At 41.0% G+C, this 72,089-nt stretch overlaps 1 protein-coding gene across 5 annotated transcripts; it reads right to left on the bottom strand.

Moving 5' to 3' along the window:
- Window positions 1-39,588: 39,588 nt before the first annotated feature.
- On the bottom strand, window positions 39,589-64,116 carry LOC110507164 (zinc finger and BTB domain-containing protein 44). 5 transcript variants are annotated; one of them, XM_021587044.2, is made up of 6 exons: window positions 63,705-64,116; window positions 56,712-57,783; window positions 55,818-55,902; window positions 55,387-55,538; window positions 44,058-44,358; window positions 39,589-43,121 (listed from the first exon to the last, which is right to left on the bottom strand). In XM_021587044.2, the coding sequence occupies exons 2-6, from the start codon at window positions 57,745-57,747 to the stop codon at window positions 42,827-42,829; spliced, it is 1,869 nt and encodes a 622-aa protein (XP_021442719.1). In that variant the 5' UTR covers window positions 57,748-57,783; window positions 63,705-64,116; the 3' UTR covers window positions 39,589-42,826. The 5 variants fall into 5 exon arrangements, with proteins under 5 accessions (XP_021442719.1, XP_021442716.1, XP_021442717.1 ...); XM_021587041.2 differs by lacking the exon at window positions 63,705-64,116 and adding an exon at window positions 63,186-63,574; XM_021587042.2 differs by lacking the exon at window positions 63,705-64,116 and adding an exon at window positions 63,203-63,574.
- Window positions 64,117-72,089: the final 7,973 nt, after the last annotated feature.

The following is a 72,089-nucleotide window of genomic DNA, read 5'->3' as shown; positions in this document are numbered from 1 at the left end:
TTACAGTTTCATCTCTCAATGGAGGACAAAACGGTTGGGTTGTTTAATTGTAGAAGAGAAAAAAAAGATTGCCTTGGCAGTAGACACTTCTCCTTGGGTTATTAAGATTCTGGCAGGACGGAGCACCATGGAAACCAAGCACCTCCAAGACAATAAGGTGATTGTCCGAGTAGAAAGCTCCCGATGTCTCGAACAAATTTGAAAATTGGGCACACATTTCCTTCCATGTCCACTTTCCCTATTAAATTCTTCCAGTTTAAGTGAGGGCTCTGTGGTTGGTGGAAAGAGTGCCCCCCCCCCCAAACACACACACACCACACTCATGACCACACACACACACACACACACACACACACACACACACACACACACACACACACACACACACACACACACACACACACACTAAAGAAGTCAATGAAGAACGGGGTAGGAGCCATTTGAATTCAGTCTTAGTGTCCTCTGAACAGTATGCGATAACGTTACACAGACTCAGTAGCCAACACTTGGCAAAAGACACAGAAACAAATGAAGGAAAGGGAACCCAGTACAACTCCTCAGGACTTTATGAACAATCTCTGCTTTATTCCTCTGTAGAGATAAGAATCAGGCCACTTAAATTAATCCTGTTTAGCAGGGATCTCTCTCTGTCTTTGTATGACCTGCGGCTATAGTGTCACAGGGGCACAACGAGTTCCAGGAGAGGCGGCATAGGAACCTTCAATCATCTCTTCTGAGAACAGGGTGTCAGTCAGGGACAAAGATGCCTTTGATGAGGCTGTTCTTCTATACGTGGCAGCCGTGAATGAAGGCTGTCGGCACTGGTAATTAGAGAGAGGAACTATGGGTAACCAGAGGTCACATCCCGCTGATCCCTATATTAACTGGGCTATGGGGCCATCTCCCTCAGCTCAGAACTCATTCACTCAGGCCCTATAGACATAAACTCAGGCTGCTCAATGAACCTGCTAGCTAAAAGTAAATAAATCATTGTGATATGGGAAAGGGAAAGGAAAGGGACTATCTTGTCAGTTGCACAACTGAATGCATTCAACTGAAGTGCGTCTTTCGCATTTAACCCAACCCCTCTGAATCAGAGATGTGCTGGGGGCGTTTCTTACCACTGAAACACACAATTTGTAGTTGTTGTTATAAATTAAAACAGTAAGTTTATCACTGAAAAATACCATGTTCATTACATGGAAGAAAAGCTAGAGACATTTATTTTGCATCTGTTTTCCATGTTATTCTTAAGAATTGTCTCTAGGTCATTACCCCAACCCCCTGTATCCAAAAGACAGAACCCCCCCACCTGATTCCTGACAAAGAGAGGGATCCAATAGTTAGCCTTGCGGCCCCAGTCTCCTTTTCACATAAGCTGTCAATGTGACAGACGTGGGAACCACCACACCAACACCAACACCAGCCAGCTTGGCCCACACTGTGGGAATGTCAGCCACCCACAGCAGCCTGCAGGCCCTCCAGCTACCCCTGGTCCTGGTCCTTCAAGGCCATAGCACCCAGGCTCCTCCAGGGCTGGTCTAATTAGTGGATTAGGGTGGGGTGTCTAGATGCGCTTAGCCCGAATCCCCCCTCAAAGTCATGATCATGATCAAATCAGGCATGAACTTGCCTTCAGTTCACAGAGGGGGTAAAAGCCTATTTGGTCAAGTTGAGGTAATAGCTTGAGTTGCCCACGTCAGTCAAGCTTAAGAGATTTAGGTTATGGAGAGGCGTGATAACTTAAAGTGTAACTTTAAACATGATACGTTAGTAAGAAGTAACCATAATCAACTAGATTTACTGTAATCCAAAACCTAGTTGTCTTTTATGTCAGTAAAGATGTTCTAAGTTTATTTCAGGGATCCTTACTTCCAGTTCTCCATCAACCCCCTGTATGAGGAACATTTCATGTGACAGGTTGGATTCCCATTAATTCGATGGTATTATTCCACCAAAGGCCCTTTGAAGTCTTCTTCGTGCATTCATTCACAATTGTGATGATTCAAGATGGATAATTGCGTGAAAGACCTATGGGTGAATGAATCCATTCTAGCCACCTAGTGGCCACCGTTTGATGGGCTCTGAACAGGCAAGACATATGCTCCAGATACTGTATAGATTCTTCATAGTAATAAGCACAGACGGTTCATGGGCATTTCCTATCAGGTTATTATCCTGTTTTCCTTTTCTCTATACTTCTTTGTCCATAAAATAGCTTTAAAGACCAACTGAAATGTTGAAAGAAAAAAAAATCCCTCAGAACTGGAGTCCATGTAGGCCTATCTGGCTTTTGTTTGGTGACATTATACAGTGCATTCAGGTATTCAGACCCCTTCGCTTGTTCCACATTTTGTTACGTCACCGACTTATTCTTAAATTAAGAAGAAAAGAAAATCCTTCTCAGTCTACACACAATACCCAATAATGATAAAGTGGAAAAAGCTTTTATGACATTTTTTGGAAATTTCTTAAAAATAAAAAACAGAAATACCTTATTTACATAAGTATTCAGACCCTTTGATATGAGACTCGAACTTGGGCTCAGGTGCATCCTGTTTCCATTGATCATCCTTGAGATGTTCTACAACTTGATTGAAATCCACCTGTGGTAAATTTAATTGATTGGACATGATTTGCAAAGGCACACACCTGCCTATATAAGGTCCCACAGTTGACAGTGCATGTCAGAGCAAAATCCAAGCCATGAGGATGAAGGTATTGTCTGTAGAGCTCCAAAGCAGGATTGTGTCAAGGCACAGATCTGGGGAAGGGTACCAAAAAAATGTGGCATCATTGAAGGTCCCCAAGAACACAGTGGCTTCCATCATTCTTAAATGGAAGAAGTTTGGAGCACCAATACTCTTCCTGGAGCTCGCCGCCAGGCCAAACTGAGTAATCAGGGGAGAAGGGCCTTGGTCAGCGAGGTGACCTAGAACCTGATGGTCATTCTGACAGAGCTCAAGAGTTCCTCTGTGGAGATGGGAGACAACCATCTCTGTAGCACTCCACCAATCAGGCCTTTACGGTAGAGTGGCCAGACAGAAGCCAATCCTCAGTAAAAGGCACATGACAGCCCACTTGGAGTTTCCCAAAAGGCACTTAAAGGACTCTTAGACCATTAAAAACAAGAGCTTCGGGACAAATCGGGACAAATTTCTGAATGTTCTTGAGTGGCCCGGCCAGAGCCCGGACTTGAACCCGATCCAACATCCCCGGAGAGACCTGAAACTAGCTGTGCAGCGACGCTCCCCATCTAACCTGACAGAGCTTGAGAGGATCAGCAGAGCAGAATGGGAGAAACTCCCCAAATACAGGTGTGCCAAGCTTGTAGCGTCATACCCAAGAAGACTCGAGGCTGTAATCGCTGCCAGAGGTGCTTCAACAAAGTACTGTGTAAATGGTCTGAATACTTACGTAAATGTAATATATATATATATATATATATATATATATATATATATATATATTATAAAAACCTATTTTTGCTTTGACGTTATGGGGTATTTGGTACAGATTGATGAGTGGGAAAAACTATTTAATTCATTTTAGAATAAAGCTATAATGTAACTGTAACGCTCGTCGTTGCATGAAGAAGGAGTGGACCAAAGCGCAGCGTGGTACGTGTTCATGATCATTTAATTAAACTGAACACTGAGAGAAAATAACTAAATGGAACAAAACAAAACAGTTCTGTCTGGTGCAGAAAGACACAAAACAGAAAACAACTACCCACAAAACACAGGTGGGAAAAAGCTGCCTAAGTATGATTCTCAATCAGAGACAACGATAGACAGCTGCCTCTGATTGAGAACCACACCCGGCCAAACACAAAGAAATAGAAAACATAGAAATAAAGAAACTAGAATGCCCACCCTAGTCACAGCCTGGCCTAACCAAAATAGAGAATAAAACCCTCTCTATGGCCAGGGTGTGACAGTAACAAAATGTGGAAAAAGTCAACGAGGTCTGAATACTTTCAAAATGCACAGTAAATGGTAGCTTTTTGTATGTCTCCAACTTTATTAATTAGCCAATAACATAGGCAGTGTGATGCCATTGAAAATAACATTAAAACCGTTGTTTCACTCCCCTGTTCCTCTGATTGTATTAAGCATAGCATTTGTAGCTTTACTACTGTCAGAATTCCCATTAAACTGATGAAGTAGATATTCCCTTAACAGGGTATATAAATCTTAACTTAATCATGAATATGTTTTAATACAGTACAGTAATGACCATGTGTGATCTGTCACAACAAAGGCTCTGGTATTCTTCCCTCAAATGATTGATTACTGGAATGGCCACACGCATGAGCTTGTTTTTGCAATGGTAAAACAGTTTTATTCTGCTCTGCCAGGCTTCAAAATACATTCCTTAGAATCCCCAACCTGAGTTGAAATCAGGACATCCAGAAACAAAGACAAATCTCTTGCACATGACATTTCCAGCATGGTGGGCATGTCCCACATAACAAATCGATACATTCTTCTTTCTGTCATCTCTGTTGTATATTTATTTGATTGGATTTGGTTGGATTTTGAAGGGTTGGGAATTGCACAGAACAATGTGTTTGGGGCTATTTGTGAGGCCTGCCTGTTCACAGAGAAGCAGCTGCATCTCAAACTACTGGCACCGTCCCAATCTTGAAGTAGTTGATTTCCAGATGTTTCTTGGCGCTCTGACTTATGTAAGTAAAGAACACTTCACAGTGGGAGAAAGCCTTTTCGAAGGTTGATCCAGTCTCAGTGCACCATTTGCAAAGTTCTCCTTATAGTACATACAGCCTATTGTGGATCAACTCATTGCCCTCCCACCAACACTGCACTTTCTCAAGTATGGTGTCTATCTACCCACCACTCGCAGTATGTTTACACTTTCCAACACTGACCTCATAACCTCAAAATAAGTCGACATACTGTACAATGTCATGCCTTTTGCCTCGTAAAGACACTCACCAATAACAACTCAAAATAATGTGTGAGTATGTTCTTACAGGTGGGCCAGTCAATCTATGTTTTCTTGGCGCATTTTGACAAGACTGAAAGAAAAATAACAACGCTTGCCGAAATGACTTGTACCTTGACTGCTAAGACACAGCTGTGTAGGTTTGGTTGACACACCTGTCTAGACCAAGACTAGACTTGTAACCACCCTGAACAGGTGTTGTCGCTGGACTTGGCTAAATGGCCACAGCTGTTTACTCTAACCACACCAGCCTGGGAGGAGCCCAGCCTTGGATGACATCACTGGCTATATGTCTCTTCACACTTATTCACTACTTTCCTTCACTACAGACCTTAGAACAGAGCTGCCATGGAACAGCTTTTGCAATATAGAACTAAAATACTTATTCAGGGTTATGAGTGAATTGGCTTCATTGATGAAAAGAAATGTTCTAATTTAAAGAAATTAACAACGGTATGGTATTAATGGGATGAATCAACTCTGTTATAGAAACACCACCCAGGTATGGATGGTTCATGTTTGATTGTTATGCCATGTAATAATGGTATATAGCCCACTAGAGGGCAATGGACATTGTATAACTATGCATAGACGAAAATGAAAGTAATTTAGACTGAAAGGTTACCAGTGAGCAGTCCAGTACAATATTTTCAAGTAATTGCATGTAACATACATTTTTTTCTCGTAATTTTCAGCGTTACCACATTATTGTATGCGTCTAGATTACATTGTAGTATTTTTAAAACACCCAAAGCATCAACGAAATTGGTTTTACAATCTTACAAATGATCAAATGATACAAAACAACATGTCAGATCATCCTGGCGTCTTTATTTGTGCAAGGCCACGTCTGACATCAGTCTCTTGGGAGAGGGGCCCACATTCTTGCTAGGAGGATTCAAGCCACTTCCGACCACAGCAGAGCAGACATCACCCTAACAACTAGCAGAGCTCTCCACTGTCACCCCTGGCCCTCTCTGCACTCTATTACCAGACAAACCTGGGTTCAAATAGGATTTGTTTCCTTCAAAATACTTTAGCTGTACTATAATGAGCTTGTCTGGTGCAGTGTAAACAATAGATTAATACCAAAAGTGCAAACCCTGTCCATCCAGCAACCCAGGCAGGCTCAAGCCAACATTCAAAGTATTTAAAGGGTTTCAAATACTATTTGAACCCAGGTATGTTACCAGCCGCACTTTACAATAACCATTGGTGGCCCGGTTTAGTCAAGCAAGAGGTCTTTCACTGACATCCGTTATAGAGAGGAACTCTGGTTGTTTAACTGCAGGGAGAACAGCAGCAACATGCACATTCGAAATATCATGTAATTTTAAATCTTTATAAAACACCACAAATCTTTCGAAACACCATAATCATGTACTTTCATTTGCTCCCGGTAAAATGTACACTACCGGTCCCAAGTTTTAGAACACGTACTCATTCAAGGGTTTTTCTTTATTTTCACTATTTTCTAAATTGTAGAATAGTAGTGAAGACATCAAAACTATGAAATAACACATATGGAATCATGTAGTAACCAAAAAAGTGTAAAATAAATCAAAATATATTTTAGATTTTAGTAGCCACCATTTGCCTTAATGACAGCTTTGCACACTCTTGGCATTCTCTCAACCAGCTTCATGAGGTAGTCACCTGGAATGCGTTTAATTTATCAGGTGTGCCTTCTTAAAAGTTCATTTGTGGAATTTCTTTCCTTCTTAATGCATTTGAGTCAATCAGTTGTGTTGTGACAAGGTATGGGGGTATACAGAAGATAGCCCTATTTGGTAAAAAACCAAGTCCATATTAATAAGGCAAAGACAGCTCAAATAAGCAAAGAGAAACAACATTCCATCATTACTTGAAGACATGAAGATCAGTCAATAAGGAACATTTCAGGAACTTTGAAAGTTTCTTCAAGAGCAGCCGCAAAAACCATCAAGTGCTGTGATGAAACTGGCTCTCATGAGGACCGCCACAGGAATGGAAGATCCAAAGTTACCTCTGCTGCAGAGGATAAGCTCATTAGAGTTACCAGCCTCAAAAATTGCAGCCCAAATAAATGCTTCACAGAGTTCAAGTAACAGACCCATCTCAACATCAACTGTTCAGGGGAGACTGTGTGAATCAGGCCTTCATAGTCAAAATGCTGCAAAGAAGCCACTACTAAAGGACACCAATAAAAAGAAGAGACTTGCTTGGGCCAAGAAACAAAAGCAATGGACATTATGGACAACAGGACAATGACCCAGCTCCTCCAGAATGTGTAAGGGCTATTTGACCAAGAAGGAGAGTGATGGAGTGCTGCATCAGATGACCTGGCCTTCACAATCCCCTGACCTAAACCAAATTGAGAGGGCTTAGGATGAATCGGACCGCAGAGTGAAGGAAAAGCAGCCAACAAGTGCTTAGCATATGTGGGAACTCCTTCAAGACTGTTAGAAAAGTATTCCAGGTGAAGCAAGTTGAGAGAATGCCAAGAGTGTGCAAAGTTGTCATCAAAGCAAAGGGTGGCTAATATATTTTGATTTGTTTAACACTTTTTGGTTACTACATGATTCTATGTGTGTTATTTCATAGTTTTAATGTCTTCACTATTATTCTACAATGTAGAATAAGACTGCGTGGCCATGCACGCCTCCAACTCAATCATCAAGTTTGCGGACGACACTACAGTGGTAGGCTTGATTACCAACAACGATGAGACGGCCTACAGGGAGGAGGTGAGGGCCCTCGGAGTGGGATGTCATGAAAATAACCTCACACTCAACGTCAACAAAACAAAGGAGATGATTGTGGACTTCAGGAAACAGCAGAGGGAGCACCCCCCTATCCACATCGACGGGACAGTAATGGAGAAGAGAGAGCGTAGTAAGTTTTAAGTTCCTCTGCGTACACATCACAGACAAACTGAATTGGTCCACCCACACAGACAGCGTCGTGAAGAAGGCGCAGCAGCGCCTCTTCAACCTCAAGAGGCTGAAGAAATGTGGCTTGTCACCAAAAGCACTCACAAACTTCTACAGATGCACAATCGAGAGCATCCTGTCGGGCTGTATCACCGCCTGGTACGGCAACTGCTCCGCCCACAACCGTAAGGCTCTCCAGAGGATAGTGAGGTCTGCACAACGCATCACCGGGGGCAAACTACCTGCCTTCCAGGACATACACCTCCCGATGTGACAGGAAGGCCATAAAGATCATCAAGGACAACAACCACCCGAGCCATTGCCTGTTCACCCCGCTATCATCCAGAAGGCGAGGTCAGTACAGGTGCATCAAAGCAGGGACTGAGAGACTGAAAAACAGCTTCTATCTCAAGGCCATCAGACTGTTAAACAGCCACCACTAACATTGAGTGGCTGCTGCCAACACACTCCAGCCACTTTAATAATGTGAATTGATGGAAATTGATGTAAAAATATATCACTAGCCACTTCAAACAATGCTACTTATTATAATGTTTACATACCCTACATTACTCATCTCATATGTATATGTATACACTGTGGATCTTTATGTAATATATGTATCACTAGCCACTTTAAACTATGCCACTTTGTTTACATACCCTACATTACTCATCTCATATGTATATACTGTACTCGATATCATCTACTGTATCTTGCATATGCAGTTCTGTACCATCACTCATTCATATATATGTACATATTCTGTATCCCTTTACACTTGTGTGTATAAGGTAGTAGTTTTGGAATTGTTAGGTTAGATTACTCATTGGCTATTACTGCATTGCTCGGAACTAGAAGCACAAGCATTTCGCTACACTCGCATTAACATCTGCTAACCATGTGTATGTGACAAATAAAATTTGATTTGATGTAGAAAATAGTAAATAATAAAATAAAAAAATAACCTTGAATGACTAAGTGTTCTAAAACTTCTGACCAGTAGTGTATATCATGAGCACTTCCTTGCAAATAGTTGTAAATCTCTCAGTTTAATAACTACATTGCTATTTAGTTCTTTTGGGCTCCCGAGTGGCGCAGCAGTCTAAGGCACTACAGACCCAAGTTCGATTCCAGGCTGTATCAAAACCGCCCATGATTGGGAGTCCCATAGGGCGGCGAACAATTGCCCCAGCGTCGCACGGGTTAGGGTTTGGCCGGGGTAGGCCATCATTGTGAAATAAGAATTTATTCTTAACTGACTTGCCTAGTTAAACAAAGGTTAAATAGAAAATAAACGGAGTGCTTTTGGAGAAACACAACAGTCTGTGATTAAATAAATGTTGGGTAAACAAAAACCGATACAGTAGTGATGTAACATGTTACTCTGTCTGAAACCACAACTGGGTGGAATGTGTGTTTTGGCAGATATACATATTAAGGTATAACATATGCTTTTGAGTAACACTTTATTGGTATATTGCTTTATTACTGGTTATAAGCATTTATTACCCTTTATAATGTGTTACTGGATGTGTTATGTCTCTTTGGTCAGAAGTGGAAGTGTGCTGAATACTTAGGTCATTTTCAGGGTTTTTTAATTCCAGAGAAGGCAATATCTGAAGTCTGATAAGTTACGATGTAATTCAGGAAATACCAAAGGCCATTTGCACGTCATCTTGACTTGTATTCAACTATCATTCACAAAAAGGGGGGACACTTGCACAATTGCCATACTCTCCATAATTCATCTTGTTTTGAGTTATGCACAATACAACTATGTTGGTGATTTTCTGCCAAGTGGAGATTGACCCCATCTTGCAAGATAAGGATTATCAGGTTTCATCAAATGTATTAGGATAAGACAAAAATCCATGATTAGTAGACCCTACTGTCAGTCTGCTACTTAGTGGTGAGTTATTATTACTGGATCATGGAATATCCATAGCGATGCATCGCTCTTTAACTATTCAAGTGATGATGCCCTCGAAGCCGGTGTTTGGAGGATATATTGGACAACATATCCTCCAAACACCAGCTTCGAGGGTATTATCACTTGTATACAATGGGTTACCAACATATTCAAAAAGTAATTTACATATTAAAAATATATATATATATTTTGATTAATTTTTTCATACTATTTCATCCTTCCACAAGATGTAGTCCCAACACAAATCTAGGGTTGCTACCCAAGCCGGCTGGTCGTTTGTTCTATCGGTTCGGTTGCCAGAGACGTGACCCTGCTGTTTTGTCTTTTTTCTCTGTATCTATGGACGTGACCCAGTAGTTTGTTTTAAATGTTCCTTTGCAATACTGTCTGGCAACGTTCTTATCCCTTTCTTGCTAGCTAGCAAACTTCGGCTAACTTACAGTCACGTCAAAAGGTGTAGCCAGAATAACAGCAAAGTAGTTGCATTTGCATTTGTTTAAGCTGTTTTCTAGTGACATGTATTTGGATACATCCATAATCAAATCAAATCAAGGTTTATTTGTCATTTGCGCCGAATACAACAGGTGAAATGCTTATTTACAGGCTCTAACCAATAGTGCGGAGAAAAAAAAGTATGTGTGTGTGTGTGTAGGTAAGTAAAGAAATAAAACAACAGTAAAAAAGGCATTTGAAAATAAGAGTAGCAAGGCTATATACAGACACCGGTTAGTCAGGCTTACTGAGGTAGTATGTACATGTGGGTATGGTTAAAGTGACTATGCATATATGATGAACAGAGAGTAGCAGTAGCGTAAAAAGAGGGGTTGGCAGGTGGTGGGACACAATGCAGATAGCCTGGTTAGCCAATGTGCAGGAGCACTGGTTGGTCGGGCCAATTGAGGTAGTATGTACATGAATGTATAGTTAAAGTGACTATGCATATAAGATAAACAGAGAGTAGCAGCAGCGTAAAAGAGGGGTTGGGGGGAGGCACACAATGCAAATAGTCCAGGTGACCATTTGGTTACCTGTTCAGGAGTCTTATGGCTTGGGGGTAAAAACAGTTGAGAAGTCTTTTTGTCCTAGACTTGGCACTCCGGTACCAAGAGCTAATGAGAGCCCAACTGATCCGGACGACTGTGATCACACTCTCCGTAGCCGATGAACAGGTCAACATTCACAAGGCCGCGGGGCCAACTGGTAAGTGTCTTCACTGACATTTTCAACCTCTCCCTGACCAAGTCTGTAATACCTACATGTTTCAAGCAGACCACCATAGTCCTTGTGCCCAAGAAAGCGAAGGTAACCTGCCTAAATGATTACCGCCCCGTAGCACTCACGTCGGTATCCATGAAGTGCTTTGAAAGGCTGGTCATGGCTCACATCAACACCATCATCCCTGAAACCACAGAACCACACAATTCACATACCGCCCCAACAGATCCACAGATGACCCAATATCAATCGTACTCCACACTGCCCTTTCCAACCTGGACAAAAGGAACACCTATGTGAGAATGCTGTTCATTGACTACAGCTCAGCATTCAACACCATAGTGCCCACAAAGCTCATCACTAAGCTAAGGACCCTGGGACTAAACCCCTCTCTCTGCAACTGGATCCTGGACTTCCGGACAGGCCACCTCCAGGTGTTAAGGGTAGGCAAGAACACATCTGCCACGCCGATCCTCAACACGGGGGCCCCTCAGGGGTGCGTGCTTACTCTCCTCATGTACTCCCTGTTCACCCACGATTGCGTGACCAAGCACGACTCCAACACAATCATTAACTTTGCTGTAGGCCTGATCACCGACAACGATGAGACAGCCTATGGGGAGGAGGTCAGAGACCTGGCAGTGTGGTGCCAGGACAACAACCTCTCCCTCAACCCCTCAATGTCAGCAAGACAAAAGAGATGATCGTGGACTAAAGGAAAATGGGGGGCCAAGCACGCCCCCATTCACATCGACGGTACTGTAGTGGAGCGGGTCGAGAGTTTCAAGTTCCTTGGTGTCCACATCACCAACAAACTATCATGGTACAAACACACCAAGAATGTTGTGAAGAGGGCATGACAACACCTTTCCCCCCTCAGGAGACTGAAAAGACTTGGCATGGGTCCCAGTTCCTCAAAATGGTATACAGCTGCAGCATCGAGAGAGCACTGGTTACAACACCGCCTGGCAACTGCTCGGCAACCGACCATAAGGCCCTACAGTACATCGCTGGGGCCAAGATTCCTGCCATCCAGAACCTACAGCGGTAAGATAAAGTGAACCCTTTAGAATCACCTGGATTTCTACATAAATGTGTCATAAAATGTTATCTGATCTTCATCTGAGTCACGACAATAGACAAACACAGTGTGCTTAAACTAATAACACACAAATGATTGTATTTTTCTTGTCTATATATATTTTTTTCTTGTCTATATATATATATTATTTTTAAAAATGGACTTGCATAAAGAAGGAAAGGGTTGCAAAAGTATCTCTAAAAGCTTTGATGTTCATCAGTCCACGGTAAGACACACTGTCTATAAATGGAGAAAGTTCAGCACTGTTGCTACTCTCCCTAGGAGTGGCCATCCTGCAAAGATGACTGCAAAAGCACAGTGCAGAATGCTCAATGAGGTTAAGAAGAATCCTAGAGTGTCAGCTAAAGACTTACAGACATCTCTGGAAGATGCTAACATCTCTGACGAGTCTACGATACATAAAACACTAATCAAGATTGGTGTTCATGGGAGGACACCACAGAAGAAGCCACTGCTGTCCAAAAGAAACATTGCTGCACGTCTGAAGTTCACAAAATAGCAGCTGGATGTTCCACAGCACCTCTGGCAAAATATTCAGTGGAGAGATTGAACTAGAGTTGAGTTGTTTGGAAGAAACACACAACACTATGTGTGGAGATGTTACATTCCCCAGTTTCTGTGTTGTTGTGGGTTTGTAAGTGTGTGTATTTCAGGAAATGGAATCCTGGATTCTAAGCAGCTGATTGGTCGGCCCCATCGACGACGATTGGAGCTCCAAACTCTCCCTCTCGTCAGGGGAAACAGCTGTCTTCAATTACCAATTCCTTCTCCAGCTGGATAAAAGCCAGTGTTCCTTTGTAAGGAGGAGAGAGCTTCTTTGATGTTCTGTGTTGGTTGTTGCCCAGTGACAGTTTTGTTGAAAGTATTTTGTAGCTGCTAATTCTGAGGTATGTGTATGCCAATAGGACTTAGTGGTTTTGATTATTGAAGTTGTTCACTTTAAGTTGGTAATAATTCTGTTTTATTTGTTCCATGGAAGGAAGCGGAATGCACCGTGGGAGTGTTTAGGCAAGAGGCCTGTGGGCATACAACCTGTAGTATTTACTGTCTATGCACACTGGGTAAGACCTGGGTGGACCACCCCTTGTATTTTTGGTTAGCGTGCCAGGAGGTGCTAAAAGATTAGTTAAGGTAGGAGAGGGGACTTTAACTTTCTTTGCTTTGGTTCTGTCCAGCCCCTCTTCCCCACATTACTGTGTTAAGAATAGGCGCATCTAACATGATGGTCTCATCTGGGATTATTATTAAATCCACAGGACCCTGCTGCTCTCGGTGACTGAGATGTGTTACGGTTGTGAGTTTGGATGACTTGTTTAGTTTATGTATGTTCAGTGGGCTGCTGTGTACAAAATGGCTGCCTCAGCCATTCAAGTTTATTGAAGCGCCCTCTGTTGGTGGGGTTGTGTGAAGTTGACCATTACGGACTCTTCGTCCCTGAGAAATCACCGAAAGCTCAGCCTTTAGGGCTAGTCAGGGAAGATTTGGTGAGTAAACCAACTTTCTCGTTGAAAGATGAGGGAGGCTTTAGGAGACGTGTAGACCTTCCAATGCCAAGTCGGAGGACGGTGTGGAGGAAGGGGTTGCTCGTACTCCCTTTAAATTGCCCCGACTCAACCCTTTATCTTCTGCTTCAGGTTGTTCAGACGGGGCCGCTAGGCTCAAGGTGAGGCTGGCCCGTTTGGAAATGGAGCAAAAAGATAAAGAACAGCTGGAGTTTGCTTCAGAAATTAGGAAGATGGAAATAGAAGCCGACAAGGTGAGGATCCAACAATTGGAACTAGACGCTGGCTCCAGTGTGACTCCACAACCTTCCCATCAAGCCCACTTCGAAGTGAGTAAAAATAATGCCTTAGTCCCTCCATTTCGGGAGTCAGAAGTTGATTCCTATTTCTCTGCTTTGAGTGTGTAACCACTGCGCTGCATTGGCCACTTGGTTTGGCAGCTCCTTGCAACAGCAGTGTGACTGCTTGTGTAATTCGGATATGCTGAAAAAGTTACCCTCTCAAATGGAACAGTTAGGATAAGATCATTTGTTTGATCGTTATCTATGATAAATAGTTCTCAATATGTTTCAGGATGTTCCAAGTCGCACGTTTATCTTGGTACATGCAGTGGGTTTTGGGAATGCTGCTCCTATATGTCATTATCCGTACCGGGTTAACGCTAAGAAAAGGGAGGTAGCTCATTTATTACAGAATGACATGGCAAAACCCAGTAATACACCCAGTGTATTCTCGTTCCTAAGCCTGACGGTATGTATGGACTATCGTCGCCTAAATTCCTATACAAAATCAGATTATTTTCCTCGACCTAGCTTAAATGACTGCATTGAGACTTGGCTCTGCTGCTGACCTTTAAGTTAAATTTGCTCAAAAGTTATTGGTAGGTGCCTCAGACCTCTCGCGCTTCTGACATCTCGGCTTTCATTACACCTGAGAACTTCGTACAATACTGTGATACCCTTTGGCATGTAATGCACCTGCTACTTTTCAGCGTGTAGTTAACATTGTGTTCACGGATGTGCCAAATTGTACTGCTTACCTTGATGTGGTGATTCATTAATCTACTTGGTCTGATCATATCGCCACCTTGAAGGGTGTTTCAGCGGTTGGAGAATGCTTCTTTAACCCTCCATTTGGCCAAGTGTGAGTTTGGGAAGGCTACTGTGACTTCGGAAGCAGGTGGGCCAAAGTCAAATGCACCCAATAACTGGCAAAGGGAAGCAAGTGTTGCTTTTCCTGCTCCCACAACTCACCGCCAGTTGCACAGATTCCTAGGGATGGTAGGGTACTATCGTACATTCTGTAAGTATTTTTTGAAGGTAGTAGCTCCCCTTACCTCTCTTTAGTCCCAAGGTACCATTTAAGTGGTCCCAGGAATGTAACTATGCTTTTGAGTCCGCCAAAGTGCTACTTTGTAGTGCTCCAGTGCTTGCCACCCCCAACTTTGACAACCCTTTTAAGTTGGAGGTAGATGCTAGTTTAGTGGGGGTGGGTGCGATTCTCTTGCAGGAAGCTGAGGGAGTGGATCGGCCTGTCAGTTTCTTCTCCCTTAAGTTCAGCTTGTGTCAGTCAAGGTATTCCACCATTGAACAAGAGACACTGGCTTTATTGCTAGCCTTAGTTTTTTTGAGGTATACAGTGGGGCAAAGAAGTATTTAGTCAGCCACCAATTGTGCAAGTCCTCCCACTTAAAAAGATGAGGCCTGTAATTTTCATCATTGGTACACTTCAACTATGAGAGAAAAAAACACAGAAAATCACATTGTAGGATTTTTTAAATTAATTTATTTGCAAATTATGGTGGAAAAATAAGTATTTGGTCAATAACAAAAGTTATCTCAATACTTTGTTATATACCCTTTGTTGGCAATGACAGAGGTCAAATGTTTTCTGTAAGTCTTCAAGGTTTTCACACACTTTTGCTGGTATTTTGGGCCATTCCTCCATGCAGATCTCCTCTAGAGCAGTGATGTTTTGGGGCTGTTGCTGGGCAACACTGACTTTCAACTCCCTAGATTTTCTATGGGGTTGAGATCTGGAGACTGGCTAGGCCACTCCAGGACCTTGAAATCCTTCTTACGAAGCCACTCCTTCGTTGGTGTGTTTGGGATCATTGTCATGCTGAAAGACACAGCCACGTTTCATCTTCAATGCCTTTGCTGATGGAAGGAGGTTTTCACTCAATCTCATGATACATGGCCCCATTCTTTCCTTTACACGGATCAGTCGTCCTGGTCCCTTTGCAGAAAAACAGCCCCAAAGCATGATGTTCCCACCCCCATGCTTCACAGTAAGTATGGTGTTCTTTGGATGCGACTCAGCATTTGAGTTTTTACCAAAAAGTTATATTTTGGTGTCATGGTCAGATGACATTCTCCCAATCTTCTTCTGGATCATCCAAATGCTCTATAGCAAACTTCAGATGGGCCTGGATATGTACTGGCTTAAGCAGGGGGGCACGTCTGGCACTGCAGGATTTGAGTCCCTGGCGGTGTAGTGTGTTACTGATGGTAGGCTTTGTTACTTTGGTTCCCAGCTCTCTGCAGGTCATTCCCCTGGTTTCCCCCCCCCCCCCCCCCCCGTGTGGTTCTGGGATTTTTGCTCACCGTTCTTGTGATCATTTTGACCCCACGGGGTGAGATCTTGCGTGGAGCCCCAGATCGAGGGAGATTATCAGCGGTCTTGTATGTCTTCCATTTCCTAATAATTGCTCCCACAGTTGATTTCTTCAAACCAAGCTGCTTACCTATTGCAGATGCAGTCTTCCCAGCCTGGTGCAGGTCTACAATTTTGTTTCTGGTGTCATCTGAGAGCTCTTTGGTCTTGGCCATAGTGGAGTTTGGAGTGACTGTTTGAGGTTGTGGACAGGTGTCTTTTATACTGATAACATGTTCAAACAGGTGCCATTAATACAGGTAACGAGTGGAGGACAGAGGAGCCTCTTAAAGAAGTTACAGGTCTGTGAGAGCCAGAAATCTTGTTTGTAGGTGACAAAATACTTATTTTCCACCATAATTTGCAAATTCATTAAAATTCAATTGGTGGCTGACTATACGTTTTTTTTTTTTGCCCCACTGTACATGTATGTTTGAGGAATTTTAATTGAGATTTCTGTTTTGCATTTGGCGCCCTGCATTTTCACTGGCTGTTGTCATATCGATCCCGTTTACAGGATTGCAGCCCTAAAGTTAAGCAGACTGTTTGTCTATTGTGACTTAGATGAAGATGCAATTTTATGACCAATTTATGCAGAATTCCACTTAATTCCAAAGGGTTCACATACTTTTTCTTGCCACTGTGTGTATACTAGGCGGTATCAGAGGCCCAAAAAAATTTCAGACTCCAGTCACCCAAGTCATATACTGTTCCCCCTGCTACCGCATGGCAAGCAGTACAGGAGTGCCAAGTATAGGTCCAAAAGCTCCTTAACAGCTTCTACACCAAGCCATAAGATTGCTGAACAATTAATCGAAGTGCCACCTGGGCTAACACTATTTAACTACATTGTTGGTTAAGGGCTTGTAAGTAAGCATTACATTTGAGTGATTTTTGCCTTGCATAGAAAATGTGCTTGTCAGGACACTGTTCAGAGCAGTTAGCCAGCAACACAGCTAACACAATCACTTTAAACCGAAGCTGGAAAGACTGCAAACTACTTGTGCTTTGTTTCGTTCTACCTTTTCTCAATTGACATTTCTTTGTACATATCCATTAAAATGATGCCAGCTGATTCATTATTTCGACTGGCTGAGAAATGCTGTCTGTCCAGTCACAACTCCTTCATTACAGCTGGAGATCGAATTTGAATATTGAAAAAATGTTGCAAATGTCGGAGAGACAGACGGCAAGGTTAATGCAAATTGCCGCTGTTGAAAAATAATGTTAGTCTAAAATAAATGTCCAGATCCTTTTTATTGTTGAAAACAAGGTTCTGAAGTGCCTCGCTGGATTGATGACTGTGGATTGCGCAGAAGTAAATAGGCATTTTAAGTCAAAGATTTAGCCGGTGGTAATTTGTGGAATAGACACCGGCTGGAATGGGGTTTTAACCATTCAGGATTAGACCCACCTGTTGTATAATTCTATATAGCTGTTTGATGAATACAAACACCAGGCCTTAGTCTGGAATGGGCAATGTGTTCATCGAACACTTTCTTAGGTTGAATCCTTTCTATGATTAACCTATTCATATTGGAGTACTTGTTACGCATGGCTCATAAGATGTACATGTAATTCTGATGCATTATGAATATGGTATTACTAAAATTGAGCATACAATTTGAGGTTTGATTGTTTATTGCTAATCTGGCAGATATCATTTTTTTCCATCTAAATCACTAAGAAGGTGTTGGACGCTACTTAGGAAAATAAAAGTGCTGTTCCACATTGGATTTAGGGAACAACCTTTAATTGTATTCAAGGGGTTTAAGAAAGTAAGTAGATTTACTGTTCTTGTAATGAATGCATCTCCAATATATCACTGAGCAGAAGATGTGGTTTAATGACAGTGTAGCTGGTAGCGACCCATCAAAGTCAATATCAGCATGTGAAGTAGCTAGCTAGCTGTAAAATCGCCTAAACAAACTGCACTAACTGTAGGAGTCTCTCAGAGTTCAACATGCAGTTTCTCTGGTCAGAGTGCAGAATATGTTGCTATAGCAAGAACAGCCCTTTCCCATGTTTCCCAAAGACAGGGTGCATTGCGAGATGGTACTTGAGGGAGAAACTAAGTTGAATAATTTGGTACACTGTTTAGATTGAGCACATCTAAGCAAAATATATATTTTGTCATGAAGATACAAACAGATGGCTGTGTGCTAGACAAGTGTGCCAATACCATCCTTCGGCTGATTTGGCGATCTGGAGTGCAGGTAGTTTCAAAAGCATTAAGAAATTAGTGTTATGCCCCATTTCCAATGACGAAAAGCATGTAGCTAATAGTACTACATGATTTCCTGATTTCACAGATGGACCACTTAGAAGTTAAATCATGGGGAAAATGTGTATTTTACCCACTGATAAAAAAGGCTTTCAGGAAATTGGCAGTGGATTATCCCTTGAACTCAATAAAACATATATATATATATAATTCAAATAGTATGTTACAAGACGCTACTAAATTAATTGTGGTGTAACACAATTCATAATGCAACACAATATTTTGCTGATGTCACGACATCCGCCGAATTTGGTGCCTCCTTGTTCGGGCGGCGTTCGTCACTGGCTTTCTAGCTTCCACCGATCCATGTTTCTGTTTTCCATTTTATGTCTTAAGTGTACACACCTGGTTCCCATTAAGTCATTATTATTTCCCTATTTAACCCTCTGGTTCCCATTCTGTTTTGTGGCTGTATTTTTCCTGATTGTTTTCCAGAGTAAAGTTTTATTTTTACTCCGTTCACTGTCCTGCGCCTGACTCCGTTCTCACCTCCTGCACAACTAACATTTGACCGCTGATCAGGAATTGTATAGGCCTAATGGATACTGTAGCTATGGCAGGAAACAGTAGAAGAGGGTTGCTTCCACCATCAGTTCTGGTATTGTATCTGCACTGTGCACATACTTGGCAGAGGTACTGTACATTTCAATCGTCTGCCAAGATAAAAAGAGCACCTCATGATTCCTGTAAATTATATGCAGCTGAGGCTGTACTGTTGACCATACAGTATATGCTTGCTGACATGAAGACTACTGGAAACTGTCACAGGTGTCCTAGGTTTTTTACTGATTTCTGGTGTCAGGTTTAGTTTTTCCATCACTCCCCAAAAATGCTATGGAAAAAGTGCCGTGAAATAATGGAAAATACATAAAGAACTTCCAATACTTTCTTATGTCGGCTTGCTTTATCATAAACTCAGCAAAAAACAAACGTCCTCTCCCTGTCAACTGCGTTTATTTTCAGTAAACTTAACATGTTGAATCTTCTGTTCATACAAATATTTACACAACTGAGACCTAAACTGAACAAGTTCCACAGACATGTGACTAACAGAAGTATGTGTCCCCGAACGAAGGGGGGGGGGGGGGTGGTCAAAATCAAAGGTAACAGTCTGTCTCTGGTGTGGCCACCAGCTGCATTAAGTACTGCAGTGCATCTCATTGAGTGCACCAGATTTTACAGTTCTTGCTTTGATAATAAACATTTCTTGAACGCATTGTTTACTAATGGGAAATGCAGTCAGAGGCTATAAAGTGCCCAACAGGTCATATATCAGATTTTTTTTCAGATGTCCAGGGGCAACAAGAGAACAATGATTTAGAAGAGGAGGTATTTGAAGAAGATGGGGAATAATACAACCAGAGCATGATGCATCATCTTCAGATGAAGAAGAAATCCCCCAAGCTGAAATACATTTTTGGCAAAGAAGAGCAAAATAACATGGTCATTGTCACCATATGACAGCCAGGGCAGGAAGGCAGCACAACATGTCAGAAGGATGACCCCAGGGCCCACAAGACATGCAATTGCCCATTCCCAGGACATCGCCTCAACATTCTACATGTTCATCACACAAGCCATTGTAAAAATCATCCTGGAGATGACAAAATTGGAGGGTTTCCGTAAATATGGAGACAACTGGAAAAGGATGGATGAGATTGACCTGCGTGCCAACACAGGGCTGCTAATCTTAGTGGGTGTACATAGGTCCCGAGGTGAGGCTACATGTAGTCAGTCTCTGGGATGCAGAGTGGAAGGGTGATATTTTTTATTTTTTTTTTCTTCTGTGCCACGATGCCATTTTCTCAAGAATGCTACTATTTGATAACTGAGTCAAGACCTGTAGCTGGGGCAGGCAAGAGGAGGAGATGCCAAATCTGCCTCCAAAAGGACTGTAAAACAAATACGATGTGCTGCACATGTGAGAAATATCTGCAAAGTCCATCCACACCCACTTGTATACTGTCCTACATGTGCTAATTACAGTTGATTTTGTTCTTCACGTTTTAGATAAACTCTTATTTTATTATTTATACACCTTGTGGGTGGGGCAATGGTTTAAAAAAATGGGAGAACTAGTATTTTGTCGTTGAATTCCTCATTGTACATTATATAAGAATGTATCACTGTTGCCAAAAATATACTTTTGTTTCCCTTCAATAAAATGCGTTTCAAAACTACTTTCTGCACATTTCTGCTACTTTCTTTACAAGTGCTATCTCTTGCTAAAAAAAAAATTTACACCTCTGCAGTACCTTTTTAGCAATAATAATAAACCTCTACTTTAGTAAATAAAACTGGATGTGTAATAAACGAGTGGTGTCTTTTTTTGCATTGTGAAGAGGGAAAACCCAGATATTCACAAAGTTTGATGAATGGCAGGTTGTTTCTTCATGCAAAATAGATTTGGGCTTTAAAATTCAATAAAGCTGCATTATTTTAAGGGTTTAGTGTAGGCGGGTGTTTTTTTTTGTTTTGTTTTTTTAACCCTTAGGACAAGGGGAGTACAATGTTAAGACTACACAAGGGTTAAGTATGTCTGAATCCAAATACTTTTACTTACTCAAGTGTTTTACTGGGTGACTTTGATTTTTACTGGAGTCATTTTCTATGAAGGCATCTTTACTTTTACTCAAGTATGGTAATTGGCAACTTTTTTTCACCAATGTCCAATCCTGACTTGGCCATTTACAGGTGCATTTTAGTGAATCTCACTGCCAATTTGACTTCTTAATTTCCTGAATTTACCTAAGCAGGTCATAAGAAACCATCACTGTTGGTTTCCGATCAGAAGTACTAGCAGCTCCTGTAATGTGTAAAAACGGAGGAATGGCTAAAACAGTTTGAAAGTTGCAGAATGCCTCTTTAAAAAGCAATTGAAAGAATGTCAGACCGCTTATACCAGAGAGCACAAAATGGGATTGAGAATGAGAGACCACCTTCAATATTCTTACCTCATATCTATTCCCCTTGACAATGTCTGGCTGCTTCATATCTGTTAACTTAACAACATTTAACCCAGAAGATACATATCCACGATATCCATTTAAACACCATAACCACAGAAGACACACTCCAGAAAGTCTCCATTTACAGATTCTATGTCAAATCATTTGAGGAAAAATGTTATTAACATGCGGATTAATAGCGAAGACCTCTCGGTGACCCATAATGAAAATGGATTCCTCTTCACCTTTGAAGATTAGGTTCTAATAGGACATGATCCCGCTGGCTGACGTCAAAATCAAACTGCAGTCCAATTGTGTGGATAGTGTCCCTAGCAACGGTGATCAACAACGGAATCACAATAGGAGTAAAGCTAGTACAGTCAAAGATGGATCCAAGAACTTGATCCCAATAGTGTTACAAAAATAACACATTCTTGGAAACACTTGGGAATAGTTGATAGGTGAGTCATGCTTTTATCGCATATCACTTTTCACTGGAAATGTCCTCTGGTCTGGCAAACAAATGCTAACTCCTCTATTACTACCACATGTACTTGATCAATGTGAGGATTCATTATAGCATGGAAACTGGCTAACTGGAAGTGGCCTAAGTGCTATCACATTATTTAATTGACCATGTATGATCAGTGTTGAATTTAACACACAAATAACAGAACTTTACATTTATTTAAACTATATACATAAATATTCAATGGAATTAGCTTTTCTGTATCCCCCCGGGGGTTAATCAGTTTTCGTCAGGTAGAACGCGTGAGTGACAACCGTGTACGTAACATTGAAAGTGCTCATTGGTTTTAAAGTTACCATGACACTGTGATGGCAGAGACGAAGTAGGATTCATAACAGATTCATAACAGCTCCGGTAAGAGCCCTGCCTTTTATGATCTTCCTTATAAACTAGATGCTGTTTACAAAGATATTGACAACGCCCACTGGAGGGGAGCGTGACTTGTTTCATTTTATCATATTGTAAACTGGTCTCAACTTCTGTCACAGGTATCATATTCAGGTTTTCTAGGATTATCATCAGTCCCACCTGACAGTATAGCTCAATAAGATGACAGGTGGTTAAATATGGTCAGACCCTATTTTTGTCACTGCTGATTCTATCAAAATGCTTCAAACCATTTTCTGTGATATTATACAGAATTCTCTGTATTTCTTTCAGTATAAGTTAGCGTTTATATACAGTTAAGTTTCTTTTTTTGAATCAATTGGCATTCAAGAGCCCAAAGGGAGTTACAATATGTTGTTTTTACATCGTCAAATCTTATTAGAGGTTTTGATTGAATAGGGCCCTTGGTATTTTCTGTGTAGGTTTCTCGGTCGGTCTCTGACGGGTTGTTAAGTGGGAGCTCTTAGAAACTAGGACCTGCTTCCCAGAAAGGGTTTCACTGGACACAACACAGACAATTGGCTGTATTGAGGCTCACAGTGCCACGATTTGAGAGAGCTAAGCCTATTTCTCAGACACTGCTCCTATTTACACGAGTCCTGCATGAGCCGGATAAACCCATTAATATCCCATAAAGCCACATGCACTACAATTTATACTCAATCATTAACATGATGTCCATATAAACATCCAGGAAACGCTGTTCAGGAACCTGTGAGACACTGACTCAACTGAAGTCTAAAAAAGCTCTAATGTTCTACAGCATTTTATTGAATTGACATTAAATTTGGCAGACGCTCTTATCTGGAGCGATTTATAGTTTTGTATTTTATTTACAAATCACAGCTTTTATAAGCCACAATATTCATATTTGTTTGAACAAACCTCCTTGATTGCAGACTGTCTGGTTTGGATGAGAAGCATCTGTTTGATCGCTATGACGCAGAAACACATGACATACAACATCCTGATGTGTCTCCTGCAGCCTTATATACCCTGACTCCCAGCAGAAGCCAAGGGGGATTTCACATTAGTCTGATACAATGTATTAGCACTAATGGGATAGCTGGGCTAGGGAGTGTGGCTTTAAAACAGCTCTTTATAAATGTCAGCTCTGTTCTTTAATGTGAAGTATCATTCAGGGGTTGGGGGGCTCCCATTACTGCTACTGAATAACAGGACTCCTGCTGGGTTAATGGGGCTAGCCTTTCATTAGTGTAGCATTCAAAATACTGTTCACATGGAATCCAAGCAAACAGGCATCTATTTGATGGCGTCAACAGAAAGAAACTGCAACTTTGTTAACCACTTTTAAGACGAGTGTTGGTAAATAATCCATAATGAGTCCATGTTTACAACCAATCAGAGAACTGAAGTTTTGTTTTTACACACGGGATATTCAGAGGAGCTATATTCAGATTCATAAGTGGCAAGCAGGGCTCAGTGGTAGTCTTGGTAAACTCATTATTATCAATCTTTACCCTTCTCTCAGATGTACTGTACAAGAACCCTGGTAGAAAATACTACGGAGTTGGGGTTGATATTTTAATTTCAATGTATTATCTAGAGGCTAAGATGACATTGTCATCAAGTCTTACTATTGTGTTTTTTTTATTCATAATATCAATATTATATTCACACTTTTACAACTGAGTCAGAGTATTCTATTAATTTTAAACGCATTTTGAATGCTAATGTGGGTATATTGCACTGATAAAAGGTTTACCTCCCTTTCGCGTTTCAGTTTTTTTATTTTAGTTCTTTCCACTTTTTGTCTGGTAAACCAGTCCACTGTATATTTTTAGGAGCCATCTTCCATATCAATGAAATTTCAAGATTGTCATATCTAGCTGGTCCACATTAAATACTTACCCATCCAGGCTACTGACACTTTTTTCATGCTTTCAATCTGCATATTTGATATTATTTCGCAACACCCACAATAACATCTACTAAACACGTGTGTCCACTAAACATATGATTTGATATGCACTGAGTGAACTTCTCAACCAGACCATCCTAGACAGCTTCTATCTCAGAGTTGATGATGTTTCCACATTGAAAGCTTTGCTCATAAATGACATTTTACGAGTTTCAAAATCAGGAACAAGTTTATAGGCCTCAATATGAAGTTTGGTATCCTCTTTTTATTTCATCAGATGGCCTGCTGGGCTAACACTTGGGGAGAAGTAGGCAGGCCAGCCACTTGGTCTTAGTTGACTGCCTTGTTTTTTTACTTCTTTATAGTAATATGTATTTATGAACATCAAGACATCTCTAAACATTGTTGAGAAAGTGCAGAGCACCTCAATGAAACACACAAACTGTATTTGATAATTGTTAACTTATTTTACATTATGGTCATTGAAACCTACTGACATGATCATGGTCATTGAAACCTACTGACATTTATACAAATAAGAATCAATGTGGCTTATAATGGGATATGTATTTAAGATTCCCTTGACCTCCTTAGGTCTGTAAACGTTAACCACCGACTTATTTATTGTTCATTTGTTAAAGCAAAAAACAAATGTTGCTCTCAGAGTACAAGGTAATGCAGTTTACCCTTTCCATTCCCTGTAGTAAAAGCAGACAATGAATGGTCATCTTCAGGAGTACAGGCCTGGGAACAAATCATTTGGTTTGTTTTTAGTTAATATTTTTGAGTCCCATTAGATTAAATTAAGTCAAAATAAGTGGAAAATGTACTAGATCAATTGAAACGTTGAACCGGTTTTTCCCATTAAGCAGCGAGTCGGGGTCTGGGGCCGAACCTTCTCTTGTCTCTACTCCTCCCGTTACGGGGTCTGAGACGCCGAAGCTTCCCACCATTAGCGCTGACAAATTGAAAACCCTAGTCATTGGTGACTCCATTACCTGCAGTATTAGACTTAAAACTAATCATCCACTGTTTACCAGGGGGCAGGGCTAACGACGTTAAGGCTAATCTGAAGATGGTGCTGGCTAAAGCTAAAACTGACCCCAACCAAGGAGCAACAAAAGTCGTGCTATAAATTCTCAGACAACACAAAGATTCCTTGATGCCCTTCCAAAATCCCTCTGCCTACCCAAGGACGTCAGAGGACAAAAATAAGTTAACCACCTAACTGAGGAACTCAATTTAACCTTGTGCAATACCCTAGATGCAGTTGCACCCATAAAAAGATTTGTCATAAACTAGCTCCCTGGTATACAGAAAATACCTGAGCTCTGAAGCAAGCGTCCATAAAATTGGAACGGAAATGGCGCCACACCAAACTGGAAATCTTCCGACTGGCTTGGAATGACAGTACCGTGCAGTATGGAAGAGCCCTCACTGCTGCTCGGTCATCCTATTTTTCCAACTTAATCCTACATCTATTTTTGATACTGTCGCAAAGTTAACTAAAAAGCAGCATTCCCCAAGTGAGGATGGCTTTCACTTCAGCAGTAATAAATTCATGAACTTCTTTGAGGAAAAGATCATGATCATTAGAAAGCAAATTACGGACTCCTCTTTAATTCTGCGTATTCCTCCAAAGCTCAATTGTTCTGAGTCTGCACAACTCTGCCAAGACCTAGGATCCAGAAAGACACTCACATGTTTTAGTACTATATCTCTTGACACAATGATGAAAATAATCATGGCGTCTAAACCTTCAAGCTGCATACTGGACCCTGTTCCAACTAAACTACTGAAAGAGCTGCTTCCTGTGCTTGGCCCTGCTATGTTGAACATAATAAACAGCTCTCTATCCACCGGATGTGTACCAAATTCACTATAAGTGGCAGTAATAAAGCCTCTCTTGAAAAAGCCAAACCTTGACCCAGAAAATATCTCTTCAATTCCTCTCTCAAATTTGAGAAAAAGCTGTTGCGCAGCAACTCACTGCCTTCCTGAAGACAAACAATGTATATGAAATGCTTCTGTCTGGTTTTAGACCCCATCATAGCACTGAGACTGCACTCGTGAAGGTGGTAAATTACCTTTTAATGGCGTCAGAACGAGGCTCTGCATCTGTCCTCGTGCTCCTAGACCTTAGTGCTGTTTTGATACCATCGATCACCACATTCTTTTGGAGAGATTGGAAACCTAGATTGGTCTACACGGACAAGTTCTGGCCTCGTTTAGATCTTATCTGTCGGAAAGATATCAGTTTGTCTCTGTGAATGGTTTGTCCTCTGACAAATCAACTGTAAATTTCGGTGTTCCTCAAGGTTCCGTTTTAGGACTTTTGTTTTCACTATATATTTTACCTCTTGGGGATGTCATTCGAAAACATGTTAACTTTCACTGCTATGCGGATGACACACAGCTGTACATTTCAATGAAACGTGGTGAAGCCCCCAAATTGCCCTCACTAGAAGCCTGTGTTTCAGACATAAGGAAGTGGATGGCTGCAAACTTTCTACTTTTAAACTCGGACAAAACAGAGATGCTTGTTCTAGGTCCCAAGAAACAAAGAGATCTTCTTTTGAATCTGACAATTAATCCTGATGGTTGTACAGTCGTCTCAAATAAAACTGTGAAGGACCTCAGCGTTACTCTGGACCCTGATCTCTCTTTTGACGAACATATCAAGACTGTTTCAAGGACAGCTTTTTTCCATTTACGTAACATTGCAAAAATCAAACTTTCTGTCCAAAAATTATGCAGAAAATTCATCCATGCTTTTGTTACTTCTAGGTTAGACTACTGCAATGCTCTACTTTCCGGCTACCCGGATAAAGCACTAAATAAACTTCAGTTAGTGCTAAATACGGCTGCTAGAATCCTGACTAGAACCAAAAACATGTATCATATTACTCCATTGCTAGCCTCCCTACACTGGCTTCCTGTTAAGGCAAGGGCTGATTTCAATGTTTTACTGCTAACCTACAAAGCAGTACATGGGCTTGCTCCTACCTATCTTTCCGATTTGGTCCTGCCGTACATACCTACACGTACACTACGGTCACAAGACGCAGGCCTCCTAATTGTCCCTAGAATTTCTAAGCAAACAGCTGGAGGTAGGGCTTTCTCCTATAGAGCTCCATTTTTATGGAATGGTCTGCCTACCCATGTGAGAGACTCAGTCTCAACGTTTAAGTCTTTACTGAAGACTCATCTCTTCAGTGGGTCATATGATTGAGTGTAGTCTGGCCCAGGAGTGTGAAGGTGAATGGAAAGGTTCTGGAGCAACAATCCACCCTTGCTGTCTCTGCCTGGCCGGTTCCCCTCTCTCCACTGCGATTCTCTATTACAGGGGCTGAGTCACTGGCTTACTGGTGCTCTTTCATGCCGTCCCGAGGAGGGGTGCGTCACTTGAGTGGGTTGAGTCACTGACGTGATCTTCCTGTCTGGGTTGGCGGCGCCCCCCCCCCCCCCCCCCCCTTATCCGGTGTCCTGTGTGAATTTAAGTATGCTCTCTCAAATTCTCTCTTTCTCTCTCTCGGAGGACCTGACTCCTTGCTGTCCCCAGTCCACCTGGCCGTGCTGCTGCTCCAGTTTCAACTGTTCTGCCTGCGGCTATGGAACCCTGACCTGTTCACCGGACGTGCTACCTGTCCCAGACCTGCTGTTTTCAACTCTCTAGAGACAGCAGGAGCGGTAGAGATACTCTTATTGATTGGCTATGAAAAGCCAACTGACATTTACTCCTGAGGTACTGACTTGCTGCACCCTCGACAACTACTGTGATTATTATTATTTGACCATGCTGGTCATTTATGAACATTTGAACATCTTAGCCATGATCTGTTATATTCTCCACCCTGCACAGCCAGAAGAGGACTGGCCACCCCTCATAGCCTGGTTCCTCTCTAGGTTTCTTCCTAGGTTTTAGCCTTTCTATGGAGTTTTTCCTAGCCACCGTGCTTCTACACCTGCATTGCTTGCTGTTTGTGGTTTTAGGTTGGGTTTTGTACAGCACTTTGAGATATCAGCTGATGTAAGAAGGGCTTTATAAATACATTTGATTTGATGGACAGCAACATTTTGATACATACTGTATGTCAAATACTTTTGCCTTTCTGAAACACGTTTTGTTAACTGTAAATAGCATAGAATGTCTGTTTTTCCTATAAGTGCTCATTTCCACCATCTCCAGTGTGGCAGTCTACCCATCCTAGTTCATTTTTATTTGTGCATTGCAATCTGAGCCTGTGTGATATCCAACATATGTTTGATGTGCAAGCTTTGCCTTCTGTTGTTAACCTATGAGACTGTTTTCCTTCCCCAAACAGCATGTCTGAAACATAATTATTTTACCACAGTCAGCATAACCCTAACCATACAATAGCCTTAGTGAATGGATCTTATTTGATTAGTTTTGCATGTCACTCCCAGTTCAGTCATAAGCAATGGACTTGTTTCTGTGATTCTCCAGCAGAACACAGTCTGTCGAAGTAAAACATTGTCTGGCTAATTAAAGCCAACAAACACAAGCCAGACATGGCCACTTGACCTAAGTCCAGTTATATAACAAGCAAGTCTCTAACATTTTGCACAGACAGAATCACTCTCCCTATAGTCACAATAACAATATATAGTCCCATAACTAATGTACGTTACAGCGCTCAATTGCAAAGCACTTTTGGACTTGTGTACTCGTATAATCCCAGCCTTAAATGAACAAGTGGTTCATCAGACAATGTGACTATAAAAACCCTGGAGTGCAGTGATAGGAAACCATATTAGGCAGTAATTTAGAAGAATCCATATGGAGACTCCTGCCAGCTGGGGAGAGAGAAGAGGCTACTTGGAGAGAGCAAAGCTCTTTTACAGTCACACTCATCAAGTTTTGCCTATACTGTATGTTCTGCTGACATATACCTAGAAAGTAGCAATAGAGTACACTCTTAGAAAAAAGGTGCTATCAAGAACAAAAGCATAGAACCCTCCACAAAAGCATAGAACCCAAAAGGGTTCTACCTAAAACCAAATCATGAAACAAAAAAAGGGTTCTCCTACGGGGACAGTTGAATAAACCTTTTGGAACCCTTTTTTCTAAGAGTGTAGTAATACAGTTGTAAACCTTTTATTCTCATTCAAAGTTCTTTCCATTGAAATGTATGTATCTGACCCTGTGTTGAAGTTGGGGTGGTCTGTGTAACTCCAGACTGTGCTAGCCCACCTAGCTAAAGCCGACAATAATGAATTGATTTGTAGTGTCAATATTAGTCTCCAAACCCCTTGAAAAACAAAACAATCCATACCCCCTCAGAAACGTACATTTTCAGGGTTATAAAGGTGTGTTTAAGAGTTGTATTGGCCAGCCTCATAAATCATGTCATATGACTGAACATCACCCTATTCCCAATATGTCTGAAAGGTGGAATATGGGTGCATATTAACCCAAACATTTGGCTTAGCAGCTGGAGAACAAAAAAAGGGTCTGCACCCAGGTTTACAAAATGAGTATGGAAGTCCAAAACTATAAAATGGCTGCCAATGCCTACCATGCATTACCCAAATGTCCCGGGTAGGTGCCACACACGAGTAGTGAATTCCTTCCCAACCTAAAGGTATGCTACTGTATGTAAGTTTAGTTGTGTATTCATTGCACAATGAATATGAAGAATCATGTGGAAGTGGAGGATTTCCTCCTACTTCTCACCAGTTGTGATTTTGGGCAGCTCCATGGTAAGAAGTGCAAAAACACTGTGCTATCCTGGAGCTTGAATAAATTACATTACTAAGCTGCACCAGAATGTACTACGCCAGGACATGGACATTGATTCTATCGTAGTCCATGTGGGTTTTAATTACATTATGAAGGGCAGCTCTGAACAGTTGAAACTGGATTTTAAAGAGCTTATTGATTCTCTGCTAGTCATTAATAAAATACCCATCATATCTGGCCCGGTGCCCTCTCTGAATTGTGGCATTAAAGGCTTTAAATAAACCATGTTATATAATGAGGATGGGATACAGCTGAATAATTTGGATTCCTGGATCCTTTCACAGCATTATAAGGCTGCATTGAGACGATGACTTATCAATGGCACAAGCCCAGCTCCAATAATCCCTCCCAACGCCCCTGGGATAATGTACATGCTTCAACAAAAGTACATTATCCCAGGGGCGTTGGCAGACACAATGTAAGTAACAATTTAAGTCCTTCTAACTGCCCTGAATGCCTCTGTTGATCCTACATCTATTGTAAGCAGTAATCATGAAGCAGAGTTATACTGTTAGCACTGAGGTGGTGTGCCCTAGTGGGAAGTCCACTGTGTGCAGCTCACCCTGCACTATTGCCTCAAACATAAATAACATGAGCATGTCTACTTCTGCTAATCTTCCCAAAAAAGCAATGAAAACAATAAAGCATCCCACAAAGTGCTAAAATATAAATTAACATATGTAGCCTAAGACACAAGGTTCATAAAATCAATAACTTGCTGGTAATCTCTGAAACTCACTTAGATAATACCTTTAGTGATGCAGTGGTAGCAATACATGGTTATAACATCAACAGAATAGACAGAAATGCCAATGGTGGAGGTATTTCTGTTTTATATTCAGAACCACATTCCTGTAAAGCTTAAAGGGGATCTCATGTTAAATAATGAGATCCTCTCTAAGGTTAATCTGCCTCACCTGAAGCCCATTATTGTGGAAAGCTGATTAAACCACCAAGTGCTAACAGTCAGTGTGTGGATAATATGTGTGAAATGCTTGATAATGTGTGTGATATCACTCAGAGGTATATTTTCTGAGTGATTTAAATATTGACTGTCTTTCATCAAGCTGTGCACTCAAGAAAAAGCTTAACTGTAACCAGTGCCTGTAACCTGGTTCAGGTTATCAGTAAACCAACCAGGGCAGTTACAAACAGCACAGGAATTAAATCATCAACATATATTGATTACATCTTTACTCATGCTGCAGATATTTGCTTTAAAGCATTATCCAAATCCCTCAGATGTAGCAATCACCATATAGTAGGAAAGCCAAAGTTCAAAAGGCTTGGCCTAATATAGTGTATAAGAGGTCATACAATAAGTTTTGTAGTGATTCCTATGTTGATGATGTAAATAATATTTGCTGGCCTGTGGTGTGTAATGAGGAGCAATCAGATGCTGCACTTGATACATTTATGAAATAGCTTATTCCAGTTACTAATAAGCATTTACCCATTAAGAAAATGACTGTAAAAACAATCAAATCCCTGTGGATTGATGGGGAATTAAAAAAGTGTATGGAAAGGGGATACCTAGTCAGTTGTACAACAATGCATTCAACTGAAATGTGTCTTCTGCATTTAACCCAACCCCTCTGAATCAGAGAGGTGCGGGGGGCTGACATAATCAACATCCACGTCTTCAGCACCAGGGGAAAGTGGGTTAACTGCCTTGCTCAGGGGCAGAATGACACATTTTTAACTTGTCAGCTCAGGGATTCGATCCAGCAACTCTTCGGTTACTGGCCCAACGCGCTAACCACTAGGCTACCATGTTTGAGAGGGATGAGGCAAAAGGAATGGCAAATAAGTCTGGCGGAACAACCAATTGGCAAATGTACTACAAATTGAGAAATATGACTAAACTCAATTAAAATAATTAGAAACTATACTATGAAACAGAGATAAATGATATAAAGAATGATAGGTAAAAGCTTTGGAGTACCTTAAATTACATTTTGTGCAAAAAGGCAAACTCGGCCCCATCATTCATTAAATCAGATGGCTCATTCATCACAAAAGCCACTGATATTGCCAATTACTTAAATCATGTTTTCATTGGCAAGATTAGCAAACTTAGGCATGACATGCTAGCAACAAACACTGACACTACACATCCAAGTATAAATGATCAAATTATGAAAGAAAAGCATTGTAATTTTGTATCCCGTAAAGTCAGTGTGGAAGAAGTGAAAAAAGTATTGTTGTCTATCAACAATGACAAGCCACCTGGGTCTGACAATATGGATGGAACATAGTGGATGATATTGTCACTCCTATTGACCATAACTTAAATCCAAGCCTACTAGAAAGTGTGTGCACTCAGGCCTGTAGGGAAGCAAAAGTCATTCCGCAACCCAAGAATATTAGAGCCCCCTTTACTGGCTCAAATAGCCGACCAATCAGCCTGTTACCAACCCTTAGTAAACTTTTGTGAAAAATTGTGTTTGACCAGCTACAATGCTATTTCACTGTAAACAAATTTACAGACTTTCAGCATGATTATATGGAAGGATATTCAACAAGCATAGCACATAGACAAATTACTGATTATTGGCTGAGAGTAATTGATGATACAAATATTTTGGGAGCTGTTTTGTTAGACATTATCAATCATAGTCTGCTGCTGGAATAACATACTGTATGTGTTATGGCTTTACACCCCCTGCTATATTGTGGATAAATAGTTTCCTGTCTAATAGAACACAGAGGGTGTTCTTTAATGGAAGCCTCTCCAACATAATCCAAGTAGAATCAGGAATTCCCCAGGGCAGCTGTCTAGGCCCCTTACTCTTTTCAATCTTGTCACTGGCTTTGAGTAAAGGCAGTGTGCTCAAAGCCAGTGTGTTTTTGTATGAGGATGACTCAACAGTATACACGTCAGCTACAACAGCGGGTGAAATGACTTCAACACTTATACAAAGAGCTGCAGTTAGTTTCAAAATAGGTGGCATCGAATAAATTTGTATTTGTATTTGTATTTGGGACAAATCATTCACTAAACCCTAAACCTAATTAAATTGTGTAATGAATAATGTGGACATTTTGCAAGTTGAGATGACTGCTTGGAGTAACCCAGTATTGTAAACTGTCATGGTCAAAACATGTTGATACAACAGTAGCTAAGATGGGGAGAAGTCTGTCCATAATAAAGTGCTGCCCTGTCTTCTTAACAACACTATCAACAAGGCAGATCCTACAGGCCCTAGTTTTGTCACACCTGGACTACTGTTCAGTCGTGTGGTCAGGTGGCACAAAGAGGGACCTTGGAAAATTACAACTGGCTCAGAACAGGGCAGCATGGCTGGCCCCTAAATGTACACGGAGAGCTAACATTAATAATATGCATGTATATCCACTTTGAGCCATGAGAGATTGACTTCATCACTACTTGTTTTTGTAAGAAATGTTGACATGCTGAATGTAATGAGCTGTCTGTTTAAACTACTAGCACACAGCTCAGAAATCCATTCAGAGGTTTCTTCACAATCCCCAAGTCAAGAACAGACTATGATAGGCACACATTACTATATGGATCCATGACTACATGGAACTCTATTCCACATCAGGTAACTGATGCAAGAAGTAGAATCAGCTTTAAAAACAGAGAAAATACACCTTATGGAACCAGTGGAGACTGTGAAGAGATACACACACAGGAATAGACACACGCTAGCACACACACTACACATACATACATTGTAATATTGTTGTATGGTGGTATTATACATTGTTTATTGTAGATATGTAGTGGTGTGATAATGTTATATATGATGTACTATTTTATCTTTTTTTTAATGTGTGATGCAAGTGCCTTAATGTGTTTGGGCCCCAGGAAGAGTAGCTGCTGCCTTGTCAGCAGCTAAGGGGGATCCTTAATAAATACAAATACAAAGATTACATTTTCTAAACGCATGTTTATCATACAATATGAGTAGGGACATCCTTTGACGAATACTGCCCCACCTGAAAATAATCATTTATTATAGCACAATGACAGGATGGACACTGAGATGCATCAACTTCGGCATGAGCGACGTTGGCCCATTTACAACAAAGCATAACAGTTTACAATTGATTGTTCAAAGACAATACATCTGTGTCACAACTTAAAATAAAAAACGTCTGGCATGCTTGGCAGGAGGCCAATTACTTACACACCAGGAGTGATGGTGAGTTCAGACAAACGCTTCAGTTCCACCACGGTGTTGACTACTTTGAAGGTCCAGGGCTGAGCCACTGTGAAAGAACTCATAGCTCTTCTCATTGAATACACATGTAACCCCTGGAGCCAGGTTATGGCTTGATGAAAGGTATAGCTTCCTAGGCCTATTGCCCTGATTGGAAAGGTCACGGCAGGCATTGATGATATCATTTGGTTTTGCACAATAAGTCGATTTATCAGTAATATTTAAAACAGGCTGAACCTGAGCTTACAGAGGGAATATCTCATTTTGAATCTGTCTCTGGAAAAGATGTACCAAGCTGTCAGATGTAGTCACTTGTTAATTATTATGCAACTAATAGACATTCCACTCACATGTTTACCCCTGCTTCCTCCTATCTCCGGGGGTCACATGTGTATCCAATGGAATTCCAACTGGAATGAAGGCAAAATTTTCCATGTCTGGCTGAAGGGAAGGTTTTCCAAAAGGGGAGAGGATTAAATTCGGAACCATAGTGGAAAGAATTAAATAGCAAATACAATTATGAGGGAGTCCAAAAATTGCTGGAAAGAGGCTTAAGTGCATGTATCCACTTAATACCCAATGTTTAGTACTGTCAGATTAAATGACTCGGGCCATGGTTTTCAGATGAAACACATTGTTTTGAAATGATCTATTGTTTGTTATTCCATTTGCAGTCTAACTTCCAGGTATTACTAAAGCATTTACATTTTTGTAAACTACTAGACTAGATAGACTAGAAAATAAGCTTATAGGCATATTAACAATGATACAGTTGAAGTCGGAAGTTTACATACACTTACATTGGAGTCATTAAAAATAGTTTTTCAACCACTCAACAAATTTCTTGTTAACAAACTATAGTTTTGGCAAGTCGGTTAGGACATCTACTTTGTGCATGACACAAGTAATTCTTCCAACAATTGTTTACAGACAGATTATTTCACTTATAATTCACTGTATCAAAAGTTTACATACACTAAGTTGACTGTGCCTTTTAACAGCTTGGAAAATTCCAGAAAATTATGTCATGGCTTTAGAAGCTTCTGATAGGCTAAATTGACATAATTGGAGTCAATTAGAGCTGTACCTGTGGATGTATTTCAAGGCATACCTTCAAACTCAGTGCCTATTTGCTTGACATCATGGGAAAATCAAAAGAAATCAGCCAAGACCTCAGAGAAAAATTGTAGACCTCCACAAGTCTGGTTCATCCTTGGGAGCAATTTCCAAACGCCTGAAGGGAACCACGTTGTCACGATCGTCGTAAAGGGGAGACCAAAGCGCAGCGTGGTGTGAATGCATGATTTAATGATTGACTATACAAAATAATAAGATGAACGTGACTGCTAATGAAACACTGTGCTAACATGCAACATCACATAGACAGAATAACCCACCATCAATGGACCAAGCGGGGGGGGGGGGGGGGGGGGATGATATGGTTCTCAATCAGTGGCAGGTGTTTGTCGTTGTCTCTGATTGGGAACCATATTTCGGTAGCCTGTTTTGTATTGTGGTTTGTGTGTTATTGTCTATGTCTAGTTGCCTGTGTCTGCACTAGTTTTATATAGCTTCATGTTCGGTTTGTTGTTTTGTATAGTTTGTTAAGTGTTCTTCGTCTTCATTAAAGTATCATGTATTCACATCACGCTGCGCCTTGGTCTCCTCCGTACAACGAACGTGTCACACGTTCATCTGTACAAACAAGAGTATGCAAGTGTAAACACCATGGGACCACGCAGCCATCATACCGCTCAGGAAGGAGAAGCACTCTGTCTCCTAGAGATGAACGTACTTTGGTGCGAAAAGTGCAAATCAATCCCAGAACGACCTTGTGAAGATGCTGGAGGAAACAGGTTCAAAAGTATATCCACAGTAAAACGAGTCCTATATCGACATAACCTGAAAGGCCGCTCAGCAAGGAAGAAGCCACTGCTACAAAACCGCCAGACTACGGTTTGCAACTGCACATGGGACAAAGATCGTATTTTTTGGAGAAATGTCCTCTGGTCTGATGAAACAAAAATAGAACTGTTTAGCCATAATGAACATTGTTATGTTTGGAGGAAAAAGGGGGATGCTGTAACGGCTGTTGGAAGGAGTAGAGGACCAAAGTGCAGCGTGGTACGTGTTCATCTTTATTATTGGAACTGAACACTGATTAACCAAAATAACAAAGAGAATGAACAAAAACCAAAACAGTTCTGTCTGGTGCAGAAAGACGCAATACAGAAAACAACTACTCACAAAACCCATGTGGGAAAAAGCTACCTAAGCATGGTTCTCAATCAGAGACAACGATAGACAGCTGCCTCTGATTGAGAACCACACCCGCCCAAACAACAAAGAAATACAAAACATAGAAAATGAACATAGAATGCCCACCCTAGTCACACCCTGGCCTAATCAAAATAGAGAATAAAAGCCTCTTTATGGCCAGGTGCGTGACAGATGCTTGCAAGCCGAAGAACACCATCCCAACCGTGAAGCACGGGGGTGGCAGCATCATGTTGTGGGGGTGCTTTGGTGCAGGAGGGACTGGTGCACTTAACAAAAAAGCTTAATGAGGATGGAAAATTACGTGGATATATTAGTCAGGAAGTTAAAGCTTGGTAGCAAATGGGTCTTCCAAATGGACAATGACCCCAAGCATACTTCCAAAGTTGTAGCAAAATAGCTTAAGGACAACAAAGTCAAGGTGGCCATCACAAAGCCCTGACATCAATCCTATAGAACATTTGTGGGCAGAACAGAAAAAGCATGTGCGAGGAAGGAGGCCTACAAACCTGACTCAGTTACAGCTCTGTCAGAATGGATGGGACAAAATTCACCCAACTTACTGTGGGAAGCTTGTGGAAGGCTACCCAAAACGTTTGACCCAAGTTAAACAATTTAAAGGCAATTCTACCAAATACTAATTGAGTGTATGTAAACTTCTGACCCACTGGGAATGTGATGGAAGAAATACAAGTTTAAATAAATCACTCTCTCTACTATTATTCTGACATTTCACATTCTTAAAATAAAGTGGTGATCCTAACTGACCTAAGAAGGAATTTTAACTAGGATTAAATGTCAGGAATTGTGAAAAACTGAGTTTAAATGTATTTGGCTAAGGTGTATGTAAACTTCCGACTTCAACTGTATATGAGGTTAGAGTTGAGACAGAACCAGAGAGAGTTGCATTGCTGAGTAGCTTGTGATTCTGAAATGGTATTAACAATTTGTTTCATTAAACAAGAAAGGCCCACAAAATAGTTGTATTTTATTGTAAGAAAACCCCAATGAGACAAGGGTTGATTTAGACATTTAAATAGAGAGAAGGTTGAAGTCGAGTCAAATCATTGTCTCACAACACATCATTCTGGGGTCACCCACATAGACGTCAGCAGGATTATCAAAAGGACAGAGGGAAAGAATTGTTGAGGGAAGCTTACAGAGATGATTAGCAGCCACATGCCACCAACAGGGTGGGTGACTAGGGCAGACCACACCAGGCATCACGCCTTGGCTCCCCTTTCTACTATCCAAACCCATTTGATAAAGTTGGCATTGTGGTCACCAAATCATTGAACCAGGGGGATCAATGCAACATTTAAATGTCTCTTTTGTATTTCAAATGACAACTTTCATAAATAAGCCATTATAAATGTTTATAAATGTTTATTCATGACAGTTGTTGTAAAGTGTTAACAATATCTGAACATCCTTATATGCAGCATTGAAATCACTGTAGAGATTTTAAAGGCTCTTTAAGTTTGCATCTGATACAAGTATTAAAGTTATAGTCAAATTAATGGATTAGACATTGGGGAATTGATTGGAGATGCATGACAGCTGTGTTCAACACTGTATGTTGTTTTCTTGGCAATGCAGGTTTGGCTCTATCCCATCGAAGCCCCTCTGGGATTGCATGTCTACAGATAAGTCAAGAATGTAAACAAGTCATAAATGCATCTACAAACACATTCTTGGCTCTCCAGTAAAACTTTACAAGTAACGAAGTGACAGCCCAGTCTTACGTAACATTTTAATGAGGCCCACAGCAGGGGATAATACTATGGGTTTCACTAAGTAATTCACCTATATATTCCCACACTTCTGTGGGATTTTTTTCACAACAGGGTATGTGGATAAACCCATAGGCTAGTTTTTCCAGAACATTTTAATCCAGATCAAAATGATCTGTTGTTCATTATCTGAGTTCATTACATTTACATCATATCCAGAGCGATTTACAGTGAGTGCATTCATCTTAAGATAGCTAGGGGGGACAACCACATTTCACAGTCATTGTAAGTACATTTTTCTTCAATAAAGTAGCTATCAGCAAAGCCAGAGCTAGTAAGGAGGGGGGGAGGGGGTCAAGTGCGAGTGTTAGTTCACGAAACCTTTATTATTTTCGTTCTTTTTTTTTTTAAACTTGAGAAATATGTTTCTATTAAGGACATTATTTGTGATAAATGTTATTTTGGATCTCCGATCCAGAGTTTTCCTTTCCTTTAAAAAGGTACAAATAAAAAAATGCCTAACACTATAGCTAGTTTATAGGGTAATCCATCCACGGTAATGACTTTGATAACATAAGCTTCACTGATACTGGCCTAATTCCTCTATAAAATAAGACCAATTCGGAGTCACAAACAAAGGGGCACTGAATTATACGCAGGTGGTTGGGATCATCTCAAATATATCATAAATCACCTTTAATAGTCCAGAGCTCACTCTATGGGCTTTCACTACTTAAAGTAAACACACTTTCGACATAAGGCTATCTTTTGAATCTTTGTTTTCCACATTTTAATCAAAACTGTCTGTAATCTGGGACATGCACCAGTAAGCAATTACAGAGATTTGGACTGAACTGTAGTGAGAAGTCTGGATCTGAGGGGCATGTAGTTATTTTACAACACATGCAAGACCCTATTTATTAAAACAATGCATGTTTGTTTTTTTACTTTCATTTACCAACCACATAATGCATCTTAGAATTGAATGCCATGAAAAGTAAAATATTTACATGCCAATGTATAATGAATCAGAATAATCAATAACAAGTATATTTGATTAACTTAATCTGTAGCCTATAGTGCTTTTCTTAGCAATAAACAGTGGGAAACATGATTATGAGTAGGAACCACAAACACCTTCATTAGGCAAGCGCTAAAGCTTGAGCTTGGTGGGTTTTATTGTTTTGGCATATAGCCACAAAATAATATTTATAGACATGTGCTCCAGTCAGATGTTTGCGTAAGTGATGCATACCAGATACGTTGTCCTTTCATGTCCTCAAAAATAAATAACTTGGCCAAGGGGGTGGGAGTCAATGCAAGTTTTTATTTACATTTTAGTTGTTTTTTTAACTGTACAAAACACCCCTCTTCACAATATAATTGCAAACTAGGAAAAAACACAGATCAGAATTGGGAACATCCATTAACTGTATAGCAGTAGAAAGTGGTTTCATCAGTTTAGAACAGTTAATCTTGGAAATTATCTGGAAAAGTTGAACATTCAACACTTGCTTATGAAACCACAAACATTTTTGCTCTTGCACCATATGCCAATTGCATTACGGGGATGTTTAAAACTGTTAAATGAAACTACAGATTAAATATCAAAGTCACAAAATACAACATATTTTTCAATCATCCAAACTAAGTTGGAAATTAATCTACAGTATAAAGAACATACAATATATATATATATATATATATATATATATATATATATGTATGTTTGTGTGTCTGCAGACAGTCAACAAAGTGAACATTAAAAGGCCCACACTCCTTAAACATGTATTAAACATGTATTTGATGTATTCACATTTAACAAGAATATCCAAAAGATGGCATACTCATAAAACAGCAATTGTAATACAAAAGTCACAAAAATATATAATGTATAACTAAGAGCTACCGTTTTGTCATATTTTCAACAAACAATATGAACCAGGAAATGTATATATCATGTACACATTGAAAAGGCATATATGTCAATACATTTTTTAAACATTGCACATAAGAGAAGCTACATCTGGGGAACAAAGGAAAGACATGCTAATATCTGTAAAAACTTTAGTTGGAGAAAAATCAAGAACAAAACGCTGATACGTGCTGAGGTTTTAACACATCTCACCTCAACACGGCCTTATTGAACAGCAAACAGAAGAAAGAAAACGCATGCTCTCAGATTCACAGGACTTTCAAATGAACGTGCATTTCACAATCCTAGGAGTAATTTGAAAAGAATCAAATAAAAAATCAAGATGTACACTTTGTTGGTGATTTCACAGATTGAGTGGATTCTCACTTGTTTTTCTTCAGTTAATTTATCACATTGTAAGTACACAACAATACGAAAAACAGTACATTCTTTTCTTTCATTATTCAGACACAAAATATAAACATAGAACCCAACAGCTTGTCCATTTATTGCACACAATAGGTTCACCAAAAATATTTGGGCACTTTAAGTTTCAACAAACAGCAGCATTTTTTTATGAAAAAGGTATGTGAATACAAACAGAAACAAACACACGCAAAACACAAGCTTACTTAAGCGCTAAAATGCTCAAACGCGTGAAAAAATAAAATGACTACAGATTTTAAATTGTGCAGCTTGAAGCTATGCAAGGTCCTATATAAAGGCTATAGTTTCTCCAACGCACATGATACAGTGTTTATTGGAGAGAAAATTACATTTCCTGTGAACAATATTTCAATAGCATGGGGAAACCAAGCATGATTACCTCATTACTTTATAATGTCAACAGCAACGATAGATTAAAATGGTAGATACGCCAACCCCCAAAGGGACTGGGAACATTTGGTCCAATAGGAGAGCTTGATTGTTACCCAGACATAGGGTGGTTAGGCTAAATGCCACATTTTTTAGGAAAGGTTGACTGGATGGCACGAGACAATCATATGTCAAATCTCTGAGCACCCATTATATGATTATAAAACACACGTTACTTCTCTGAGCCCAAGATATTCACTCACTACTGTAAGTTGCTCAGGATAAGAGCATCTGCTAAAATGACAAAACAAAAATAATAACAGATTCAGCATGTTAAATATCACCAAATTCTTATTTTCCTAGTAATATTTTTAATGTTACCATCAGAGTTTGTAATCTATTTTGCATTTCATTGGAATCGCAAATGTCCTTTTTTGTTTTTTTGCAGGACTACCAAGATTAATGAATTGATAAGGACTACACTTAATGAACAAATAAATATCAGTAGCATTTAATCAATGGAGTATCACCACCTTATTATAAAGGCATGGTGATGTGCAACTGATTAGTGATGGCTCAATATAACAGCTGTCCAAGCTAGGGCAAGATTTCTGCTGAAAAGCAGTGACAAAGAAAATTTAGCTGGAAATCTCAAGGTGAACCGAAAACACTATGGAAGATGAAAATATCTATCGATCACACTTAAATGATACAAAGCAATGTCATGTTAAGCAATGTCATAAACTCAAAGTAAAAGCAAGGCACCCAGCTCTAAATTCTAATGTGCTGACCACTTGATTAGTACAACGTTAGTCCGAAGAATGTCACTCACATTCATGTCCAAAGTAAACTGTCTGTGTGAAGTTAGGTAGAAATATTCCTACCGACACATGCTCCACCAAATGCAACATGGTCTCATTGTATGTCAAGATAGTGACATTGAAGCATAGTAGTTATATGTCACCAAAGTTGACATATTAGTTATAAGTCACCTACATATTACTTCTACCTCACTGAAATGTTTTATTTTATTTAACCACTAATTATAGTGAGACTCGCTTTTTTGTCACACAGCTGACATATTACAAATATGTCAGTATAGAGATTTCCATCACACAAGAACTGCTAGAGACAAGTATTTCTAATGAAATAGGTCCGACAAATTAACTACACTTTAACTTCACATTTGAACTTAGCCTAGCTCTTCTAGATGTCGGAAAGCGCAGCCGTTGCAGTGCGTCTCTCTTGATGAATTAACGATTGACTTCACATATGAAATGCTGCCATGCCTTTGTGACCCGACCTTTGAGAGTCGAATCCACAGTAGATACCTAAATTATGAACAACACCCAACACAAGTCAAGTGTAGTAGCTACAGTTCATTCATATTGCGCGTAAAGAAAGAGACAATGAGAGCTCTATAATGCAATTTCAAGTTTTCAAATCATATATATATATATATATTTTTTTAAGGTTTAAAATGTACTGTGTCCCTATTCACGAAGGAATACATACACACCTCTCACATAAATCACAACAAAATCCAACGTAGCATTCTATTATCAAATAATATTTAGTAACACTAACAGTTTGCCCGAAGCGACGGCACTCAAGAAGTAACACAGCATCTACCGTATGAACGATCATTATGCAAAAAACAACAATCCAATAAGGAAGGAAAGAAACTACTTGTTAGCAAAGTTAAGACATCTAATTCTAGTGGTGCTCGCTAAAGAAGGGCAATCTCAGGCACTTTCCAAAGTCAGGGCTTTGGATTGGAAGGGGGAACGAGTGGGACAATTAGGAAGTGACAGTCACTCAATCGTAATGGAAGCCAGCTCTTTGATGTGGGCGTTCTCCTCCTCCGAGCCGTCCGGGGAGCTGTTACTGCCATTTGTCTTTGGCTCCTCTGACACGTTTTCGTCCTTCAAGGATAAAGGGTCCAGGGGGAAGGTGCTGCTCTCGCAATTCTGGGTGGAGGAGACCTGGGAGATGACCGGCATCTGGACAGACGAATGGTTGCCTTCGAAGCCGTGCTCCACCAGCTCGTACTGCCCCAGAGTCTCCTCCTCTTGCACTTGGCTCAGGTAGTCGGGCATGAGGAAATCACTGGGACCATGTGGAGACATAACAGACGATAGAAAGCTGTTGATGAAAGTGTCTCTAAACCTCCTATATGAAGTAGACTACACAGTAAATATGGTTGAAGTTAAAGGCAAAATGAAAAACGTATGGAAATCGGTACATTTTCTTGAAAAATAATACGGTGACAGATCATTATGTGAGGGCTGTGCGAGGCCTGTGATCTGTTTTTTGAGAATCAAACTGGATCGCCAAAGAATTTTCCATACACTGTTATGATCTCAGGCATAGACATTATACTAAAACATTTTAAAAAGTAAATGGCCCATTTGAGCCCTACCAACCTGTGAGGGCTTGAGTTTGATTAAGAAGTGGAAAAGTCTAGAATATATGAGCACATGTCTGCTTTATGTAGAAGTACGTTTAGTACTATGAGCTATACATTTTAATAAAAGCCTTTAAACTGAGTGAAATTCCTATATGGAAAAGCAAAATTTATTCTGACAGAAATAGGTTATGTAATTTATCCAAATTGTTGCGAGACGCAAGGATTAAAAGCCCATAGCACGTATAATTTCATACTGTATGTTCCCCAAAGGCAAGTAACTAAGATAACAGCATGGAATGGTTCAATTAAGAAAATGGACAACAAAATACACAATAGTAACTCATGTAATAGTCTATGCTACATTACCCTTCAGCTAAGACATATATAGGGATTTTGAGGAAAGTGGCCAAAGACTGCTTTGAACCACATATTCAGCATGACTGATATGTGTTGTACTGTAAGTTTCACGGTATGCTCAGTTAGTTGGACCTGTTTAATGAACCAATTATGAAAAGCTTGAAATAGCATATCTCCCTGAACATGGCCACTATGGGAGATTTATTTGTATTTTGTCCTTATTTCCCGTGTTACATTAAGCTGATTAAATGAAGGGACGACACCCCGGGACTCCTCACCTGCTCTGGAAGTAGTTTGCTAGTTCAGATGCCTCATGGTTCAGACTCCGCAGGTGAACAATTAAATTGCCAGAGTTGGTAAACATGGCGCCGCACGTTTTGCACTCGTAAATCCGGGGCTTGCGGATTATGTGGCGGGACACCCTCATGTGGTGCTTATATTCGCCGAAGGACGTGAATGTGGCACTACAAATCTGGCACCGGAAACAGCGTTTACCTTCGTGCTTCAGCCGGTGCATCTTTAGGGAGTAGGCCCGTGTGAACTTTTTCCCACAGCGATCACACTGGAAAGGCTTAATGCCTGTTGGAAAAGGGATGAAAAGAAAAAGCACTTGTGTCGCACATTAGAATCACTACAATAGATTAACTATGAATTCTGCATTGAGACGTTGATTTTTAGAATTGTCAATGTTAAAACTATCACAAAACAAAAAAAAGATGTCAGTGTTAAAAATGTATCACAAAAACATTAAGTGTGAGTGTTAAAAATAGATGTGTAAAATGTGTCAGAAACGGGTAGTAATCATCATTGTATGACCTACAGTATAGTATGCATGCACACCAAAGAAACTGTGACAGAGGCATCCAGTCTCCAATATCCTGCATGGTTCATTGACACACATGGGTCACAACTAGGGATGCACAATATATCGGTGAACATATCGGAATCGGCCGATATTAGTTAAAAATGCCAACATCGGTATCGGCCTGATTTCTAGTTTAAACGCCGATGTGCAAAACCGATGTCAAAGCTGATGTGTATACCTATATAACGTAGGTACATGACGTAATGACGTCACGTAAAATTCTGCGCAACACAGCATTCCTAACCTAGCCCACAATGTATGCTGTGTGGATCGAGCAGTCAACAAGTTGAGCACTTGTTTGAAAGAGTAAGAACATTTCAGCGAGAGAACTCAAAGGCGAAATCCATTAACGGCAAGATAATGGAATTAATTTCCCTTGACAATCAACTGTTCTATGTCGTGGGTGATGTTGGCTATCGCGACTGGTCGAGCACCGGTACCCACTACCAAGTATGCTATCGGAGTAACACAGTAATAGCATCACTGCTATTATCTTCATGACATACTATGGAACGCCGTTGGGTCTTTGCGTGTCAAAAAAGATACACATCAAATAACACTATTTGACACATCAAATAACACAGCTCCATTATAGAATGGTGTGCGTGATGAATGTGCACGTGCAAGCCAAGCGCCACCACTACTATCAGTAGCACAGTCAAAGCTGTACAAAAAAGTCAGCAAACAAGCAAACACCGGCCACGAACAATGTGTTTACAATACCTTGTTGGTAATAAAGCATTATTTGTTTGACCGCAAATTCTGGGGTAGCTAGCTAGCTTTTGCTTGGTTCCTTATCTTGCACCAATACAACCAGCCTGAAAACAATGACCAGTAGAAACTGCAGTCATTTTCATTATTCTTAGCAATGATTTAGGAATCCACTCAATATCAAAGATATTTTTTCCCTGACGTCCTCCTCAGAGTTATCGGACTCCAAAACATCTACGCAGTATTGTTTTTCCTCGGGAATCGTGTTCAAAAACATGAGCTGGAGCAAACCCAGAAAAATGTGTTTGTGTGGAGGTGCTAACTAACAGAAAATAAACTATAAACTATCAAAACAAAGAGAATCGCACACTCCATCTATACAGTGCCTTGCGAAAGTATTCGGCCCCCTTGAACTTTGCGACCTTTTGCCACATTTCAGGCTTCAAACATAAAGATATAAAACTGTATTTTTTTGTGAAGAATCAACAACAAGTGGGACACAATCATGAAGTGGAACGACATTTATTGGATATTTCAAACTTTTTTAACAAATCAAAAACTGAAAAATTGGGCGTGCAAAATTATTCAGCCCCTTTACTTTCAGTGCAGCAAACTCTCTCCAGAAGTTCAGTGAGGATCTCTGAATGATCCAATGTTGACCTAAATGACTAATGATGATAAATACAATCCACCTGTGTGTAATCAAGTCTCCGTATAAATGCACCTGCACTGTGATAGTCTCAGAGGTCCGTTAAAAGCGCAGAGAGCATCATGAAGAACAAGGAACACACCAGGCAGGTCCGAGATACTGTTGTGAAGAAGTTTAGCCGGATTTGGATACAAAAAGATTTCCCAAGCTTTAAACATCCCAAAGAGCACTGTGCAAGCGATAATATTGAAATGGAAGGAGTATCAGACCACTGCAAATCTACCAAGACCTGGCCGTCCCTCTAAACTTTCAGCTCATACAAGGAGAAGACTGATCAGAGATGCAGCCAAGAGGCACATGATCACTCTGGATGAACTGCAGAAATCTACAGCTGAGGTGGGAGACTCTGTCCATAGGACAACAATCAGTCGTATATTGCACAAATCTGGCCTTTATGGAAGAGTGGCAAGAAGAAAGCCATTTCTTAAAGATATCCATAAAAAGTGTAGTTTAAAGTTTGCCACAAGCCACCTGGGAGACACACCAAACATGTGGAAGAAGGTGCTCTGGTCAGATTAAACCAAAATGGAACTTTTTGGCAACAATGCAAAACGTTATGTTTGGCGTAAAAGCAACACAGCTCATCACCCTGAACACTGTCAAACATGGTGGTGGCAGCATCATGGTTTGGGCCTGCTTTTCTTCAGCAGGGACAGGGAAGATGGTTAAAATTGATGGGAAGATGGATGGAGCCAAATACAGGACCATTCTGGAAGAAAACCTGATGGAGTCTGCAAAAGACCTGAGACTGGGACGGAGATTTGTCTTCCAACAAGACAATGATCCAAAACATAAAGCAAAATCTACAATGGAATGGTTAAAAAAAAACATATCCAGGTGTTAGAATGGCCAAGTCAAAGTCCAGACCTGAATCCAATCGAGAATCTGTGGAAAGAACTGAAAACTGCTGTTCACAAATGCTCTCCATCCAACCTCACTGAGCTCGAGCTGTTTTGCAAGGAGGAATGGGAAAAAAATTCAGTCTCTCGATGTGCAAAACTGATAGAGACATACCCCAAGCGACTTACAGCTGTAATCGCAGCAAAAGGTGGCGCTACAAAGTATTAACTGAAAGGGGGCTGAATAATTTTGCACGCCCAATTTTTCAGTTTTTGATTTGTTAAAAAAGTTTGAAATATCCAATAAATGTCGTTCCACTTCATGATTGTGTCCCACTTGTTGTTGATTCTTCACAAAAAAATACAGTTTTATATCTTTATGTTTGAAGCCTGAAATGTGGCAAAAGGTCGCAAAGTTCAAGGGGGCCGAATACTTTCGCAAGGCACTGTAAACTCCCAGTAATTTATTGGGTATTTACCAACGTTTCGGCATCACTGTGCCTTCTTCAGGGTAATGTCATGAATGCTTGAACCAGGTTATGTAGACAAACAGTGCAATTAATGTAACAAATGACAATAGTGAGGGGTGTGTTGTAATGATTCAGTTAATTAGAATGAATTAATGAAACTGTTAAAAAAACTATAGTTATGGCATATTCAATCTTTTTCGACCTGTATGTGGGTGTCTGAAGAAGGATGTTTTTATAGTGCTATTGCACTGTGCGCATGAGACACATTTGAAGTTCCCATTTGGAATAGGTGTCAAGAGTGTTAGTGTGCTCAGGGGGCATGTCAGATACACATAGATTGACAATAAATGTGTCTCAATTCCTAGTTGTTTCAGAGTCCCGCAATAAGAGCTACGACGCTAATGTTCTCTGGGTGTCCCTGAGTAGACTGATACCCCATGTCATTGATCCACAATCAATAGGTCAGGTTCTACAGTGAAATAAGTATGCCGCCAATGCAATTCTAAAGTATAATACATCCAGTGTGATTTCAACAGATTTTTGGCAAATTAACTAATTATTGCAACACAAACTCAAAAAAGTTCTGAGACAGTGTACAGTCCATGGAGAATGAGAGCACCTCCTCCCAGCTAACCACTGCACTGAAGATAGGAAACACTGTCACCACCGATAAATACACTATAATTGAGAATTTCAATGAGCATTTTTCTACGGCTGGCCATGCTTTACACCTGGATACCCCTACCCCGGTCAACAGCACTGCACCCCCCACAGCAACTCGCCCAAGCCTTCCCATTTCTCCTTCTCCCAAATCCAGTCAGCTGATGTTCTGAAAGAGCTGCAAAATCTGGACCCCTACAAGTCAGACAATCTGGCTAGACAATCTGGACCCTTTCTAAAATTATCTGCCAAAATTGTTGCAACCCCTATTACTAGACTGTTCAACCTCTGAGATTTCCAAAGATTGGAAAGCAGCTGCGGTCATCCCCCTCTTCAAAGGGGGGGGTCACTCTTGACCCAAACTGCTACAGACCTACAGTGGGGCAAAAAAGTATTTAGTCAGCCACCAATTGTGCAAGTTCTCCCACTTAAAAAGATGAGAGGCCTGTAATTTTCATCATAGGTACACTTCAACTATGACAGACACAATCCAGAAAATCACATTGTAGGATTTTTAATGAATTTATTTGCAAATTATGGTGGAAAATAAGTATTTGGTCAATAACAAAAGTTTATCTCAATACTTTGTTATATACCCTTTGTTGGCAATGACCGAGGTCAAACGTTTTCTGAAAGTCTTCACAAGGTTTTCACACACTGTTGCTGGTATTTTGGCCTATTCCTCCATGCAGATCTCGTCTAGAGCAGTGATTTTTTGGGGCTGTTGCTGGGCAACACGGACTTTCAACTCCCTCCAAAGATTTTCTATGGGGTTGAGATCTGGAGACTGGTTAGGCCACTCCAGGACCTTGAAGTGCTTCTTACGAAGCCACTCCTTCGTTGCCCGGGCGGTGTGTTTGGGATCATTGTCATGCTGAAAGACCCAGCCACGTTTCATCTTCAATGCCCTTTCTGATGGAAGGAGGTTTTCACTCAAAATCTCACGATACATGGCCCCATTCATTCTTTCCTTTACACGGATCAGTCGTCCTGGTCCCTTTGCAGAAAAACAGCCACAAAGCATGATGTTTCCACCCCCATGCTTCACAGTAGGTATGGTGTTCTTTGGATGCAACTCAGCATTCTTTGTCCTCCAAACACGACGAGTTGAGTTTTTACTCACCGTTCTTGTGATCATTTTGACCCCACGGGGTGAGATCTTGCGTGGAGCCCCAGATCGAGGGAGATTATCAGTGGTCTTGTATGTCTTCCATTTCCTAATAATTGCTCCCACAGTTGATTTCTTCAAACCAAGCTGCTTACCTATTGCAGATTCAGTCTTCCCAGCCTGGTGCAGGTCTACAATTTTGTTTCTGGTGTCCTTTGACAGCTATTTGGTCTTGGCCATAGTGGAGTTTGACGTGTGACTGTTTGAGGTTGTGGACAGGTGTCTTTTATACTGATAACAAGTTCCAACAGGTGCCATTAATACAGGTAACGAGATGAGGACAGAGGAGCCTCTTAAAGAAGAAGTTACAGGTTTGTGAGAGCCAGAAATCTTGCTTGTTTGTAGGTGACCAAATACTTATTTTCCACCATAATTTGCAAATAAATTCATTAAAAATCCTACAATGTGATTTTCTTGATTTTTTTCGCATTTTGTCTGTCATAGTTGAAGTGTACCTATGATGAAAATTACAGGCCTCTCTCATCTTTTTAAGTGGGAGAACTTGCACAATTGGTGGCTGACTAAAAACTTTTTTTGCCCCACTGTATATCTATCCTACCCTGCCTTTCTAAGGTCTTCGAAAGCCAAGTCAACAAACAGATTACCGACCATTTAGAATCCCAACACACCTTCTCCGCTATGCAATCTGGTTTCAGAGCTGGTCATGGGTGCACCTCAGCCACGCTCAAGGTCCTAAACGATATCTTAACCGCCATTGATAAGAAACAACATCCTCATCGGCAGACTCAATAGCCTTGGTTTCTCAAATGATTGCCTCGCATGGTTCACCAACTACTTCTCTGATAGAGTTCAGTGTGTCAAATCGGAGGGCCTGTTGTCCAGGCCTCTGGCAGTCTCTATGTGGGTGCCACAGGGTTCAATTATTGGGCCGACTCTCTTCTCTGTATACATCAATGATGTCGCTCTTGCTACTGGTGATTCTCTGATCCACCTCTACGCAGACGACACCATTCTGTATACTTCTGGCCCTTCTTTGGACACTGTGTTAACAACCCTCCAGACGAGCTTCAATGCCATACAACTCTCCTTCCGTGGCCTCCAACTGCTCTTAAATACAAGTAAAACTAAATGCATGCCCTTCAACCGATCGCTGCCTGCACCTGCCCGCCCATCCAACATCACTACTCTGGACGGTTCTGACTTAGAATATGTGGACAACTACAAATACCTAGGTGTCTGGTTAGACTGTAAACTCTCCTTCCAGACTCACATCAAACATCTCCAATCCAAAGTTAAATCTAGAATTGGCTTCTTATTTCGCAACAAAGCATCCTTCACTCATGCTGCCAAACATAACCTCGTAAAATTGACCATCCTACCGATCCTCGACTTCGGCGATGTCATTTACAAAATAGCCTCCAATACCCTACTCAATAAATTGTATGCAGTCTATCACAGTGCCATCCGTTTTGTAACCAAAGCCCCATATACTATCCACCACTGTGACCTGTACGCTCTCGTTGGCTGGCCCTCGCTTCATACTCGTCGCCAAACCCACTGGCTCCAGGTCATCTACAAGACCCTGCTAGGTAAAGTCCCCCCTTATCTCAGCTCGCTGGTCACCATAGCAGCACCCACCTGTAGCACGTGCTCCAGCAGGTATATCTCTCTGGTCACCCCCAAAGCCAATTCCTCGTTTGGCCACCTCTCCTTCCAGTTCTCTGCTGCCAATGACTGGAACGAACTACAAAAATCTCTGAAACTGGAAACACTTATCTCCCTCACTAGCTTTAAGCACCAGCTGTCAGAGCAGCTCACAGATTACTGCACCTGTACATAGCCCATCTATAATTTAGCCCAAACAACTACCTCTTTCTCTACTGTATTTATTTATTTTTTTAATCCCTTTGCACCCCATTATTTCTATTTCTACTTTGCACATTCTTCCACTGCAAATCGACCATTTCAGTGTTTTACTTGCTATATTGTAAGTACTTCACCACCATGGCCTTTTTTTGCCTTTACCTCACTTATCTCACCTCATTTGCTCACATTGTATGTAGACTTATTTTTCTACAGTATTATTGACTGTATGTTTGTTTTACTACATGTGTAACTCTGTGTTGTTGTATGTGTTGAACTGCTTTGCTTTATCTTGGCTAGGTCGCAATTGTAAATGAGAACTTGTTCTCAAATTGCCTACCTAGTTAAATAAAGGTGAAATAAAATAAATAAAATATTTTGCTGATTTTATATAACAACATTCCAACCTCGTTTAGCATGATCTATTCAATTATGGCATAATTCTACTATTTATATTAATTTGCATCACTGTCAATTACGTACTTTTATTTTGAAGGCTAACCGCAAAGTCCACTATTGTGGCTAATCCTTATTGTGGCTAGCTTCACATAGATGGGTCTGACCAACACTAATCAAATAAGAACGGTCTAATAAATTAGGGTTATTTTAGATGACACCTAGCTATATAGTTACCTATCTAACTATAGCTACTGAAACAGATTGTCGTTTTGCTATGTTTTTGGGTAAGAACATAGCTAGCTAGCTCATGGATGCAAACTTTTTTATGACCAGCACTGTAGGTACGCAAGACAACATCATAGCATATGTATCGATGAATCGTTGTGACATATGAAATACGAGTGATAGTGTAATCAATGAGTTATAACTACGTAAAATATGTATGAGCACTTTAAATTATTTTGTGACCTGCAGTCATATTCAGGTCCTGATTGGTCAACAAGCTTACAAATAGGGTTACTTATTTGACACACAAAGAACCAAACAGCGTTCCATAGAAATCCTGGTTGAGAATGAAACGACTGAACAAATTAACAACGAAACAGCACAGCAAGTAAGTGAAAGAAATAGGTTTTGATTATGTTTAACTGGTAATGGGGACATACGTAAATGCCAACAAAATAACTTTTTGGTCAGTGTGGTGTGTTTGTGTGTGTGTGTGTAACCTTTATTTACCTAGGCAAGTCAGTTAAGAACAAATTCTTATTTACAATGACGGCCTACCCCGGCCAAACCCGGACGACGCTGGGCCAACTGTGCGCCGCCCTTTGGGACTCCCAATCACGGCCAGATGTGATACAGCTAGGATTCGAGCCAGGGACTGTAGTGACGCCTCTTGCACTGAGATGCAGTGCCTTAGACCACTGCGTCCATGTGTGTGTTTTAACTATTTAACTGTACTAGAATGCTTAAAAGGCCGCTAAAGTTTTTTATATATCGGTATCGGGTTTTTTGGCAAGGAAAATATCGGTATTGGCAAAAAATGTCATATAGGTGCATTACTAGTTGCAACAAGCATTTCTGAGCCGATCGGACCAGGGGAAGTTATTTCAGTTATTTATGGCCCTCATAAACATGCCACGACTTTAAGATTAAGACTGACTTTTTTCAATGAGAAATATAAAAATACATTGACAGCTCTATGAGGCATACGTTGACGTGAACTTCCAATGAAGCTCCTTTCGCAGAGCCAGAGTAAGTACATTTAAGCAGACGTGAACTGCATTACTTTTAACTGCATACAATACAACACTATGGGTCGAGCTTAAATGACCCTGAAGAAAAAGACTTGAGCCCCATGAAGTCTTTTCAACCAGAGAGTCAGCCCTACTCTATGGTATACTTAACTGCCCCCCCCCCCCCCCCCCCCCCTTGCTTTGATGGATTACTCCATTATACCAATTTCATAATTGGGTCTTGTGGATGTGTGCATTGGCAGGGGGATAGAACCCCAATGAATACAATGGTGGTTTTCTTGATGAATGTGAGCAGTGTGTCTGAAGTTTGGAGTAGCACAGACCATTATCCCATTATATGTTGGGACACAATGTGGAGTCATTGCCTGCAGCCTATAGTTAGTTACCTTCCACATGCTGTAACCGTACATGGCTACACAAATGGGACTGTCCACATGCAAGCCTGATTACTTTTGGACAACTACTAACTGGCTTTATAGACAACTTAAAAATAGGCATTCTCTATCACTGAGAACATCATGCTTCAAGCTTATAGCAGATACAGTGCCTTGCGAAAGTATTCGGCCCCCTTGAACTTTGCTACCTTTTGCCACATTTCAGGCTTCAAACATAAAGATATAAAACTGTATTTTTTTGTGAAGAATCAGCAACAAGTGGGACACAATCATGAAGTGGACCGACATTTATTGGATATTTCAAACTTTTTTAACAAATCAAAAACTGAAAAATTGGGCGTGCAAAATTATTCAGCACCCTTAAGTTAATACTTTGTAGCGCCACCTTTTGCTGCAATTACAGCTGTAAGTCGCTTGGGGTATGTCTCTATCAGTTTTGCACATCGAGAGACTGACATTTTTTCCCATTCCTCCTTGCAAAACAGCTCGAGCTCAGTGAGGTTGGATGGAGAGCATTTGTGAACAGCAGTTTTCAGTTCTTTCCACAGATTCTCGATTGGATTCAGGTCTGGACTTTGACTTGGCCATTCTAACACCTGGATATGTTTATTTTTGAACCATTCCATTGTAGATTTTGCTTTATGTTTTGGATCATTGTCTTGTTGGAAGACAAATCTCCGTCCCAGTCTCAGGTCTTTTGCAGACTCCATCAGGTTTTCTTCCAGAATGGTCCTGTATTTGGCTCCATCCATCTTCCCATCCATTTTAACCATCTTCCCTGTCCCTGCTGAAGAAAAGCAGGCCCAAACCATGATGCTGCCACCACCATGTTTGACAGTGGGGATGGTGTGTTCAGCTGTGTTGCTTTTACGCCAAACATAACGTTTTGCATTGTTGCCAAAAAGTTCAATTTTGGTTTAATCTGACCAGAGCACCTTCTTCCACATGTTTGGTGTGTCTCCCAGGTGGCTTGTGGCAAACTTTAAACGACACTTTTTATGGATATCTTTAAGAAATGGCTTTCTTCTTGCCACTCTTCCATAAAGGCCAGATTTGTGCAATATACGACTGATTGTTGTCCTATGGACAGAGTCTCCCACCTCAGCTGTAGATCTCTGCAGTTCATCCAGAGTGATCATGGGCCTCTTGGCTGCATCTCTGATCAGTCTTCTCCTTGTATGAGCTGAAAGTTTAGAGGGACGGCCAGGTCTTGGTAGATTTGCAGTGGTCTGATACTCCTTCCATTTCAATATTATCGCTTGCACAGTGCTCCTTGGGATGTTTAAAGCTTGGGAAATCTTTTTGTATCCAAATTCGGCTTTAAACTTCTTCACAACAGTATCTCGGACCTGCCTGGTGTGTTCCTTGTTCTTCATGATGCTCTCTGCGCTTTTAACGGACCTCTGAGACTATCACAGTGCAGGTGCATTTATACGGAGACTTGATTACACACAGGTGGATTGTATTTATTATCATTAGTCATTTAGGTCAACATTGGATCATTCAGAGATCCTCACTGAACTTCTGGAGAGAGTTTGCTGCACTGAAAGTAAAGGGGCTTAATAATTTTGCACGCCCAATTTTTCAGTTTTTGATTTGTTAAAAAAGTTTAAAATATCCAATAAATGTCGTTCCACTTCATGATTGTGTCCCACTTGTTGTTGATTCTTCACAAAAAAATACAGTTTTATATCTTTATGTTTGAAGCCTGAAATGTGGCAAAAGGTCGCAAAGTTCAAGGGGGCCGAATACTTTCGCAAGGCACTGTATTAATGGGACATTACACTCCAAAATAAAACTTGTTGTATCAAGGGCTGGAAAAGGTGAAACAGCACCACACGATCTCCTCAAGTTGAGATTTGTGTCGATATTTGGCTGACATCATTTCCTCTTATAATGTTCCACTGTCATTGGAGTTTGGCTATGTGTGCACGAGTTTGGGTATGTGTGCACTTGATGAGTGTGTTTTTCCGATGTCAGCCGAGGCGGGAGACACTAAGCCCCAAGTGTTTCCAAAATCAATGTTCCCTGGAATGCCCTTCATTCTTCTCCACAGTGTGCCATGAGTCAAACCATTAACGAGCCATTCATACCATTAATCTCCGGCTCCTATCATCGGGTGAATAGAGGACGCATGGAACTACTGTAGAGGGCAACGTAAATACAGTGCAAATCACATGAGCTACTTTCCAGATGGGTACCTATGACATAAACAGATACGACATAACAGATAGCTGCTAGAGGTCGCAGAGCAGTAGTTAGTCTACACAGCCCTGTTCAACTGCATAGTGGATGTGTGGAAATTACCTACCAGAGTGGATGAGCATATGTTGCTTCAAGTTCTGTATGCGGGTGAATCGGACGCCACACGTGGGGCACTGGAAAGGTCTGTCAGGCCCGTTAGTGCCAGGGCGGGTTGAAGGGCTTATGTATAAGTGGTAAGGGTACTGGAGGCTTTCTAATCTGAAACAAGAAAGAGGATGTGGTGCTCCAGTGAGGGTAGACACAAATGTGGTAAACCTTGGGGTGTCAGATGAAAACCTTCCTTTAGCTTCATCATAATAACATCAAGACCTCAAGGGTTCCATACCAGTTGGAAGGCAAAATGGAAGATTAGCTTGAACAAAAGAAAATCAAGGTTATCAAACCTTCCAAATGAATTGAGTTGAAAACCAGGGAAGGTGATCATGATATTTCCACTTACATTTAAAGAATGTAAGTATTTTCCAATCATATTGTTACCTTTCATCATCCTCAGCATGACCTCCAGCATTGGATGTACTTTGCATTGAGGGCAACCCTTCTGTGACTCCCTCATCTATCGAACCTATGCCAAAACAAAAAACAAATATAATTTCCCCCAGTTACTAGTTCTTTCTCAGTCTGATTTCCATAAGACATGGGTCGGGATAGAACCCATGCACAGATCCAATGCAAAGACTGAATAGCTTTAAAGTGGCAATCCGCAGTTGAAACAATAAAGCGTCCTCCCTGCCACTGTTTGGGAAAACAGCTGAGGAATGGGGCCGGAGAAACATAGCCACTCAAATTCATAGACAGAACTATCGATGCAAGGACTGACCATCCATGATATCAAAATTATAGTTTTAAACATGTTTGTTTATATTTAGGCCTACTTTGTTACTTTGAGTAAAACAACATTATATTTCAGGTTCTGATGGGGTACGACAGGAACAAAGTTCATAAGGCAATATTAGGTTTTATTTTTCAAGAATTAATGGGTAGGCCTAAATATAATTAATTTATAAGCAAAAAAAAAGAATGTAGCAACTGCAGATTAGCCCTTCAAATCTAGAGGGAAATTACACTCCCAAAAAGTGTAAAGAGAAAAAAAGTTAGTGATCTTGTATTGAGATAAGTCCACATCCTAGGTCATCTGTATTGTAGACCCAGCTACATGACGCAATCCAAAACTAACGGAAAAGATATGCACACCAGAGTCTGTGCTTAGGCCTGGCTCTTCCATTATTTTGGGGTCAGGCATATAGCTAGCTATATCTACACAACCGTTGGCATGTGTTGCAGACTCAGCTTGACACAAGACTACTGTTGAGGTCTGAAAACATCTGACAGACTGACTTTGGAGTGTTTTGTCCACTCACGTGACACCCATACCTATGGAGGAGGACTGTGGGCTGATGAGGAGGTCCTCCTGGACCTGTTCACTGCAGGGCACTGTCTGCTGGTCGCTCAAAGAACTCTGGGAAGCGCTGACGGGCTGCGACAACGTCTCCTGGACCTCCTCGTCACTCAGCCTCTCCACCTTCACGTGTATGTCCTCCTCGGGGCCCGCCAGCGACAGTGGCGCCTTAATGGAGCTTTCACAGGCCAGGAAGTCACTCAGCCGGCGGCTCACCTCCGAGGGCCCTGCCTGGTCCAGACGACGTGGGCTCTCGGGAAGCTTGGGCTGCTTATCCGGGTGGAACCTCCGGTCGATACCGAAGGGGAAGGTCCACGGGAAGGCCAGGGAAGAGTCCACTGGCTGGGTGGTGGTCTCCGAGAAGGAGGAGGGCGATGGGTTGGGCATCTGCGGCGAGGTGATCTGCGAGGTGCATTTGAGTGGGCTCTCTGGGGACATCATGATAAAGCTCTTACGTTTGCGGCGCGACTCGCGACACACAGGGATGTTCCTCTCCATCACACTGCAGTCAGAGGATACAGGCGACAGGCTGCTGTCCAACGGCGTCAAAGCGCAGTGGGAGGAAACGCTCTCGCCAAGAGCCGACTCCTGCGGTTTCTCCTGCCCCATATTCCCGGCGCTCCAGAGGATGCTGGACTTCATGAATTCTGAGCATGTGCTCGCCACGGCGAACATCTGCATGTAACTGGCGGCGGCTAAAACGTCGATGATGTTCTCCGTGCTGATGGAGAGGGTGGAGGTGTAGGCGTACTCCAGCAGAGGGGTGAAGCCGCTCACCGTGACGTGGTGCAAGTCCAACACAAACTTGTCCTCCTCCTCAGGCCTGCCCACTAGTTTGGAGCGGAAGAACTCGCTGCAGCAGGCCAGCACCACCTTGTGCGCCAGAAACAACTTGTCCTGCACCCGGATAGTGACATCGCAGAGGTGGCCCTCGTTGCGCAGGGCATTTAGCTTTTCCAGCATCTCTTGACTGTGCGTGGGGGAACTGTGGGTAAAGGTTTTGACCCCCATCTTTGTCTTAGCGTACTTGCTCTGGAGGGCGTTCACCTACAGGAAGAATGGAAAATTAGTCTACAAATGTTGGCCTACATTGGGCCTTTGCTATAAAGTCAATGTAATGTTTGTAATTCATTATCCTTATGGATGTTAAACAGTGGCTATACTAAAATAAAAAATAAAAACCTGAATATAAATCCAGTGATGGTATTGAAAAAAACTGCCACCGTGTAGTAAACCTACACTGTCAGATGACAGGATTAGACGAGTTCAGTTTAGCCTAAGTAACCACACAGGCAGACAACTTAACAAACAAAGTGTTAACAGACAAGTCAGTATTGTCTGGGGGGACTTTCATTTGGCCTCACATGGACTTAACAGAGTGGCAAAAGAAACGCACAAACAAAAACAGAGATGAAGGAGTGCAGAGCCAAGAGAAACATCCCTCTTGACATTTGGAAACCCACTGAACCTCAGATTGATTTCAGGTCTGTCAACCTCAAGATGCATCTAAAAAAATGGAATATACAAATGTGCTACTAGCATAAACTAATGTGGATATTCAAAGCCAGAGACCATGTATTTACAGCTCTTGCAATGTTTTAGAGAGAAGATCTCTAAACAAACGTAACCTAACAAATCTCGAAATAAAGTTAACCTAACACCAAACAATCTGCATTTTCCATTGTTGATGGTTGAGGACAACTGAAGTGCTGCTTACATTATTCTACACTCCAACGAAAACCTAAAGCCAAAATTGTTCAAACAAATAATGTCATTGTGTAAAAGCATATCATTTTAACCTAAAAGGTCCAGGTTGGTTTCATCCAAAAAATGACTAGGAAAGAGAGCAGGCGGCGAGGGAGTTGGTGAGAGAAGTAGACAGCGTGAAGGATAAAATGGCAAGTTATGTAACAATAACAAAAGCATCATGATGAAAGACAAGTTCATGTGGAGTCCACTACAGCAGGTATTCCCAACCTGGGCAATGTCGTCGGGGGTACGCCAAAGAAAAATGTGATTCATATTTTATTCATTTTTTTAAAGAAAAATTGAAAATTTTCAAAAATCAGGGGGGAAAATAAATCACATTTTCAAACCGTACATTTATATTTTCCAACCGAGCTATACATTTGGGTGAGGTCTTTTTCTCGCCCGATTAGTCTCGTTTCACTGCCAAAAATAAAATTCAACCATGTAGTGTTCAGCGAAATAACAACACAATGTCAAATACAGGTAGCCTTGTCAAATAATTAACATCCAATCACATTAACCGTTACTCTAGCGGGAAACCTTCACTCTTGCGCAGACATTTAGAAACTAAACATGACAATTTAAAAAATAAGCCACGGGGGTTTTTTGAGCGAGAATAAAGATGACATTCGAGTAGTAAGACATGTATAAAAGCAACAGATACCATTAATAAGAAGGGGCTAGATATGATAAGCTACTGAGTGGATAGGACAGGCAAGCCCCATACTATTGTGGAGGACTTAATTCTTCCTGCTGCTGCGGACAATGCTGGGGGAAAAGGCCAAAAAACCTAGACAGACAACGTCTTTATCAAACAACACTGTTTCACGACGCATCGGTGACATGACAGGAGATGTTTTGAAACAATTACTGCTTTGCATACAAGCCAGTGAATTCTATGCGTTACAGCTGGATGAGTCAACAGGTCTGGCACAGCTCCTGGTATATGTCTGTTACGTTTATTGGGGGTCAATTAAGGAAAACATCCTCTTCTGCAAACAGCTGCCAAGGGAATGCCTGACAGTTTGAAAGACGTTTTGGACACTACAGTAAAAATGGTTAACTTTATTAAAGCAAGGCCCCTGAACTCTTGTGTATTTTCTGCATTATGCAATGATATGGGCAGCGACCGTGTAACGCTTTTACAACATACAGAAGTGCGCTGGTTATCAAGGGGCAAAGTATTGACACTTTTTTAAAATTGAGAGTTGAGCTTAAAGTTTTCCTGACTGACCATAATCTCCACGTCTGACCGCTTGCATGGTGACGAGTTTCTAACACAACTGGCCTATATGGTTTATGTTTTTTTGCCTGAATGATCTGAATCTAGGATTACAGGGACTCTCCGCAACTATATTCAATGTGTGGGACAAAATTGAGGCTATGATTAAGAAGTGGGAGCTCTTTTCTGTCTGCATTAACAAGGACAACACACAGGTATTTCCATCATTGTATGATTTTTTTGTGTGCAAATGAACTCAAGTTTACGGACAATGTCAAATGTGATATAACGAAGCACCTGAATGAGCTGGGTGAGCAATTACGCATGTACCTTCTTGACACGGATGACACAGACAACTGGATTCATTTTCCCTTTCATGCCCTGCCTCCAGTTCACTTACCGATATCTGAACAAGACAGCCTCATCTAAATTGCAACAAGTGGTTCTGTGAAAATGTAATTTTATCAGAAGCCACTGCCATATTTCTGGATAGGGCGGCCCTCAGAGTTTCTTGCCTTGGCAAATCGCGCTGTTAAGACACTGATACCCTTTGCTACCACGTCCCTATGTGTCATCACATTGGCCTGAGGTGGGGAGGTTTATGACCCCCATAAATACCTTTCCCCTTTTTCCTCTCTCTACTCTACCAATGTGACTATTGAAAATGCCTTTGTTAACAGAGTGACATCAAAAGATGGCAAACGGAACCATATTTCGGTAGTCCAACCAGTTGAAAATATGCGTTGGGACTTAATGAATATGATGTCAGTTCAGTTGGCGTCTGAGACATGATTACTGATGATAGGACGACATGAACTGTATCTTGGAAAATCTACACATTCTAGTTATCAGATTCACATGGAATTGTTGTGCAATTTAAATATTTAAATTTGAAACTATTTGTGAAAAGATTAAATGTAATTTTTAGCTTCTTAATGAGAAAACAGTTTGTCAGAAGAACAACACTCTGCTCACTCAGAGGCCCCGCCCAAGTGAACAGGCATGGGTTGTAAACTATGAAACACAGCCCTCTCTCCCAATCCTATATAAGCCCCTTGACGAAAATGTAAATTTCTGTTCCGAGGACGTTAGGGTGACAGTCCTACGTTAAAAGGGCTCAGTTAAACTAACAAAATCAGCATCAGATTTCAACGTGAAGATGACGGTCAACACGCCGAAAGGATGAATTTCGACAATACTAGCCAGAATATAGCATGAGCTTAAAAGTATGGCAACTTGGTATGAACTTTGAACTCTTATTCACTCCAGAAGTGATACCTCCTAGCCGTTGAGTTAGCAGCAGTAAACGTGGTAAACGTGGGCTAGGAAAGGACGGATGATGTATCCATTCTTCCATGCTCCAGTTCACCACTAGACAGTCTTCAGAGGACCAGAGATCCATGCTGGACAACCCGGCCTCCCATCTACGACCAAACGATCAAAGCGCAGCTCAGAGTAAATATTTATTGCATTTTCCATTTCCAAATGGGCGGTAATTTAGAATGCATAAGATACTGTATTTACGATAGCATAAGATACTGTATTTATGATAGCATAGCTTCTCCCTTTGTTCCTCAGTCTTCCCGCTCTTTCACTCAACCCCCCCTTTTCTTTGTGTAACCAGCCGCTATATCGGCTCCATTCACCAGGTCCCATCAATGTATGATTCATTCTGTGTATATGTAATTCTGTGTGATTAGTTAGGTATTTAGTAAATAAATAATTAAACCACATTTTGTATTGCTGATTCAACTTGTTAGCCAGGGTTCGTGAGGATAACCAAGAATTTCCAACTTTCAGATGAGTCTAAATAAAGTGACGATTAAATATTGACTCCTATCGAGGTAAAAGTTTACCAGGTCTTTAAGAGTTTATTCGGAAGATAAAAGCTCTATAAACATTATTTTGTGGTGCCCCGACATAGTTAATTACATTAACCTGATTAGCTTAATCAGGTGATATTAATTACAGAGAAATTATTTTATAGAATAGCACGTCATATCACTTAATCCGGCATAGCCAAAGACACGACATATGTGAGAGTGGATGCTCGGCCCTCACTAGCATGAAAACTAAATAGAAGCACAGACGGTGTGTGGAAAATGATTTAAGACTCTCCAATACAACCCAACATTGCAGAGTTATGTGCATCCTTTCAAGCACACCCTTCTCATTAACCTGTGGTGAGTTATTCACCATTTTTTATTAAGAAATAAGGTTTCATATGTAAAATGGCTGAATAAAGAGCAAAATTATTATTATTTGTGCCCTGGTCCTATAAGAGCTCTTTGTCACTTCCCAGGAGCCAGGTTATGACAAAAACTCACTCATTCTTTTTTTAATAAATGTATTGTACAGTGTGTGGCAGACTTACAATGATGCCAAAAAACAACATTTGAGAGTGCGCTGACCCTGGTGCTAGAGGGGGTAAGCAGCTGGAGGTTGAATGTTTGAAGGGGTACGAGACTATAAAACGTTTGGGAACCACTGCACTACAGGATGCAGTGCAGCTGCCCGTCTCCCTCCCTTTCTCAGACATGTGGCTGCTCTGAGGCATGAGATTTTCCATCAAACAAAACTCTCTCCTGAAGGGGCTCTCTTTGGGAGAGCTTGCTGCCCTCACTAAGAAAAAAAGAGGAAATACTCCCCGGCTGTTGGCCCAATAAAGGCAACGCAAATTAGGCTTGAACCACTGATTTTAGCTGCAGTGGAGGAGAGGAGTGTGGGTTGTTGTCTACCTTTCAAAATCATATTATCTTGATTCTAAGTTTGGGCTAACCTAATTCAAAACCCGACTCGAACATTGACAGGTTTGAACTTTCAACAACTAGCCTAACGTTTTTCCAGATGAAGGGTCCATAAATAGCCCAACATAATGCACTGTTGAAACAGAACAACATCTCAAGTCTCAAGCGAAACAAACACAATAGCTAGGCCCAGTAGCCTGCATTAAGAAATACATTTTTAGAACGTTATTCCTACTTGAACTGTCTCCACTAACTTTGAGATTCCATCATCATACCGATGAAAGTAGCTAACTACGTTGTTAGCTGCTGCAATTAACTTCTTAGTTCTTACAAATCAGGTGTAAATTCAACATCAAATAGCTAGCTGACAGAGGTCGTCCAAAATTGGGACAGGCATTATGTTTACAGGCAAAGTGGGCGGGGACTAAACTGAACCCAGTTTTTTCGCTTGTAAACATTAACATGCTGCAAGTAACAACACGTTGCGAGCTAGCGAACAAGCTAGTTAGCTAACAAAGAAAGCTATGTAAAGTCAAAACAAAGAGCAACTGTAGTTAGCTGTCTATAAATATTAACAAAGGCTTCGACCGGCAACCAGGTAGTTAAGTGAACTAGCTTGCTAGATAATGTAACGTTAATGAAAACGTTTCACTTGACCGGCTAGCAAACTACACATACACCAATCTTCAACACTTAGCTAGCTACCAGTTTTCAGAGGTCAAGTTACTGACCATGCAACGAAATATACCTTCAGTAGATAGAACAGTGTACGATTCGGTCTGTTGTTCGACTTGATCGGCCTCGGGTTGTGGAGTCAAATGAGGCCGATGTAAACACACCACAGCTGTGCGTGCAACAGCACAAAGCAGCCTAGCTTGCAAGCAGTCTTATCGGTGCCGATTTAGCCCGTTCTTTGGAATTCCTTGTGTTTCGGAAACATTCGTTGGCCAAACACAGATAAATTTGAGATTTTCATTAATACTTGGAGCGGTCGATAGCTCAAATTGTTGTTAAAAGGTTTACAAAACGTACATTTTTGTACCGTTTCGTTGAGGTTCTTTAGCTAGCCTCCCTGTGCTAATCCTTTTTGCACTTTGTGTCCCATAATGCAACGCGCAGTAGGCAAATGTCTGATTTGGTAAAGATCATGTCTGACGGATCTCAAAGTCAGTTAAGAACAAATTATTATTTACAATGGCAGCCTATGAGGGTTACCTGCCTTGTTCAGGGGCAGAACGACAGATTTTTACCTTGTCAGCTCAGGGATTCTTCAGGTTACTGGCCCAACGCTCTAACCACTAGGCTACCTGCCGCACATCTAAAGCAATTAATGCAGCTAAATTTGCTTGCTGTAATCACGGGGTAGAATAGTCAGGTTCTTTTCGAGTAGGTTTGAGTAGACAGTACAGCCCAAACCCGCAATTTTACAACATAAGGCAAGGTTCAATTTTAGTTCTCATTTCAGTTACAGTGGTCTTTCTATGGCTTAGGAGCACGTTTGAAACTAATACAAGTAAAACATTTAAACGAGAACCAAAAAAGGGACTCAGGAGGTGATGCAGCTTGGAAGGCAGGTGTCCATTTTCTGTAAAAAATAAATAATTAAAAGTTCATTTCACAAGCCTCAGTAGCCATGCCTCTGGACTGCATCCCTTCCTGTATGCTGCCTCCTAGAAGCCAAAAACAAAATAAAAGAGTTTTAAAAAAGGGTTTAAATACACAATTTAGATCACATGATTAGTTAACTATCCTATGGGAGCTCTTGTTGGTTTGTTTTAACCACGTTCACCCAATGCCTGTGCTTTTGTGCAGCTGGTTCAGGATTAGTGCTCTCACTTATGCACCACATGGATCGTTCCCATACTAGGCCTACACCTCTCTATCTGACTAGTTACGTTGGTGGGCTGCGGTGGGATGGTCATGTTGGAGCTTGGCTATTAGCATTTGGAGTTTGGTGTGAATGCGAGAACACTCAGAGTGAGGGCAATGGTGTAAGTACTACTTAATTACTTTTCATCATTACTACACAAAACCTAATGGTTTTACTACTTGATTGCTATTGAGATGTGTAGTAAACCAGTAGTGATTTGTGTAGTAATGAGTGATAAATTGGGACGTTCATTTCATACTCATCACAAAATAAGTATTACAACTGTGGAACCACTGACGGGGATCTACTACTTAAAACCCACACATTCCTATACATGTTCTATTGAATCACTACACAATGCTTACAGATGACTGCTGAATGCCTACTCAATCCTGATTGAATTACTACTGCTATCAATGTGTGTAGTGACACGTAACTGCTGATCACTACTGAGTTGCTTCTGCTCCTTTTTAAATGTTCTACATTAACCCTTTTGAAAACTGCCATTGAAAACTGACACATTTACTGTTTTCCTATTCAAAATTCACATCTTATTTCACTACAAGACTAGTGCACATGTTATTTCCTCAAGTTTCTAACTGTAGTTATATAATCAAACAAATAATAATACGCTTTTATAAACTTAATTGCATTTTTTTTTTAAAACAAATTAATTACATATAAAATTAGGTATTTTTGATCAGGAATCAAGGTGAGACCCAAGTGCAGACTGTGTGAAGTAACAATGTTTATTGTAATACCAGGGGCAGGCAAATGACAGGTCAAGGTAGGCAGGCTTGGGGTCAGGCAGAGTTCAGTAATCCAGAGGGGGAGCAAAGGTACAGGACAGCAAGCAGGGTCTGGGATGGGCAGAGTGGTCAGGTGGGCGGGTACAAGTGCAGGACAGGCAAGGGTCAAAAACCAGGAGGAAGAGAAAAAGAGAGGCAGGGAAAAAGACAGGAGCTGACAGGACGAACGCTGGTAAGCTTGACAAACAAGACGACGTGGCAAAAGACAAACAAAACACAGGTATAAGTACACAGGATAATGGAGAAGATAAGGGCGTGACAATTTATACTTTTTTATTAATCCCTTTGATGCCTTGTCTTCATTCAGCTTTGACTTACAGTGCCTTGCGAAAGTATTCGGCCCCCTTGAACTTTGCGACCTTTTGCCACATTTCAGGCTTCAAACATAAAGATATAAAACTGTATTTTTTTGTGAAGAATCAACAACAAGTGGGACACAATCATGAATTGGAACGACATTTATTGGATATTTCAAACTTTTTTAACAAATCAAAAACTGAAAAATTGGGCGTGCAAAATTATTCAGCTCCCTTAAGTTAATACTTTGTAGCGCCACCTTTTGCTGCAATTACAGCTGTAAGTCGCTTGGGGTATGTCTCTATCAGTTTTGCACATCGAGAGACTGACATTTTTTCCCATTCCTCCTTGCAAAACAGCTCGAGCTCAGTGAGGTTGGATGGAGAGCATTTGTGAACAGCAGTTTTCAGTTCTTTCCACAGATTCTCGATTGGATTCAGGTCTGGACTTTGACTTGGCCATTCTAACACCTGGATATGTTTATTCTTGAACCATTCTATTGTAGATTTTGCTTTATGTTTTGGATCATTGTCTTGTTGGAAGACAAATCTCCGTCCCAGTCTCAGGTCTTTTGCAGACTCCATCAGGTTTTCTTCCAGAATGGTCCTGTATTTGGCTCCATCCATCTTCCCATCAATTTTAACCATCTTCCCTGTCCCTGCTGAAGAAAAGCAGGCCCAAACCATGATGCTGCCACCACCATGTTTGACAGTGGGGATGGTGTGTTCAGCTGTGTTGCTTTTACGCCAAACATAACGTTTTGCATTGTTGCCAAAAAGTTCAATTTTGGTTTCATCTGACCAGAGCACCTTCTTCCACATGTTTGGTGTGTCTCCCAGGTGGCTTGTGGCAAACTTTAAACAACACTTTTTATGGATATCTTTAAGAAATGGCTTCCATAAAGGCCAGATTTGTGCAATATACGACTGATTGTTGTCCTATGGACAGAGTCTCCCACCTCAGCTGTAGATCTCTGCAGTTCATCCAGAGTGATCATGGGCTTCTTGGCTGCATCTCTGATCAGTCTTCTCCTTGTATGAGCTGAAAGTTTAGAGGGACGGCCAGGTCTTGGTAGATTTGCAGTGGTCTGATACTCCTTCCATTTCAATATTATCGCTTGCACAGTGCTCCTTGGGATGTTTAAAGCTTGGGAAATCTTTTTGTATCCAAATCCGGCTTTAAACTTCTTCACAACAGTATCTCGGACCTGCCTGGTGTGTTCCTTGTTCTTCAGGATGCTCTCTGCGCTTTTAACGGACCTCTGAGACTATCACAGTGCAGGTGCATTTATACGGAGACTTGATTACACACAAGTGGATTGTATTTATCATCATTAGTCATTTAGGTCAACATTGGATCATTCAGAGATCCTCACTGAACTTCTGGAGAGAGTTTGCTGCACTGAAAGTAAAGGGGCTGAATAATTTTGCACGCCCAATTTTTCAGTTTTTGATTTGTTAAAAAAGTTTGAAATATCCAATAAATGTCGTTCCACTTCATGATTGTGTCCCACTTGTTGATATATAAAATACAGTTTTATATATTTATGTTTGAAGCCTGAAATGTGGCAAAAGGTCGCAAAGTTCAAGGGGGCCGAATACTTTCGCAAGGCACTGTAACTACAGTGCATCAGTAAAGTATTCAGACCCCTTGACTTTTTCCACATTGTTATGTTGCAGCCTTAAATTGTTTTTTCCTCATCAATCTACACACTGTACCCCATAATGACCAAGTGAAAACAGCTTTTTAGATTTTTTAAAAATAAACAAATACCTAATTTACATAAGTATTCAGACACTTTGCTATGAGACTCTAAATTGAGCTCAGGTGCATCCTGTTTCCATTTATTTTCCTTGAGATGTTTCTACAACTTTATTGGAGTCCACCTGTGGTAAATTCAATTGATTGGAAATTATTTGGAAAGGCACACCTGTCTATATAAGGTCCCACAGTTGACAGTGCATGTCAGAGCAAAAACCAAGCCATGAGGTCGAATGAATTGTCCGTAGAGCTTTGAGACAGGATTGTGTCGAAGCACAGATCTGGGGAAGGGTACCAAAACATTTCTGCAGAATTGAAGTTCCCCAAGAACACAGTGGCCTCCATCATTCTTAAATGGAAGAAGTTTGGAACCACCAATACTCTTCCTAGAGCTGGCCGCCTGGCCAAACTGAGCAATCGGGGGAGAAGGGTCTTGGTCAGGGAGGTGACCAAGAACCCGATGATCACTCTGACGGAGCTCCAGAATTCCTCTGTAGAGACGGGAGAACCTTCCAGAAGGACAACCATCTCTGCAGCACTCAACCAATCAGGTCTTTATGGTAGAGTGGCCAGACGGAAGGCACATGACAGCTCGCTTGGAGTTTGCCAAAGGCACCTAAAGGACTCTAACCATAAGAAACAAGATTCTCTGGTCTGACGAAACCAAGATTTAAGTCTTTGGCCTGAATGCCAACCATTACGTCTGGAGGAAACCTGGAACCCTCCCTACGGTGAAGCATGGTGGTGGCAGAATCATGCTGTGGGGATGGTTTTCAGTGGCAGGGACTGGGAGACTAGTCAGGATTAAGGGAAAAATAAACAGAAAAAAGTACAGAGAGATCCTTGATGAAAACCTGCTCCAGAGTGCTCATGACCTCAAACTGGGGGCGAAGGTTCACCTTTCAGCAGGACAATGACCCTAAGCAAACAGCCAAGACAATGCAGGAGTGGCTTCAGGACAAGTCTCTGAATGTCCTTGAGTGGCCCAGCCAGAGCCCAGACTTGAACCTGATCAAACATCTCTGGAGAGACCTGAAAATAGCTGTGCAGCGATGCTTCCCATCCAACCTGCCAGAGCTTGATAGGATCTGCAGAGAAGAATGGGAGAAACTCCCCAAATACCAGTGTGCCAAGCTTGTAGTGTCATACCCAAGAAGACTTGAGGCTGTAATCGCTGGCAAAAGTGCTTCAACAAAGTACTGAGTAAAGGGTCTGAATGCTTATGTAAACGTGATCAGTTTTTTATTTTAAATACATTTGTAAAAAGTTCTATAAACCTGTTTTTGCTTTGTCATTATGAGGTATTGTGTGTAGATTGATGAAGGAAAACAAACAATTTAATTAATTTTAGAATAAGGCTGTAATGTAACAAAATGTGGAAAAAGTCAAAGGGTCTGAATATTGTCCGAATGCACTGTATCTTCAGATACTCTTTTTTGTTTCTCCACCACATAACCTTTTAGAAAATAAAGACAAGCACAAGAGACAGCCAATTCTAAGCCATTATTAATCATCTGCTAACGGGTCACATAAGACAAAACAAAAACATTTGATAAACAATGTTTATCTTACCAACAATGGCGAGGGCCTCCTTGGGAAGAGGTCAAAATAAGTAGAAAAGGTAAGTATACTACTATGAATATACTGCACGTTTGCTTACAAACACTCATACTTATTAGCTAGCGTAACGAAAACAGGCTACATAGCTAAATTTCAATGGGACTAGCAAACCGCTAGACTAAACACAATACATCTCTATGACAATGGCTAACGGCTAAGATAGTTTTGGCTAGCAATCTATTTGATGTAGTAAAACTTGGATTGTGATAACATACAGAAACTCAAGTCCTTTTGTTCACCTGACTTAGAATACCTCACAATCAAATGCCAACCATATTACCTCTCTAGAGAATTCTCTTTGGTTATAGTCGCAGTATTCTAAGTCAGGTGAACAAAATGACTTGAGTTTCTGTATGTTATCACAATCACACCATGAGTAGTTAATCATGAAACATATACCCCTGCCTTTCTTATTCCCAGAGAGTTCTTTATTTCTGTCTGCGCGATGCTGTATGGACGGGGACAGTATATCCAGAGAGAGTCAAGATTCCGTGAAACAGAGTATGTTACAGTCCCTGATGTCTCTCTGGAAGGAGATCCTCACCCTGAGCTTGTCTGCTTTATTGTCCAGAGACTGAACATTAGCAAGTAATATACTCTGAAGTGGTAGATGGTGTGCCCACCTTCTGAGTCGTACTATAAGTCCACTCTGGTTACCTATTCTCCGCCGCCGGTGACATGGAGCAGCCTCTGGGATAAGTTAAATTGCCCTGGCTCTCGTTCTCCGTGGCCGTCGTGGGTAAGACATTTAATCAAGTTAACCATCGCAAGGCTGCCGGTCCAGACGGCCTCAGAGCATGGCAGACCAGCTGGCTGGAGTGTTTACAGACATATTCAATCTCTCCTTATCCTAGTCTGCTGTCCCCATTTGCTTCAAGATGTCAACCATTGCTTTCTTGTGTACAGGAACAAAGGTAACTGAACTAATGACTATCGCCCCATAGCACTAACTTCTGTGATCATGAAGTGCTTTGAGAGGCTAGTTAAGGACCATATCACCTCTGCCTTACCTGACACCCTAGACCCACTTCAATTTTCTTACCGCCACAATAGATCCACAGACGATGCAATCGCCATCACACTGCACTCTGTCTTATCCCATCTGGACAAGAGGAATACCCACATCAAAATGCTGTTCTTTGACTATAGCTCAGCCTTCAACACCGTAGTACCCTCCAAGCTCATCAATAAGCTTGGAGCCCTGGGTTTGAACCCCGCCCTGTGCAACTGGGTCCTGGACTTCCTGACAGGCCGCCCCCAGGTTGTGAAAGTAGGAAACACAGAGCGAGAAACCTGAAAAACAACTTCTATCTCAAGGCCTTCAAGACTGTTTGGTAGCCTTCACTAGCCGGCTACCACCCGGTTACTCAACCCTGCACCTTACAGGCTGAGGCCCTATATACATAGACATGGAGTCACTGGCCACTTTAATAAATGGGAAAACTAGTCACTTTAATAACATTTACATATTTTGCATTAATCATCTCATGTATATACTGTATTCTATTTTACTATGTCTTAGTCTATGCCGCTCTGACATTGCTCCATATATTTATATATTCTTAATTCCATTATTTTACGTTTAGATGTGTGTACTGTTGTGAAATGGTTAGATTTTACTTATTTGATATTACTGCACTGTTAGAGCTAGAAACACAAGCATTTCGCTATACCCACAATAACATCTGCTAAACATGTATGTGACAATACAATTTGATTTGAACAACCAACTACTTCTGGTTTTGTCTTCTGTGGTCATGTGTGCACAGGAATCCCCGAGCTCTACTGATCACTATTTAAAAGCCTGTGTGGGGAAGCTGTAGTGTTTTGGCTACTTATTTACTACCAACATCAAGTAGTAAAAATCTTTACCTGATTACTACTGGAAACACTACTGTTTTCCTACTGAACACTACTTGTGTATCTTGAGTAGTGCATAAATTACACATTCACTACACAATTCCTCCAAGTTGTTACATAGACACTACTGCACAAATAGGTTGTAGTAATTCAGTAGTACTTTTTCATGAGGGGAGGCCCAGGCTTTTGTGGCGCAGGGAGTAGTGTTGGCACCTTTGCATCGCAGGATCCATGGATCAAGCCCCTGTTACAGCTCACTCTCCCTCTCCACATTGTCCTGTTACAGTTTAAGATTTTTCATAAACTGTAACCCTTTGACAGGGTTTGCAGCTCCCTGCGTGTAAGGCCCTTAACCAGTAGCCCAACTGGGACTTGAACACGGGTCTCCGTCAGTCCAACACCTTAACACCAAGAGGTCCAAACCCGTTGAAGAGGTTGCTTTGTAGCCTACTAGGCCACTAGAAACACTTATTTTCTTACCCCATCGTATTATGTAGTCAACCCACTGGGCACAAGAATCAATTCAACCTCTATTTCATGTTGGTTCAACGTAATTTCATTTAAATGACATGGAAACAACGTTGATTCAACCAGTGTGCCCAGTGGGAAGCCTATTAGTATCCCATTGAATTACCCTAAGAATACATGAGCAGAATCCATCAGCTGTGCCCAAAAAACGTTGTGTGGAAATGACAATGGAATTTCTTTTGCATTTGATTTGTCATGTATCCAAAGCAATTAGCTATCATTTCTGCAGGCACAGCTGCAGGTTAATCTCTGAATATGTTATTGTTATACTTTGGTCAAGAGTCTGCAGACAATTCTGGACCATTCTAGTGGATGATACTAGAGATAGTCCATTATCCTCTGAATTATTCTGTTTGGATGAGGATCATGCTGTCAAATAGCTCCTTTCATATTGACTACGGTACCTCAAAGCTAACTGATCAAGATGTTTTCATGTAATACAATAAACCCATAAATGCTAGCCAGATGAACAGAAATTATGGACCAAGGATAATTTAAAACACACTTTCATTGTCTGATGTGTATGTCTGTCATATTGTATAAAGGATTGGAGACAGGCGCAGGAATACGTAATAGGGTGTTTTAATACTCCACCCAAAAATACAACATGCCATGAAAGGCACAGGGACGAAGCCCAAAAGAAACACGTATGCAAAAACACAGGGATGTAACCCAAACAAGAGCGAGGTAAAACCTCTAATAAATACACTGGACGAGACCCGCAATACACTACACAGGACAAGACCCGTAATAACAAGTGCACAATACACGCAGCACGAAAGCCGAAATAAAGCACAGGTACTCACAGACCAACGGACATGGGAACAATAACCGACAAGACAACGGTGAAGAGTGCACATATATAGAATTACTAACCAGGGAAAATGGAA

The sequence above is a fragment of the Oncorhynchus mykiss genome, chromosome 27, assembly GCF_013265735.2.
Source record: "Oncorhynchus mykiss isolate Arlee chromosome 27, USDA_OmykA_1.1, whole genome shotgun sequence".
Classification (NCBI taxonomy): Eukaryota; Metazoa; Chordata; class Actinopteri; order Salmoniformes; family Salmonidae; genus Oncorhynchus; species Oncorhynchus mykiss.
The sequence above is the reverse complement of the archived record's forward strand: the minus strand, read 5'-3'. Positions and strand labels throughout refer to the sequence as shown.

What these genes read in the sequence shown, in the direction of transcription:
- LOC110507164 (XM_021587041.2), bottom strand. An exon ending in CATGCTGAGGATGATGAAAG is followed by an intron (nt 55,539 to 55,817) that starts GTAACAATATGA and finishes TTCTTGTTTCAG; the next exon opens with ATTAGAAAGCCTCCAGTACC. An exon ending in GCAAACTACTTCCAGAGCAG is followed by an intron (nt 43,122 to 44,057) that starts GTGAGGAGTCCC and finishes ACATGGTCCCAG; the next exon opens with TGATTTCCTCATGCCCGACT.